Below are 72,089 nucleotides of genomic sequence, written 5' to 3'. Positions count from 1 at the left end.
TTGTCAAAATGTTGATGAAACTGTGGCACTATGTATGCGCGTGAAGCCATATCAAACTCATCGTGGAAGTTATCGGTTTTAAATTTGGCCATAATATTCATTTTGATGTGGTATGTGCATGCCGCGTGATGTGCTTTTGGAAAAACAGCGGACAAAGCATTGGCAATACTTGGGTGTCTATCAGATACGAAGACGAGATACGGGACTAATTCAATTGCCACTCTTAATTGTTGCATGAAATATGTCCAAGAGTTATTATTCTCCAAATCAACGACGCCAAAAGCAACGGGAAATAGTTGTTCATTCGCATCCAATGCAATCGCAACCAATACTTGACCTCCAATCTTGTGTTTAAGAAAACTAGCATCGACGCACAATACTGGACGACAATACCTGAAACCTCTGATTGAGCAGCCTAGGGACATGAACATATGTCTGAAATGGCCATGCTCATCCGTCTGAATGTCAGTTATGGTACCTAAGTTATTCTTCGCCAACATGAACAGGTATGATGACAATTTTCCATATGATTCCTCCATTGTTCCTCGCACCGCCATTAAGGTTTATTCCCTAGACCTCCAAGCCTTATTATATGTCAGCTTAAACCCATAATTTGTCTGCATGTCTTCCATTATTTTCTTAGGCATATGGTCATGGTGATGGTCCATGTACTTACGTTTGATGCACTCCGCAATTACCCATGATGGTGCTTGTCTCACATTCTCTTGCCTCGTCAAAATTGAGCATGTGTGTTCATTTACTAATTTTCAAATCTCAAACATCTCTTGAAATTTCCCTTTCACGGCACACAATCTCCACTTGCAATTCTCATTCACACATTTCACAAACCAAAGAACTTTTGTTGACTTTTCGATTTTGAATTCAAAATGATTAGCCATCGCATATCTATGCACCCTAAATTGAAGTTCTTTTTTGTTCTCATAAAACGTACCCACTTCCAATTCGTTTTCAAGGGTTAATTGAGCATTTGTTTCAACATGGATTGGTTCCTCAACATGGATGGATGTTTTCCTCATAGGGGAAGTGATGGATGGTCGGGGTTCAAAAGGGGGAGTACTAGCAACCAATTCACTCGGACGCAAACATGGGACTTGTTGTTCTTCATCTTCTGCATGGTGTATGTCATTTTGGGGGCATGGATCATCATGCTCAAATATAGGGAATTCAGGAACCTCCTCTCTTTGGATTTCATCCGTTGGGTGTGAAGGTAGTGACTTCTATACTAAAGATACACAAAGAGGAGTGCTTTGCTCTTGGGGTGAAATCGAAATATGTTGCACATAGAACATCACATCTTTATCACATCGGATAACAACAGGAGGAGCTCTTTTAAAAAGACAATTATACTTCACTTTCAACACTAAATCATATCTCACTTTGTCCACACGAATAGCATCATAGACAATTTCAGTTAATTCTTCATATGTAGTATTTTGGGATAGATGCACACATACTAAAGAACTTGACTCAAAAGAACTAACACTGTCATCATCTTTCAGTCACTCACCATCATATAGGACAAAACGGCTAACATATAAATTGGAATCTGCAATTGATAGAAATTTAAATGTTAGTGTAGTAAACAAAATCTATCATAAATGGATCGTGGGGCGTGGGGCGTGGGGTTTGGGCGTGAGGCGTGGGGCTTGGGCGTGGGGCGTGAGGCGTGGGGCTTGGGCGTGGGGCGTGGGGCTTGGGCGTGGGGCGTGGGCGTGAGGGTTGGGCGTGGAGAGTATAGTAATATACCCATTTTGACAGCATTTCAAACATAGCATTTCCCAGCATTTCAACCGTGTGACAGCATTTCAACGTGAATGAAATGAGAATGAAAGAAATGAACGTACCCATTTAGATGTTGGTCGGTTGGTCTCGTCGCGGAGTCTTAGTTGGGTCTCAGGTATCGGAGTTCGGTGGCTGGCAGTTGGGGGAAGGGAGGGTGGTGGGGTCGCGGTGGAAAGGAAAAGGGGAAGAAGAGAAAGGTGATTGAGTTTGGGAAATGGGGATACGTGGGGACTAACCAGTGAATGAGAGGGAAAGGAAGGAAAAGAAAAAAAAGAAAAGAAAAAAAAAGGAAAAAAAATGGGAAAAGGTTAGTAAGGTTAAACGGGAAATTTTTTATAAAAAAAATTAAAAATCAAAATAACTTCTTTGGAGGTTAAATATGGGAATGACCCTCTCATTTGATCAATTTCCCTTATATTTCTATCCAAACTCAAAAGAATTTTCAACCTGGTACGTCTCTATCCAACATCACTATAACTCTAGACTTGCAATGTAAGAGAAATATAAATTTAAGCTTTATATAATACACACTTTTCTGCTTTATTTATATAAATAGTTATTAAATTTGTGTCAAAACTAAGTATTTATAATAAAAAATCAATTATATAAATTAATTAATCTTATTGTGTCATCACTAAAAATACCTCACTAATGACGATTTTAGCTAAATAGACTTTTGCCACCAAAATGAGATTCTCAATTATTGTTAAATAATGTCTTAAAAGAGAAAATATTTTATTAATCGCAGAAATAAATTGAAATTACTTAGTAGAAAAGAAAATTATTGAAAATTAATGGAGTAGTGAAGTTATTGAGAAAATTCATTGTACAAATCTAGACAAGAAGGATGATGTTTGTTGATAAATTGATTTAACTAAGAACACAATAACATGTAGGTAGATAGATTTTTGTCATGAAAAATGATAATTTGAAATTTAATTGGTCCTCACATATATATATATATATATATATATATATATATATATATATATATATATATATATATATATATATATATATATATATATATATATATATTAAAAAAAACTGATATTAATTATTAAAATTAATATGCTCATATATGTACATAGTTTAAGGGTTTTCATGGAAGAAAACTTAATTTTGACAGTTAAAAATATATGTTTTGAATTTTAAAATACTTCAACAAAAGTTTATTATCCCGAATTGAGAACTGAGTTTGAATTTGAGAGAAAGGGAAACATTCAAATTCTTCTAAATTTTGAATGTTGTAAATGTTTAACATGTTTTATCTTTCTCAAATAATAAAAAGGAGCTTATATCACTTTTATAATTGTTAAGCATATAGTATTACAATTTTATATAAATTATAAATTGTTTGTAATTGATTAACATCATTTTTTTTAAATGCTTGCAAAATAAAAATTATAATAAATTATATTGTTTTATATATAAACTTGTAGAATGTTAATAAACTTATTTTATATTATAAAAAAAAGTAAATATCCAAATTAGCCAAACTTATATCTGAATCATTCAATCTGTTTGATTTTAAATTGAATCTATTTGGATGTATGCTCGATTATAAATTGAATTTAATATAACTAGATTATTTTTTAAAGATCGAACCAAGAATCCCATATGATTAAAAAAGATTTTGTTATATTTTTTAAGAGTTTTTATTTATTTATGAAAAATGCATAATCAAAATTTGAAGAAGGAGAAGGGCCTTGACTTGCAAAAATAGATGAAGATTTATTAAATTATATAGTTTGGGCTCTTAAAAAAGCCCTTGGAATTTTCTATGGATAGAAAGGAGGGAATACATTGAAAACTCAATTCAATTGACCTACAAACACCATAATGCAGTCAATTTAAAATGACTTGATAAGTTATTTAGGTAATATAATACATTCCAAATCTTCAAAAATTAGAAAATTTTGATTTAGTAATTGTCTTATTTTAATTTTTAATTTTATTTTTGTATGTAATGTTTTGCTCTTGTGTTTAATAACAGATTTAGAAATTCACATGGGATAGACTTAAATTTTGTTTAACAAATTATATATCAAAATAAGACGTTATATTATAATATTTTAAATAAGTTAAACTCTATCGAATTTTAAAACAAATTCATTTATAATAAAATATATATTTATACCCTGAGTTAAATATCGTTCAATATAGAATATCGAAAAGTCGGCAAAACATCAACTCTATCTTATTGCAAAGTTCCATCTTCACCTTTTAATTATTGAAAATGTTTGATCAGTAGTAAAAAATGTAAGATTAAAACTTGAACAATTAAAGTGAAATTATAAAAAAAAAATAAAAAAAAAAATTAGATGACGATAAATGATAAATTCTTAAGATTGTAATATTTAATCAGAGAATTAGAAAAAAAATAAAGAGAATGATTTTCTATGTCTTTAAGAATTAGAAAAATAAATATAAAAATTTTAAAATAAATTTAAGATATTAATATAAACAACTTTCATATATATAAAATGATTTACAAAAGATTGTGAAACTAATGTGGGATCTCAAAATGAATATATATAAAAATTAAATGGGGGCTTATGTAAGTTCTTGTGTACCTTGTGTACATAGTGTGTTGTATTCATTTTTAATGTATATTGACAATAAAATATATATTATTGTTAGTAATTGTCATTAATATAATTCGATTAATTAAATATAAAATAGAAACTAAATTTATCAGCAATGCCAATTCAAATGTGGTGCCTCATGTGACATCTTCCCTTAACAAAATGCAATATGCATGTCCATCTTGCTTCTTTTGCATGTCTCCCTTCTTTCTATTTGAAATTGCATTTGGTTAGGTTTCCTCAAGGTACATTTTTTATGGTTATTGTGAAATGAAACTATCGGTAGAGATACTAACCGGGACTATGTTCTATGTCCACGTAGGTGATAATGCGACAGTTGGGGATATGAAGAATGAGATTGCAATGCAAGAGAGCCTCCCTCGAGAAAGACTCATTTTGATCCTCGCTAGCAATACAAACCTTGTAATGAACGAAGACGATGTATCCCTTGCCCGTTATGGAGTTATTAAGGAGACTCATTTCTACCTCTTCTTTTATCCACTTAACGACAATCATTTATTTGAGGATGACACCTAAACAAGATCAATATTATATTGTCATTTTAGGTCTTTGTAGAGTTTGTACTGATGATTTAGTTTTTACTAGAATTTTGAGTTGAAGAATTGAATAAGACTGGAATACTGTTATGTTTCAATTAATTTGTTGTTTGAATTAGACATGATAATGATTAGTTTGTTGTGGATCATTAGACTCTATTTATTTACCGTCCAAATTAGCGTTGAGACGGTTTTAAAGTACTCTTTTTTCCAATCTATTTTGTATGTATCATAACAAATTAACAATTTACAATTATTACATTTTACTTCATTATGATAACTTCACTAAAATAAAATCTAAGACCTAATAAATTTATTTTGGATGAGAAACTTGTAGGTTCCTTTTTATGTAAGTTTTTTAAAAGATTTTATTCACTTTTATAGAATTTTTTTCTTTATTACATTCTTATAATTAAATTACTTATTTCAATAATTAAAATACTCAAATATTCATATTCTTTTTATTAAATTTCAAATAAATAAAATATTTTTAGTAATAAATAAATTAAAATCAACGACTTACATTTTTTTTTATCAAACATATTTTTGTTTGAACAAAACATAAATGAAAAACCTTAAATAACCAAAAGATCAAACAAGCTCTTCAATGTGAAATGAAATAAAAATTTGATTTTACAAATAAAATGTTGATTGAGTGAAAAAAAAAATTAATTGGATTTTTGTAAGATTACTAAATATTAATATTCGATTTTCACATTAAACGTCTTAAATAAGAGTCAATTTAATAAGTATCCTATTAACTTAAAAAAATAATCTAAATATTTAGCTATTTTATTATTATAATGACCCAATTGCTATTTGGACTCAAACTTGAGATGTTTTTATCAACTCAAATTTTGAATTGTATTATAAGGAATTTCAATAATTACAATTTTAGTCCTGTAAAGTTTTTTCACGAACGAATCAACATAGTATCACAAAATAATCCATCTTTTTTCGATTTGTTCTTACTTTAACATAATATTTTTTTTCTGAATTATTTTATCATATTTGTAAAATAAAATAACAATTTTCTTATTATTTTTTTTATTTTTCTAATTATTTTCATACATTACATAATTTTTTAAATAATTCAAACTCTATTAAGTAGTTTTGAATTCGTATATCTCAAAACAATACTCAATTTATAATATAAATACGTCCAAATTAGTAAGTCGCACACAAAATTATGTCGTTATGAAATTATTTGAAAAAAATTATCTTTATTTAAATTTTCTTATATTACATTTATTTTTAGTCACCCAAACTAACTTGGACAAATTATAATGCGTAAATTCTCTAAGGAATACTAAATTTAAAAAAAAATACATTTAAAATATTTCTATATATTTTTTAATTTAAAAAACGTGACAAATTAATTAAAAAATTAAAAATAATACATTAAAATTATATAAAAGGTTTTATACCTTTAAAGAAAACCCTAAACTTGCTAAATTTTGATAGTTCAAACCTTATGTATACAATTAAAAGTTAGAACCTCTTTTAGTGAAAACAACTAAAATTCGAGGCTATATCTTATTTTAATTGACCATATAGTAGCAAAGAAACAATTTAGGGTAATTGTGTCATTACAGGATGAAGTGGATAACGGTTGGACTTGGCCTATCTACCATAGCTTAAAGCAAGTAAGCTTCGCCTTTCTTTATCACTCCTGTTCGTTCTGGTCGACCCATCGCCGCATGCGGCTGAGCTCATTTCCATGGCTTCTACGGTCGCTTCATCCTTTCAATCTGCTTCGTAAGACTTAAAACCTATTACTCTTCATTCCTGCAACATTTCTTTACTTTTGCTAATTCGACATTGCATATCAATTGGGTATTTTCTTTTTTCAACAAAACCTGCTCTTTTCATGGCGGCGTGAGCCAAGAAACCAGAAGGAAACTGCTCAATTTTGGGTTTATTCTTTTGGATTGATTTGCTACTTTACTCAAGATTCAACTTTGAACAATAGAGCATTCTTGTACTTTCTTCCAATTTTCTTCATTGCTTCTAATCGCTTCCTTTCATATTTCATAAATGCAGGCTGCAAACATACATGTATTTAGTCTTGAAAAGAATTTTTTTCCCTTAGTTCACATAATCATCCATTACTTAATATTGATTCTTTAGGAGCATCATTAATCTCTCTACATTTATTCAGCTTGATTCAGATTTCAACAGTATAAGGGCATTTGAAAAGGAGGTGTTTGAGAGTTTTCCAAGGAATGTTATCTATAAGGAGGGAATTCGTTTTGACATGTTGATATATGTGAACACTTTATGAAACATAAAACTTCTAAACAGCGTTAATTTGTTTCCAATTTCTTGGTTCCTTTCTCTGCCAATTGCTTTCTGCTGAATGTGTGATACTAACAACTGCTTATTACCAGAAACTTGAGATCTACCTTTTGGAGTGAGAGGAGTAGAATCTGCATTACTCCACCTGCTGCAACTCGTGTTGGTTTTACAAAGAAGACTATTGAATGTAAGGAATCGAGAATTGGGAAGCAACCAATTGGTATCCCATCCAATGTGACAATTGCATTGGAAGGTCAGGATTTGAATGTAAAAGGGCCTCTTGGCCAGCTTTCTATCACTTATCCTCGAGAAGTTAAGGTTGAAAAAGAGGAATCAGGGGAGCTTAGAGTCAGAAAGGCATTGGATACCAGAAGGGCTAACCAAATGCATGGCCTGTTCAGGTAACTGATCACTTATACCTTATTTATAATTGATTTTTGTTATATTCATTGATATACACTTCATATCTTAGCAAGAAATATACAGTTTCCACACGTTTCCAAAAAAATGTGGATATTACAGATGCAGTGCAGACTGCAGTGTAGTGTACATATCTTACTATAAAAGGAAACACAGCTTGAATTGATTTGAGAAACAATTTTCCTTTTGATCAATGAGGTCAACCCATCACTAAACAACTAAATTTTAATTTTGATTAAAGAAATTATGCATGTCCTTTATTGCTCTATTGAAAACTTCAGGGATTATTTCATGAAGGGTTATTTGGATTTCATCCAAAATAACCCCTTATCCCATCATTGATTGCTTAACCATTCAAATCATCAAGTAAATACCTCTACTTTATTTAATATTTTTATAATATTTTAAAATAATAAATACAAATGATGTTTTAGCCATTTAACCTAAATAATCCACTTTTTCATTAGACAGGGTTTTCTTTTTCAAATACTCGAATTATTTCAAAAAAAAAAATCTTATATCTCTTTACTGAGATCTTTCTATTTGTCACAAAACAACTACTTGACTAAACCTTATACACATGCTTTTTAACATAAGAAAACTCATAACATAATCTGCATAAAGTAAAGTGTTATTTTCCAAAAGCTTAGATCCTAGAACAAACTTCTTTATGTATTGTAAATAATGGCGATGTGCTTTTAACTCAATCTCATGTTGCAGCTCTTGAGAATCTGAGAAAAGCTGAAAATAGCTAAATACATAATGTAGTTTTGTTCAATCAAACTAACGTTATCTCTCAGTTAAATTGGATGAAACATCTTCTCACTATCTAACCCCACTCCTTGCAAAGTAATCAAGTGGGAGACTTATCTTGATTCCTCCCTGTAAATGACAACAGTAAATGTCAACTTTCCAAACTTCATCGTCGTTTCATTTCATTCTACTTAAGGCATTGTTGATGTGGGTTGTTTAGCAGTAATTTTAAATAACCCACTATCCAATCAATAATATATACCCATCTTCAAATCATTAACCAACTTATTAAAATATTCTGTATTTTTTGTAAAACAAAATTATTCTCATTATCTATTTTTACTCCTAATGTCTGTTGAACCAAATAACTTAATTTTCAATAACCTACTTGAAACAAGTTTTTTTAAGATAATCACTTGTTTATTCAAATAATCCTAGATCAAACAAGGACAAGACTCTCTCGTTTCAGATTGCATCGATTGCAGTCTTCTAAACTTACCCCAGTTCTATGTTTTCTGTTTAGTTTATATACAAAGCAATTTCAGAAGGCCTACTTTTTGTTATTGTTGTTATTGACTTTTGATGTTAACTTTTGGAAATAAGTTCATTTTGCAAGAAATGGCTCAAATTACTTCCCGTTGTCATTGTTTTGTTCACACCATTATTGCATTGATATGGTTTTTGAAAGAAAATATTGAAGTAAAAATTTAGATGATTTAAAAACTTTAACAGAATTAACAAAAAAAAAAGTCTGTAATTTGAGCTGTTTTTAAAAGTTTAGGAAGCAAAATAAACTTCTATCCAATTATGGTTATAGTACAAACTTTATGATGCTGGGATCTTTTTGCTTGACCATTAGCATGATTAAAATGAAACATCATTGTTCTTGGACCATGATGATGGTACTGTTATTTTGTCAGAACGCTGACGGACAACATGATTGTGGGTGTGTCGAAAGGATTTGAGAAACGGCTCCAACTAATAGGTGTAGGGTACCGTGCATTTTTGGAAGGAAACGACTTGGTTTTGAATCTTGGGTTTTCTCATCCAGTGAGAATGACAATCCCAGAAGGTCTGCAGGTGAAGGTGGAGGAGAACACGAGAATAGCGGTGAGTGGATATGATAAGAGTCGAATTGGCGAATTCGCAGCTTCCATAAGGAAATGGAGGCCGCCGGAGCCCTACAAGGGTAAGGGAGTTAAGTATGCCGACGAAATCGTTAGGAGAAAGGAGGGTAAGGCTGGTAAAAAGAAGTGATGATCATCTTTCTTTTTGTTGTTTACATTTTGTGTTAACTATTATCCATTTTGTAAAATTGCTGACACTTTGCTATTTTTATTAATGTAATTTGCTTATCAATTTGCTTGTCCTTTCAGAGGTTAAATAATTTTCTTAAATATCTTTTGAACTTTCTTAAAATATCTTTTTGGAAAGAGTCTTTACAAAGAAGCTGATATTGAAAAAAAAAAGGGATTTTTCTTTCCGGATTCACTCGAAGTAGTTACAGGTTGATCGAGTGAAAAAACTCGTTACTAGAGGTTGATTGATGTTATTTCAATTTGAAAGATTATAGTTAATACTTTGTTGGTTGATGATCTTGTGTTAAAAGACATTTTAAATTGTCATTTCCTTCTCATCAGTTTAATTAATAATGCTTTGTTGATTGACTATTTTATGTTCAATATCTTTTAATTTGTCAATGATATAATCAACATATTTACAGGTAGAAAAGGTAAAGTTTAAATTCTTTGTAATGTTTGAATGTGTGAGAATAAATTTTGATATGTTTGGGTTGGATCTCTTGTTTTGATATCAAGAGTGAGATTGTATTAGACATTTAATAGGTTTTCCAATATGAATTTGTTGATTATAAGAATTTATTTTACGTGTTTATTTATATATATATATATATATATAGTTCAGTTTGGTTAGTTTATTAATCAACCGAAATATTAATGTCGGTTTATTAAATGAAATATTGATGTCGGTTTGATTGATTCAATAGGAAATGTTAGAAGATCTGTTTGGTCGGACAAATTTGTTAAAATATATTAAATATTATATATATATATATTATTTTTTTTAATTAAAGAGAACAAGAATGTGACATCACAATTATGCTTTAATAAAAAATGATTAAATATATCATGCTTTTTGTATATATACCATGCATATTTTCATGGATATGCATATTTTCATGGATATGAACTAATATAAATATTATGAATAAGATCCGATAATATAATTCAATAATCACCGGTATAATTTTCAAAACATAAATACATTATATTATAGTTTTTATTATTACACGTCACATTAAAAATAGTCACTAGTATTAAAATTAAATTTGTCTATCACTAATAATAGTTAATATTTTTGATAGTCTATTATAAATTTTTTAAGTTAATAATATTTTCTCACTATTATTAATTTAAATGTGTTTTATGATTTAATAGTTATAATACATTGTTTCATCATTGTCGGTTTAATGTTCGAATTTTGTTTCCGTCTTATTTAAATATTACATTTTAAATATATAGTCAGCTTAGCAGCTTTAGTGGCGCCGTTGAATCGACCATAATTCGGTTTGACTGATTTGATTTGATATTGGATTGGATTCAATTGAATCGTTTACTTGGACCTTAATATATATTTGTCAATATATATGTTTGATAATTCAGACAAATGATTGAAATGTTTATATTTTTTTCTTAAAAGATGGGCATATATTATTTATTTGTTTAACTTTTTGTTTTATTTCCTTATTATTTTTTTTTTATTGTTTTCTCAATGTCAAATATATAAAGTTATATATATATATATATATATATATATATATATATATATATATATATATATATATATATATATATATATATATATATATATATATATATATATATATATATATATATATATATATATTTTTCCTTCCCATTTAATAAAACACAACAACAAAATGGAGCAATAACATAAATAGGGTACACTAGAAACTCTAATTATTACAAAATAGGATAAATTAGAAACTCTAACCTTCCAACCAAGCTTTGCAGATGAATGAACGACCTAGTTATTAGAGTCGATACCGTGTCGTTCGTGCCGATTGTGTCGATCGTGCAGATTGTGCGCACGTAAGCACGTTCTTAATTTAACTAGTGGCTCTGACTCTCTGAGTGACTGATTTTGGCCCAAAGTTACCATGAAGCACATTGGAAAATTTGAACACTGTGTGGGTTGGCCTAGTGGGGGGTTGAACGTGAAATGGGTTAGAGGATGTTAGGTGATTAAATCCTGACCTCGACAATTTTAACTCACTTTTTTATGTCTTTTATTTTTTAAATTTTAGCGTGTCAATTTCATGAATATGTTGAATTGGTTTAACTGCATGCCACTTAAATTAAATGCGGCCAATGGAGTTTCTAGACTCCCATATAAGTGTATCTCTATCTAACTTGGAGCTCCATCTTCACCATGACTCCATGATCAATCTCACATCGTTTCCACGGACAAAGAACGGCCGTAGCTTCTGCCTGCCAGGAAGGAGCTCAAAACTCTAACAACGAATGAAAAGAATTTGGTTTGATCCAATTGTTAGCCTCTAATGTGAATTATTGACACTTATTTGTTTTAGATTAGGTCTTATATCAATTGGATAAGAATTTTCCTCATAAAGAACTTCAATATTAAAAAAAGATGGATTCAAATCAAAACTATTTTATGTCAGTAAGTTTCTTACAAAAAATATCTTACGTTTGCAATTTTCTAGATTCTATTTTAAACAATCTTTAGTCTATATCTTAATAATTGACAAAAGTGTCATTAAAGAAATTGCTCATTGAACAATTACTCTAGAGCAACGTTTATAAAATATTGTAATGATCCTAGCCCAAAATCGTTTCTTTATCGGTGAATCCTACCTAATTTTATGATCAGCTAATATTATACAAAACTCAAACAAGCAATTATGGACCACTACACAACAACTAAATGAAGTTATATAAATGTAACCGAAAAACTTATTCGAATTATAAATTGAAGTCAAGATGATACATAGACCTTACAAATCCCTTAGGATTATCTCAAAGGTGTAGTAGAATGATGTTAGAAATAACAAGAGAGGTTGAAGAAGTCTTGGTCGGTCGAAAGAACTCTGGTGAAGGTAGTTGTTGTGTTTGAAGGTGACAGTTATCTCCTGGAGTTTTCTCACTCTTCAAGTGCACTTATAAGTAGGTAGTTATTAGGGATCCACTAGATGGGTATTAGTAACTAGAGTTATGAGAAGGAAATGGTTTATAATAAGTTAAAAGGATGTACACACTTTTTATTATGGTCCCCGGGTTTTATTCTGTTTTTGAATCTTCCGTTTTTGGTGAGTCTTATTAGCTATTTTCCATTAGAATGCCCCGTTTTTTAGGGTGGTTTATACAATCCGAAAAATTGGTCGGTCTCATTCCTTACTTATACTTTTGTGTCCTTCACCCACGGAGGGAATGCAATAAAAAATTTCGATTTCGATGGTAGACACGGCCTCAGGTACGCATTTTAGAAAGAAAAAAAAATTCGCAAAAGTTTTGTTATAGAATTCATTGAATTACTTTCCTCTCGAATCTCATACAAAGTTGACAGGAAGACTATCCCTTTTGGAAGTTACCTTGGCTAAGAGATGAGGAACCAAAATAGAGTTCTAACATAGACCTTTCTCATTTGGCTTGTACATGGTTTAGATTAGTGTGTATTGAGACGTGATAAGCTAATTGACTTTGAGAGTCGACACGTTAATTTACTTAAAAAATAAATTAAAGAAAAGAAAATCAGAAATTTATTTTTAAGGGTTTTGTGTTTTGTTATGCATTAAGAAAGAGTCTACGACGTTGTGTTCTATGTGCATGTCTTGATGGACAATCTTTACTCGAACGTAGTTGGCCATTGTTTGTTTAGAGGATTATTACACATGTGTTCTAAGTTCACAACTCTTTTGCTATTGTGATTATCCTAACATGCATATAATACAAGGGTCTAACTCTATTTCTTGCTCAAAGATGACTTTATTGTCCATTAATTTAGACATGGTTGAGATAATAGAGCCACGAATGCTTCTTGGTCACAAGAAAATACAAATGTGAAGTGAAAAATTTACATGTTGCTTGCTTAGAATTCACATTGTGGATCCTTATATGAAAGGAGTCTGGAGTCCACAAGGACATGAAATTTTGCATTGAGAATTTTAAAGTGCTTGAGCCCCATTTATGACATTGTAAAAGTCAAACATTTTTCAAATATGTTTTGAAAAATTCTGAATATTTTTAAGCATGTCAAGAATAAAGAAAAGAACAACACTGCGAAAATTCGGAACACATTGTACTCGAGTTTAAAACTTTTAGGCCATATTTTGTATAAGGTATAAGACGGTTAGTATAGGATAATTGTATATACAATAAATTATTATGTTTGATTGTTTAGTTAATACTTATATGTACAATAAAATTTAGGTATAAATTATACCTTGAATGGGGTAAATATAATACATATTCTAACATAGAAGGATGTATAAACTTTTATAAAATTTAATATTCCTCATTTACTCTTTGATTTTATAAAATTATTAAAATTATAATTTCTTCATTATATTTTCAAATAAAATAATAATAATAATAAATTATAACTATTTTATATATATATATATATATATATATATATATATATATATTTAACTGGGTTTAATTTTATAATTTAAATAATAATAAATACTTAATTATTTATTTTTATTTGATTTTTAAATTTATATATATATTAATTTTATCTCTATAAACAAAAATTATATTATAAAAAATTTAAATGTGACAATTTTATATCTGATTAAATATAATAATTATTTAAAAAAACAAATAATGTTAATAAATAATAGTTATATATATATAATTAATTTATAAAATAAAATTTTGTTACATTATTAATAAATAATATTTATAATTAATTATATAAATTAGTGATATTATTATTATTAATTAATACAACTTATATACATAAATTATTTCTAAAATTAATTTATAATTATACCCTTTTAATTTAAAATATGATTTTATTAAAATTATTATTATTAATTAATATATAAGTAAGTTTTATTTATATAATTATATAAATTAAATTATGAGGAATTATACATAAAATAATATAATTATATAATATTATTATTTATTTTAAAAATACATTAATATGATAATTATATATTATTTTTTATTAATTTTAATATAATTAATAATACAAACTACATTTAAAATAAATATTAAGATAATAATTTATATAAATATAAGGACAAAATGATCTTTTATATTTTTTACTATTTTCTTATACCACCAACCAAACACAAAATAATAAAATATATATAATTTATAAATATTTTATATTCCTAACCAAACACTAATAACTTATATAATTTATATATCCTAATGTATCCTTACAATTTATACCCCATACAACTTATACTTATATAACTAGTAGTACCGCATACCAAACACTACCTTAGAGTTATAGAACTCTAGATATGACTTACACCTTTAAAAAAAAAGATAACAACACTACAAAAAAAAGAGTGTTTTTTTCAATCGGGCTTCACAAATTTTGAAAGTCTTTGTGGACGTCAAAAATATTTTTGTAGAACTATTGTAAAAGTTTCATATTTTTTGGACTTGTAGAATTTGAGATATTAATTTTTAAATATATGTCGTTTTCCAAACATGCCCTAAAAATTATGGAAAACTAATTTTATTGTAGAAAATAATATTTTGACCATTCTTTATTTTTTGTGATTTTTCTAAAATGATTTAGAGGCTCCAAACCATAAAAAGAGATTGTTTAGTATAAAAAGAAAATCAAACAAGTCTTAAGTAATTTTTACAATTTTTCAATTGAGACTTCAAGGCCAAAATTGGACATTTATAAAGCTTAGGGATTGATTTAAACGTGAATATATAGTCCAAGGGCTCAAGTAATTTCGAATTATTTAAAATAATCCAAAATTGGAAGTTTATGGTCAAAATTGGAGGTTAAAAGAGTTTATAGGCCAATTTGGACTTGAACTGAAAGACCGTGGACTAAATAATTCCAATTTATTTAAAATAATTCAAAATTATAAGTTTATGATGGATTTTAAAGAAATTTCAAGATGGAAGGCTGATTTGAACATGAAGGAGAAGTTGGGGGTTTGAGAAATGAGAAACATAAAAGGTTTCAATGTTCTTCGTCATCCTCCCATGAGTTCTCTTCCTTGATTCCCGAAGTTTTGGCTCGTGCAGAAGGATTCGCCTGAAAACTGTTTGTTTGAGGCGTCCTCGGGAGCTCCTCTTCTTCGTCACGACGTGGTCATCTATTAGTAGTTGGCATCCGAATCCAAAAACAGAGGTGTGCTCTGTTTTCTAATCGGAAATGCGTCTTTGAAGAAAACTTTGTTTATGCTACGTATTCGACTCGAGTTTGGACTAACCATCTTTGTGAACTTCCTTATTGTATGAGGCTTCATCTCACATTGCATATGATTGTCATAATCAATTGAGGTGTTGGATGTCATATTATGCAAATCTGCCATCTTAGAGGAGATTTTGTTCGGAAATCTCTTACGTCATTGTGTCGGTTAAAGAGGGCTTAACTTTGTCTTCCTCGCGATGATAGGTCCTTGTCTTCATCTTTGTCTATGTTTCTGAGCGCGGATGAAGCACAAATGGAGTTCACAAACTTGTTTGTTAGGATCGGTGTCGACTATAGAGATGGGGTCTGACTATAGTTGGCAACTTATGACTATCACTTTGAGGTTAATCCTGTAAGGGATTAAGATCTGATTCTATTCTTCACAAATCTTCACAAGCTCTCTTTGTTAGGATCGGGATCGACGATAGAGACGGGGTCGCATAAAGTTGAACATTTACACACACTTCATTTGATAATAACTCTGTTAGAAGTTAATATCAGTTTCTACTCCATGCAAGTCGTCACAAACTCTTGAACGAAGTTCAAGTATGGAAAAGTTTGTTTCGGCTTGAAGCAACACAACGAGATTAAAATGATGCGAAAGAGAAAAACACAGTACACGAGAAAGATGTTTATGGCTATTCGGAGTAAAAGCTCCTACGTCACCCCTTCTTCTCGACCTCGAGAAAGATATTCACTAGAAGATTTAGTTAGATACAACACTTGTACAAAAACCCAATCGAACAATCAAGACTTAGTTACTGCCTATTTTCAAACTCCTAGCACACACACTCTATTGAATAGAGACAAAATCTGTCAATTTACAATGTTAACCAACTCACACAGAAAAGGTAGGATTGTAATACAATTGTAACACACTAGTGAACGTGAAGGCTTTTAGAATTCGAGAGCTTGTATCTGTTGTAAAGCCGATTGTTCAAAGGTAAAATATTGTGAAAAGGTTATCAAGAAGGTTATGAAGCAGGTTGACCACTATCATCTTAGGTAGGCAGATGTCAACGGATATATTTGCTGCTCAACGGCTATATCGTCTTCATAAGATATTTGTCTTGATCTTGATTGGTTGAGTTCCAAAAAAATATACAGGGAGTATCCTCTTTGATCTTGTCTGTACTTGGATGATAATAAGCCAAGATTTTCAATAATGTGATTTCAATCTCCAAGGAATATGTATATCAAAAAATTTGACATGTATTTAGTTCTTTTTATCATAGCTCTGCTGCTCTCAGAAAGGTCTTCATCAATGTTTACACTTAAATGGAAACAATTTTCTGGGAATTATAAGGCTGACGTCTGTAATTATCGGAAGCGACCTTGTATAGTACCAAGGTTAATAGAATATATTGATCATAGAAAGCCTGAAGCGCTTCAATAAAATACCTATTTTAATAAACATTCGGACGCGCGTTTATATAAAGCTGATTATATAAATTGTCGGACGCGTGCTTTTGCAAAATGCCAATTTGCAAAAAGTCGGACGCGTGCTTTTGCAAAATGCTGATTTACAAAAAGTCGGACGTGTGCTTTTGCAAAATGCCGATTTACAAAAAGTCGGACACGTGCTTTTGCAAAATGTCGATTTTCAAAAAGCTGGACGCGTCCCTTACTATAAAGCTGAATACGCTTTAGTATAAAACCGACTTCATAAAATGTTGAACACGCGTCTTCACAAATTGCCGATCTGCAAAGTACCGAACGCGTGTTTTGCAAAATGCCGATATGTCCAAAATAGTACCTAAATGCCAAATAATCGAATACGTCTCTTAAAAAGCCGATCTTGTAAGAAGTTGATTTGTAGATAAAACCGAATAGTTCCTTTTTGCATAATGTCAGACTTTGATCAAAGACCATCTTTAATTAAATATCGAGTATCTTTTTCTTTCTGGTTTTCTTTAATTTGCACAGGATTAAATTAACACGATTAAGTTCTTATTTAATAATTAATTAATACTTATACTTAATTAACTATTTTTACTTAACACTCTTGAACAAGTTTAAGTGCGGAACAACTTGTTGGATTTTAAGCTTTAGATGAACAAATGCAAGCAATAGAAAGTAAAGAACACAGGGAGTTTTATGGATGTTCGGAGATAAAACTCATACGTCACCCCTTCTTCCTCAACAAGAAAGATATTCACTAGAAGACGTTGATTTAGTACAACAACTGCAAAAAACCCAGTCAGAAAAACATATGACTTAACAACTGTTTACTTCTGAACTTCTAACTAACTCTCTATTGAATAGAACAACCTCTGTTCAACTTATAACACTGAAATTACACACAGAAATGACAGTAGATGAATTAAAAATGTTCACAACGTAAGTACTTTTGCTCTTAGGCTTTAGAGTGAGAAAGGTTTAGATGATCAGATAGCAAGAGCGAGTGTAATTTTTGTTTTTCAGTAATCTGGTAATTCGCTTGTTGTCCTTGAGTATCTATTTATACTTGAAGTATGTCAACGGTCGAATATTCTACTTGGACACGTGTCCTCAAACTTTTGGAGGGCTGCCAATAGTACGATATCATACAACAGAGATATTATCGTTGGGATCGTGGCCGTACTGAACTTATAGTGCGCCCAATATTCTCTGAGATCGTGTTGTATTGGAAAGGTACAATGAGGGAAATTTGAATAATAAACGCGTATGTGGAAGTCTTTCATTTGTTGAGATTAGATGGCTTGTTAGACTACTGATAATGAACTTTGTTGATGAGTTGGATAGAAGCATTAGACGCTTCCTCAGACGTCTGATGAAGTCGGACGACGTCCGACTACACACTTCTTTAGACCGAGTCTAAGAAGGTTAGACGGTGTCTAACTACGCTTCTTTTTCAGACCACGTTTAAGAGGGTTAAACGACGTCTAACTACGCTTCTTCTTCAAACCGCGTCTAAGAAGGTTAGATGACTTCTAACTACGCTTCTTCTTCAGACCGCGTCTAAGAAGGTTAGACGACGTCTAACTACGCTTCTTCTTCAGACCACGTCTAAGAAGGTTAGACGATGTCTAACTACGCTTCTTCTTCAGACCGCGTCTAAGAAGGTTAGACGACGTCTACTCATGCATTACTTCAGACCACGTCTGATATAATTAGACGACGTCTACTCGCGCATTACTTCAGACCACGTCTGATTTAATTAGACGACGTCTACTCGCGCATTACTTCAGACCATGTCTTATGTAATTAAACGACGTCTACTCCCGCACTTCTTTAGACCACGTCTAATGAAGTTAGACGACAACCGAATAGACATGCTTCTTTAGATCTATATATGCACAAAGGCAAATTACCCAACCTAGTTTTATTCAAACCACATCATCAAAACTATGTTGTTCATATTCTATAAGTTAATTAATTCTTTATTTCTTAATTAATTTTCTCTTTTTTTTATTTAACTTTATCTAACAATTTTTTCCTTTTTTATGATGTTAAAATTTAGTTGAAATTAAGATATAAGAAAAAAATTAAGTTGAAATACGAACTTGGGAAAAACATTAACCATTGTATTAAAAAAATTAAACTGCAAGAATTAAAAAATTATTCAAGTGTTCCTCCCTAGTTTCTTCCCTGGTTGGTCGTCTTTGTCGTAGAAATATCTATTCCATCCTTGACACTTCCTCTACTTCGACCACCACCACCGTAGTCACTTCCTCGACCTCTTCCTCCACTTTGGGCAGATAGACTTTCTCGGGCAGACCTCCTTCTGGAACGAGTGCTACGAACAACACTTGTTCTCCCTTAATTTCTTTCTACTTGGCATCTATCTTCCCCCTTTTTAGCATCATCGACTACTTTAGCGGATTCAGCAGCCCTATCTTCCTCAGCTTGGAATCTCCGAGCAACCGCATCAGCATCTTCTAAGCACTCAGTTTCAGCAGTTTTAAGAGATTTGGCGACTTCTAGCATTTGATGAGTTAGAGCTTCAATCGAAGAACTCATCTCATTATGAATATCAAGACTGAAGGACTTGGTTTTATCATAAATATTAACATTTTTCTTGAGCAGATTTTCTTGCATCCTTCTATACTGAGTGTGAATGATCTTTACTTCAAGAGTAGTCTTCAAAAAGTTTTTATCGGTGCTCTTTTGGGCAACAGCAAAGTCGACATCAACTTTAGAGGACCCTGTAGATCCTCTTTCGAGATTCTGCAACCTTGAGGACATGGATTGGAGACTCTATTGCATCGGAGCCAATACATCTAGAATGAATTTTTGGAAGTCCATGCCTCTTGGAGATGCCTCCTTAGAAGAAGATTGCCCAAATGATACAATGTGTGAACCAACTGGAATATCACGTATAGGATTAGCACGAATGCTTACATGGATAGAGTGTTATGGTTCCCTATCTTGAGGTGCCTGAGACACATTGATCAATGCCCTGAATTCATCTCTAGTTCCTTGTATCTCGGGGCATAATTCCTTGACATATCCTGATATATCTTCATAGCAAAGAGTATGATCAAGAAGTGAGGAGGACTTGGATCGGGAGGGACGCTTAGATGTTGGAGGAGTTGGCAGCCTTTCTTCAGAGACCTTCTCTTCAAATGAAGAGGGAGACTTAGCAATTTCGGCTTTAGACCCCCCTTGGGAACGTACATGTTCCCCCTCAGCAGATTGAACCTGCTTCTGTTCGGATGACTTTGAAGGTTCTCCCTCAATAGACGGCGTCTGCCTCTGTTCGGATGAAGGGAGAAATTCGGACGCCCCCTTTTGAATAGACGGATGTGTCTGCACAAAAAAACACGCAACCTTCTCATTTCTCCTTTTGAATAGACGGATGTAAATAAAACACTTACATCCGAATATCCTAAAGTATGAAACTGTAGGAACTCTTCCCTAAAATATTTCGTAAGCATTTTTATTCAAATGTTTGTTAATCATTGACCTATTTTGAGTATAGCATGTTGTGTTTATGGCCTCTGCCCAAAGTCTTTAAGACGCACCAGAGTCTACTAGCATAAATCTCGCTGCTTCCTTTAGTGTTTTGACTATCCTCTCAGTAACACCATTTGCTGTGGAGTTCTAGCACTAGACAACTCGTGTCTAATACTAGACTCCTCGAGATAAGAAAACAGACGTCTGTTGGTGAACTCGGTTCCCTAGTCACTTCTAATTTTAATGATACTTAAAGATTTTTCGTTTTGAAGTCTTCTAAGAATCTTAATCAAATTCTCAACATTCTGATCCTTAGAAGGTAAAAATATAACTCAAGTACATCTTGAAAAATCACCAATCATGACAAGGGTGTATCTCTTTCCTCCCAAGCTTTTTACTGGAATTGGACCGAAGAGGTCCATGTGCAATAGTTTCAGGCATCAGTAGAATTAATAATTCCCTTTACTTTTAAAAGTTGATCTGGCCTGTTTGCTCAACTGGTAAGCAGGACAGACCTTGTCTTTTGAAAACTTTAATTTTGGCATGCCAGAAACTAAATCATTTGAGCAGATATTGTTAATGGTTTAATCTTTTATGCCATAGCCAATTTTGAACATTTTTGGCTACCATGCATAAAGGATCAGAAGTTATATTTGTTTCCAATTCATTTTGTAAAAGTTTCCTACTCTACTTCCGGTTAGTAAGGTGTTGCCCTGCTGATCCTTAACCAGGCATGTATGTTTTTGAAAATCAACAATATAGCCATTATCACACATTTAACTAATACTAATTAAGTTGTAGCACATGTTTTTAACAAGAAACATGTTGTTGATGATTAGGTTACCATGGATAATCTTACATTTACCCACGATCTTACCCTTATTGTTATCACCAAAGGTGATCTTAGGCCTAGTGCACTTCGTCACTTCGATCAACATACGTCTATCACTAGTCATGTGTCTGAAACAACCACTGTCCAGATACCAGACAGATTCCTCCAAATATTTGACCTATTGTACCTACAAATACACATATTTACAACTCAGATTCCTCCTTTGCCATGAAGCAAGTAACAACTTCATCATCATTGTCGTTGGATGATGATTCGTCTGAATCGCTTTCGGCCCACCATTCTTTTCTTGTAGCAGTCATCAAAGCCTTCTACTCCTTCTTCTTTTTATCATCTTCCTCTTGTCATCACGCTTCGGCTTCCAGCATTCAGCCTTGAAGTGTCATAGTTTATCATAGTTAAAACACTTCAAGCTAGCTTTGTAATTACTCTTAACATTATTATTATTTGAAGATCTTGAGTTATGATTGATCTTCTTCATTAATTTGCCGAATTTCTTCACGAAGAGAGCCATGGCGTCGCTGCTGATCTTCTCAGTAGACTTCACAACATTGGCGGCAAGTGACTCCTCAGTAGTCACCAGCACCTTGGTCAAGATGGATGATGTGGATGACTCCTCTTCATTTTAGAGTTTATCTCAAACTTGTAGGCCTTCAGATCGACGAACAAATCATGTAGTTCCATCTTGTTGAGGTCTTTGGACTCCCTCATGGCCATCGTCTTTATGTCCCATTCTTTAGGCAGAGCACGCATGACTTTGATTTCAACCTCACTGTTGCTATAAGTCTTGCCTAGTTTAGTGAGATCAACGACGATCTTGCTGAATCCTTCATCGAAATCAACCATTTTCTCCCCTAAACGCATTTTGATGTTGTCGAACTACTGCGTGGCAACCATGAATTTCTTTTCTTTTGTTTGTTCATTTCCCTCGCACAGTTGAGTCAACCTCTCCCAAATTTCTTTGGTAGAGGTGCAGGTGGTGATCTTACTAAACATGTTTTCGTCCAATGCCTTGTAGAGGATGTCTTTTTCTATGTTTTCTAAGTTGTTCTTCCTCTTATCTTCCATGGTCCACTCGGACCTTGGTTTCTCCTTCATCATAGGAGTACCGCCAAGGTTGTTAGTCGAGCTGACCTTCATTATCTTTATTGGGCCATCGGTGATAACATACCACATGTCATCATCTAAGACAGCCAAATGAGCATGCATTCTCAGCTTCCAATGATCATAGTTTTCCCTTGAGAAAATTAAGATTATGTTGATGATAGTAGACATGGTTCAAAAATATGATGATGCTTGAGAATAAAAAACTAGGCTCTAATACCACTTGTTAGGATTGGTATCGACTATAGAATCGGGGGTCTGATTATAGTTGACAACTTATGACTATCACTTCGAGGTTAATCTTATAAGGGATTAAGATCTGTTTCTATTCTTCACAAATCTTCACAAGATCTTGAACAAGTTCAAGTGTGGAACAACTTGTTGGATTTGAAGCTTTAGATGAACGAATGCAAGCAACAGAAAGTAAAAAATATAAGGAGTTTTATGGATGTTTGGAGATAAAACTCATACGCCATCCATTCTTCTTCAACGGGAAGGATATTCACTTGAATACTTTGATATAGTATAGCAACTGCACAAACCCAGTCAAAAAAACACAGGTCTTAACAACTGTCTGCTTCTGAAATATTGAACAGAACAACTTCAATTCAACTTACAACACTGAAATTTCACACAAAAATGGTAGTAGATGAATTACATAATGTTCACAACGTAAGTACTTTTGCTCTTAAGCTTTAGAGTGAGAGAGGTTTAGATGATCAAATAACAAAAGCGAGTGTAATTTCAGTTTTTTAGTAATCTAGTAATTTTCCCATTGTCCTTGAGTATCTATTTATATTTGAAGTACGCCAACAATCGAATCTTCTACTTGGACACGTGTCCTCAAACTGTTGGACGTATGCTAATAGTACGAGATGGTACAATAGAGATATTATCGTTGGGATCGTGGACATACCAGACTAATAGTGCACTGAATATTCTCTAAGATCGTGTTGTACTTGAAAGGTACAACAAGGGCAATTTGAATAATAAACGCGTACGTGGCAGTCTTTCATTTGTTGAGATCAGCTGGCTTGTCAGACTATTGATAACGAACTCTGTTGATGAGCTGGATAGAAGCATTAGACGCTTCCTCAGATGTCTGATGAAGTCGGACGACGATCGACTACGCACTTCATCAGACTATGTCTAAGAAGGTTAGACGACGTCTAACTACGCTTCTTTTTCAGACCACGTCTAAGAGGGTTAGACAAAATCTAACTACGCTTCTTCTTCAGACCACGTCTAAGAAGGTTAGACGGCGTTTAACTACGCTTCTTCTTCAGACCGCGTCTAAGAAGGTTATACGACATATAACTACGTTTCTTCTTCAGACCATCTAAGAAGGTTAGATGACGTCTAACTATGCTTCTTCTTCAGATCGTGTCTAAGAAGGTTAGACGACGTCTAACTATGCTTCTTCTTCAGACCGCGTCTAAGAAGGTTAGATGATGTATAATTACGCTTCTTCTTCAAACCGTGTCTAAGAAGGTTAGACGACGTCTACTCGCGCATTACTTTAGACCATGTCTAATGTAATTAGACGACGTTTACTCGCGCATTACTTCAGATCACATGTGATTTAATTAGACGATGTCTACTCGCGCACTTCTTTAAACCACATCTAATGAAGTTAGACGACGTCCAAATAAACATGCTTCTTTAGATTTGTACATGTACAAAGGAAAATTACCCAACTTAGTTTTATTCAAACCACATCATCAAACTATGTTGTACATACTCTTAAGTTAATTAGTTATTTCTTTCTTAATTAATTTTCTCTTTTCTTTATTTAACTTTATCTAACATTGTCCTTTGGTAGAAGAATAGGACGTTTGGCCGACGAACTTCAAATGGATTGGAAATAGCCTAAACTAACCTAGTTTTGTTCTCTAACTCTAGGTTAAGCACATAAGTCTAACATATGATTTATATCAGTTAAGGTTAATCAATCATTCATAAAATTCAAATAAACAATGAATACAAAAACTCAAAATAAATTCATGAATTGATTTACAAACTATATATTTCTTTGCTAAATTGAGATTACAAGATGAGTTTAGAATTCACCAACAGAAACCTTAGTTGACTACCGACTCTTTTCACCGGAGAAGAAGAGCTTCATCGGTGATGGTGATCGTCGTGCTCTCGGATTCTCTCATTCTCTCTCTAGAGTCGTTCTCAAGTATTCTTTCATTGAATTTTAAAAAACTAGTCAACCTCCTCTAAAATGAAATAGAATTAACATTTAAATATACTTAGGTATTTAGGTAATTTCACTCAAATTGGCTACCGGCTCAGCGAGTCGACTATGTAGTGACTCGGTTCCTATAATGAGTTTTGGTCGAGTGACTTATGTATGTAACAAGTCCATCTTTAATTTCCAACTTCAATCACTCAGTTTCATGCCTTGTTGCCTAAGTTGTATTTCTTTAAGTTTGCACTTTTTGGAGTTTCGTTTTCAACCACTTTTTGAAAAAAAACTTTGTAGAGCCACCCTAAACGACTCAGGCCATACCAAGAGCTGAGCTTGGGCTTAATGGAAAGGTGAGTCAGTTAGCTAAAACTCTCATATTTCTTACCAATGTAAAGACAAGTCATAGGTCCATGCATCTTCCAATGGAACATCATTGATCCTTAATTGAACATGTTGGCTTACATGCGACCTAATGTGGGTTGTAGGTTGAGCCATGGGCGTTACTTGGTTTCTTTAAAAAAAACTAACTCAAATAGTTTTCCAATGGTATCTCATTCACCCCCAAATGATTGGGTAAATCGTGAGCTATAAATTTTTAAAGTAACATTTAACTTCAGTTCGCTCAAACAACTAAGCTAGTGCACTTGCATCAACTTGTGAGATCATGGAAGGTCCCTTAGACATCGAATGCCAACATGATACCGGTGTCATTCGATTAGGCTATGTATAAGATTATGACACGTGGATAAAAATTCATTTTGGAGGTATTATGGCTCAAATTATGAGTTTTAAACGGAATGTGTGTTGGTTTTCGTCTGATTTTGGTCACCTTGTCTTGCTTCGAATCTATGTCGCGTTTGAGGGATTCAATCCAAAATTGGGTTGAGAGGTCTTGTAGAGTAGTACTCTTCTAGATTTCCAAAATATTGAATATCATCTAAATCCATTAATTTTTAAAAGTATGGTATTGTTGTTGATTTTCTTTTAGCAGAATATTACCAATTGAAGAACACACTTGGGTATTTTTCAAATATGGTTTCCGCTAATGCCACGATGATGTCATCTTCGCGTATTAACTAGTCTTGGTGTGGTTAACTTGCATTGACTGAGTCTTGAAATGCCTAGGTTAACTCGGTTTTCGTATTTTTGGATTTTTAAATACCTTCTATACAAAATTACCAACAATAATATTACACTCAAAATTCATAATTTTCCGAACCGATTAATCTAATTGTATCAGGTTTCTCGAATTCTAACTTTTTATGAAAAATGACATTTGAGCACAAAAATGAGCATTAATTTACATTTTAATAATAGTAATATTATACTCAAAATTCATAATTTTCTAAACCGGTTAATTTAAACGTATTGGTTCACCCGAATTTTGAGTAATTTCAAAGATTGGTGTTTGGAGAAGTTTAAAAGAGAAAAATGGGTCGATTTCAAAATGGTGCCTTTGTTTTTGGTCTTCCAGTCCAGCAATCAAGTATGAACATCATACTATACCGGTAGACTTTTTTATTTTAGGGGTGCAAAAATGAGGTGTCTACAAAGAGTAATTTGGATATTTCACTTTTAAATGGACTTTCTGCGTTTGCGAGTCGACTAGGCCGCATTTAATGGGAGGACTGAGTTTTGCCAGAGTTGGCTAGATGGCCCACACCTAGGCCCACATTTTTGCCTTTGGAATCACTTCAATCAATCAACTACATAATGAGTTATGAATTTTTGAAGTTTCTAACCCCTTTGTTTTCCCGATTACTCATCAAACTTCCTCAAACTCTCTCGGTCGATTGACAAATTGAGCTTGATATCGTTGGAAAGGTATTCTTGAGGGATACAATTTTGGTAGAAAAGGTTTTAAAAAGGTGATTTGTAGGTCCATTAATCATTGGATGAAGAATGTGACCATATTTTTCCTTGGTTTGACACATGTGTCTTACGGGCAACCTCCTAGCCAACACAGTTTGAATGACATGTTGTGATTTGTACCGAAAGAAATATAACTCAATAACTTTTCCATTGATATTTGGTAGATCTTGTGAGGTGGATTGTAGCTCGACTTCTCGTCTGAAGAAGATGGGCTATCTTTAGTTAGCCTCTACGGCTGGACAAAATAGTTGGTTCTTCTTCCCATGAACATTTCGATGGGATGAAGATTGAATTCTTACCTGAGGTCAGTGCTATTGGCAATGTGTGTCTAGGCTATAATTTTGGTAGTAAAAAGTTTTCCAGAGGTAAACTATAGCTCCACAAATCTCTGATAAAAGTAAGGTGGTCCAAAATTGACCAAGGAGCTTTACGTGCGACCTCATATGAATTGTATTTTGAAATGTGTGTCCTGAATGATGTCAAAAGAAAATTAAGACCAAGACATTTCCATTGGATAGGACATAGAATTGGTTTGGTTGATTCTAACCAAATTTATGGCCATGGGAAGTGGAGTGTACCATTAGTTAGCTTATAAAGTTGAAATGTGGGCATACCTTAGCTTGTGTAGCCACTCGCGATACTTTAAACTTTGAATGATACCATGAGACTGGTTCCTTCTCTTGGTATGTGTCTTACCTTTTCTTTTCTTTTCTTTTTTGGGAAAATAGTTTAACACCATTTCATTAAAAAGCCCAAAAGTGGGAGGGTCAATAATAAAAAATAGACAACCCTTGGTTTTGATTGTAAGATGACAAACAAAAGACCCAAGGGTGTGTTTGGTAACCCTGGAATTTACATTAGAATTGGAATTTGAGGGTCCAACTCCAATTCTGATGTTTGTTAGACACTTACTTTAATATTAAGAATTGAAATTGGAATTAGAATTCCAATGGAATTCAATATAGTGTAATTTGATAGTTCTCAATTCCAATCTTTTTATGTCGAAATTGTAATTCCAAATTAACACGTTTTTCACGTTTTTGACATTTTAAACACGTTTTTCACACATTAAACACGTTTAACATGTTTTTCACACGTTTAACATTTTTTCATGTTTTGGCACGTTTAACACGTTTTTGACATGTTTTTGACATATTTAACACGTTTTTGACACATCAAACACGTTTTCACGTCCTTAACACGTTTTTCACATTTAGGCACATTTTGACACGTTTAACAAGTTTTTGACATATTTGGCACATTTTCACGTTTTTGACATATTAAACACGTTTTAAACACAATAAACACGTTTTTCATGTTTTTGGCACGTTTAACACGTTTTTTACGTTTTTGACACGTTTAACACGTTTTTTTACGTTTTTGACACGTTTACCACATTTTTAACACGTTTTGGCACATTTTGCACGTTTTGGCACGTTTAACAAGTTTTTCACATATTTGGCACGTGTAACACGTTTTCACGTTTATGACAAATTTAACACGTTTTTAACACATTAAACAAGTTTATCATGTTTTTGGCATGTTTAACACATTTTTTTACGTTTTTGACACATTTACCACATTTTTGACACGTTTAACATGTTTTTCATGTTTTGGCACGTTTAACAAGTTTTTCACATATTTGGCATGTTTAACACGTTTTTGATACGTTTTCATGTTTTTAACCGATTTAAAACGTTTTTAACACATTAAACACGTTTAACATGTTATTGACATGTTTCACATATTTTTTACGTTTTTGACACGTTTAACAAATTTTTAACACATTTAACACATTTGGGCATGTGTTTCACGTTTTGGCACGTTTAACAAGTTTTTCACTTATTTGGCACGTTTAACACATTTTTGATACATTTAACATGTTTTTACTTTTTTAACACATTAAACAAGTTTATCATGTTTTTGGCACGTTAAACACGTTTTTGACACATTTAATACGTTTTTCACGTTTTAGCACATTTAACACGTTTTGGTATGTTTAACACATTTTTGTCACGTTTAACACGTTTTATAAATGATGGCACATTTACCACATTTTGACATGTTCAATACGTTTTGGTCCGTTTACACTACAACAAAATACACCTTCAACCACCCTTATATGCCAACGCTTATCAAGCGTGGGTAAAAGTTATAAAAAGAAAAACTTTTGCCAACCTTTGTATATATATACCACCACCTTTATTTTTTTATATACAAACTTTGTTAAAACCTTAAAATTTAATTATTCTAAATTTAATATTTTTTATATTTTATTTTTTAAACTTTATAAATATTTTATTTCACTTTTTTAATTTTTTTAATTAAATTTGAATTAAAATTTTTTTTACATTAAAATTGAATTCATAATTTTTAATTTTTTTATAACATTATTAATTATTTTATTAACATCTGTCTTTTATGTAATTAGTATTTAAATTTAATTCAATAAAAAATAATATAACCAAAAATAAATAAATTAAACATTATATTATATTTAATAATAAAAATTTAACTTTTATATATTTTGAAATTAGAAATCAGTTTTTAACGGAGTCCTTCTAGAAAGCCTTAACACATTTTCTTTCTTAACAGATCTTTTGCCAGATGGATATTAAATCAGCTAAAAAAACCTTTAATCACACCCTTATCCTTCAACTCTCCTCTCTCTGCCGCTTCACATATCTCTCCTATCTTTGCTGCTTACCCTGATCCTTCAACTCTCCTCTCTCTACCGCTTCACATATCTCTCCTCTCTCTACCGCTTACCCTGATCCTTCAACTCTCCTCTCTCTGCCGCTTCACATATCCTTTGCCTGATGGTTATCAAATCAGAAAAAAAAACATTAATCACACTCTGATCCTTCGACTTTCCTCTCTCTGCCGCTTCACAGATCCTTTGCCTGATTGTTATCAAATCAGCTAAAAAACCATTAATCACACTCTGATCCTTCGACTCTCCTCTCTCTACAGCCAGATTATCGCGCGCACAAGGAAAGTTACATTCTTCTCCAACCATTAGGGTTTGCCTTCATCTACACTATCATCCTTCGACTCTCCGCAACCAGATTGTCGCACACACGAGGTTAGTTACATTCTTCTCCGACCTAGTGTTTTGCCTAATAATAAACCGTGTGCGCGTATCCAATCGATTATATAAATGTGTAACTATCGTTAATGAATATTCATTTCTGAACCATCTTTCTCTCTACAGTCTGCACAACTTCGTATAGATGACGACTAGTCCGAACTCTGAACCAATGGCGGATTAACTCATTATTCAGATCGAGGAAGTTATCGATGATTCTAGGTAAGAATCAATGCCTGCATATGATTTGCGAATCTTTCGTTTATAAAAATGTTATTCCTTCTTGTTAGATCTTTTGGTTTTAGTATTGAGGAACGATTATATTAAGTGTTGCCTCTTTCTGTCCTTGGATTTGTTCCTTCTTTGATTTTTAGGTCGGGTTTACTTTGTAGCTGCTTCGGATTAGGTGATGACTACTGGTGTTTAATTAAATACGCGCTTTATAGGTCTAAAATCTAAGGTTTGATTTGATACATATTGCGCTTTGTAGCTGCTTCGGATTAGGCTTTGTTGGTTCGAGAGACTACGACTTCATTGCTACGAAAAAAAGAGAGGTGAGAGCATCTTCATCTTCTTAAGCTCCTTTATTTCCTACTTTATTGTGATGTACTTTGCATTTAATGTGAGAAGTAATGCTCTGTTAAAATTTATCCGAGCTAAAACATATTTCACAAAATTTATCATATATATATATATATATATATATAATATTTTGGGTCACCGGACTACCACCCAGATATTCCATAAGTAGATATACCATTGTTTAAGATGATCCATCATTATTTATATAAATACTTTTCTAGCGTTTCTTGTAGTAGCGTTTCTTGTAGCTTGTTATTTCTATTGTAATCCACATAGATTTGTGCAATGGATAATGTAGTATTGGTTACAGTATGTTCTTCATTTCTTTGAATAATTTGAGTATTGATAATCAATTTGTTATTTTTGATAAACTTATAGTAAGATTTTTTCATGGTCCAATTAGACGAGGGAATATACAATGTGAAGGCGAAGTTTTACACATGGCCAAAAAACTTGTTGTATGAGGAAATTATTTCATATTTTGTAGTAGTCTCGAGCTTGTTTCGAATCTAGAGTATTCCCAATGAGCCATTTGTCTACAGAATAGTTAAAAATTTAGGCATATCTTGTGGTATGAGGAAGATATTTTTTCACTTCAACGTGCTATAGATTTACACATGAATTCCATTGATCATTTGATCTATTATGTTGTAAATACTCGGTTGATCGATTACACAAAAACCCTATATAATTTACCACTTTTTGTTCTTGGTTTCTTCTATTCTTAGCTACTTAAACATGTACGACAAATGAAAATCGGTTTTATTTGATTTATAAAGTTTAATAAAATATATTTATTAGTTTTGAAGGTTTTCTTGTTCTTTAACTATATATGGAGTAAACACAGCATTGACATGGAATTTTTATAGGTTTTTGTTTATAGTTGGAATTCAATTATCAAGTATTAATGTTTCCTTTTAACAACAGTTGCAATGTATTTAATAAATCACAAATTCTTTGTAGCAAATTGTTCTAAAATGAACTCAGAAATGAGAATTAAGTTGTCTTGTTGATAATTGTAGATGTATCATGTATGTTACTTCCTAATTAATTTCTCGTTTAGTCTTATATTATTTATAACATTGCTCCTTTTTATTTATTATTATTATTTTAAAATAACTTAAAAACATACCATTATTTTTTAGAAGTGAAAATGAAACTTGACATTTAATCTCTTAGACTAACTTCATATTCTTCTTCAGTTGCGTACAACATCGACCTCCTTTCTCTAATACCAAAATATGTTATTATATAATAATATATTGTCGATTGTTTGGAGTGGCTCATTAATTTTTTTCTCACGTGAATCCCGCTATTGTTGATGATAATAGGAATCTCAGTTGACTCAAAGAGAAGAGACTAACTGGATTGCTTCCAGCTGACTCAAAGAGAAGAGACTAACTGGATTGCTTCCAAGAAGAGTTAAATGCTTCTCTAGGAATCTACATTATATTGCGCTCTTTTTGCTCTTGCTGTCCATGTTTTCTCACTTATATTTTCTTTCCATGGACATGTCTTTTTGTATGAATTTGTCAATCTACATAAATGCTATACTGATATTACGATTTCAGAACATTTATGTATCAATATGCATAAAAGGAATATCACATGGAATGATCCAATAGTTGTGTATGATCTGTCCAGATTTCTCTTTCGTTTTTGGTTCAGGTGGACCAAATAAGTTGTATAATATACCTTTAGATGCATCCTTCTTGTTAAACCACAAACTTCTCATCTATAACTTTAGATCATGTTTTTGTGCTAAGTAATCCATTAGTCTAACAAATCTAATATTTATTTACTAAATGAACAGAAACAACTTAAATATAGGAAATCATGACAATTATCATTAAGTAAAAATAAACTAATAACTATCTAAAGATAATTGATCATTATCTTTAACATTATAAATTATTCTCGTGGTCAACTTGTTTATTCCGTGAATTTCTTATTCGTTGCTAATATTTTCATTTTCAAGTACTTTGAATGATTGACCATTGATTTGAATATCACTTACTTCCTCAATCATTATTTTATGGATATTATGGTTCCTCACACTTTCTAATTAAAATCTTATCAATTTAGTGTGCTATGAATTAATTTCTAGGTAGCCTCATTAGATTGTTTATTTTTCTTTCACTCTACTATATTTGATCTAAATGAATACTCTTACAACATTTTTTACAAGTCCTATAGGTTATATTTTTATTCTCTAACAATATCATTCTATGTTTTCTATTACTTATTTTAATTTTGTCTTAACTTTTTAGGTTTATCTTAGTTGACAACTACATGGATAGTCGAGATTGTATTGATTTGTCAAATTATGATAGATTTAGTGTAGAGTACTTGAATGGGATAGAAAATTTTCTAGAATATGCATTTCGAGATGGTGGAGATGGTGGAAAAGTTCGTTGTCCTTGTAAGAAATGTGTGTTGAATAAGCTAAAAGTTCGTGGAGAAATATATGATGATTTAGTTGTCAATGGAATTATGAGTGAATATAGCACATGGTTTTCTCACAGTGAATTTTTATCGAATCAGTCAACTTCTCAACCTATCCCTAATGTGCAACATGATTCACCCAATAATGATATGACCCAGTTACTGATGAGGCATTAGGAATATTACAACAAACTACGAGAATAGATGTAGATGAAAATGATGAAGAAGACATAAACACGTTTGATGACTATGTTGAAGCAAATACTCAAGATTCTAATCCCAATGTTCAAAAGTTTGATCAATTGTTGAAAGATGCTAATGAAGAATTGTAGCATGGGTGTAAAACATTTAGCAAATTATCTTTCATTTTGAATGTTTATAATGTGAAATGTCAACATGGATGGTCCGATCAATCATTTGATACACTGATGAAAATTTTGAAGGATGCATTCCCAGATAGTAACACATTTCCAAGTTCATACAAAGAAACAAAGAAGATTGTGGATAACTTGGGTCTTAAGTATGAAAAAATCGATGCGTGTCCAAATAATTGTATGTTATTTTGGAAAGAACACAAAGACACCAAGGTGGAGAATTGCTTGAAATGTGGAACTTCTCGATGGAAAAATAATGAAGCAAGCAACCGAACAGAATCTTCGAAATCTAGTGGAGTGAAGAAGAAAAAAGTCGCTGCTAAAATATTGAGGCACTTTCCTTTGATACCCATATTACAACGTCTCTTTGTGTCATCAAAGACCTCAAACTTGATGGTGTGGCTTGATAAGGAACGCATTAAAGATGGAATAATGCGACACCCAACTGACTCAAAAGCATGGAAATCTTTTGATTCTCTTTATCCAGATTTTTCTAAAAATTCTCGTAATGTAAGGTTGAGACTCACAGCTGATGGGTTTAATCCATTTAGAACAATGAGGGTAAATCATAGTACATGGCCTATGATCTTGATGCCTTATAATTTGCCTCGTTGTTTGTGCATGAAGGAATCTTATATGATGTTGGCATTGCTTATTCCTGGTCCATCTGGACCGGGAAATGACATTGATGTTTATTTACAACCTCTCATTGAAGAGTTGAAACAACTTTGGGAGTTTGGTGTGGAGAGTTTTGATGTTTCAAAGAAAGAAATTTTTAAACTACATGCAACTTTAATGTGAACTATTAATGATTTTCCAGCCTATGGTAATCTGTCTGGATGGAGTACTTATAGATCTTTTGCATGTCCTTGTAGTAACAAAGATACTTGTTCGAAATATTTGTTAGATAGTAAAAAGTTTTGTTATATGGGTCATCGACGTTTTCTAGATCAAAGTCATAATTATCGATTTGACTTAAAATCTTTTGACGGTGAAGAAGAATTAAGGTCCTCTCCTTCTATGCTGTGTGGATCAATAGTCTTAGATCAATTGCAAAATATTAAGTTTGATTATGGAAAACTTAATAAGAAAGTTACAGGCGTTTTTGAAAAGACATGGAAAAAGAAGAGCATTTTCTTTGAACTTCCATATTGGAAGCACAATCTGTTACGTCATAATCTTGATGTTATGCATATTCAAAAGAATGTTTGTGACAACATTGTGAATACTTTATTAAAAGTTAACAAGAAGTCAAAAGATAATGCAAACGCTCGTCTTAATTTGCAAAAGATGAATATAAGAAAAGATTTATGGCTCAAACAACAAGATCAAGATAGATATTATGTCCCTCCAGCATGTTTTACTATATCTTCAGATGAGATGAACAAGTTTTTAGAAGTATTAGAGAATATCAAACTTCCAGATGGTTATATATCAAATATTTCACGTTGTATTCGTAGTCAACGCAAGCTTTATGGACTTAAAAGACATGATTGTCACGTTTTAATGCAAGAGCTTCTCCCTATTGCATTGCGAAATACTTTGCCATCGAAAGTGTCTTCAGTATTGATAGAGTTGTGCAACTACTTTAAAGCTATATGTGCAAAATCTCTATCAAATTCGAAGGTAAAATCACTTCAAGATAAGGCACCAATTATACTATGTCACTTAGAAAAAATATTTCTACCATCTTTCTTCACGTTTATGGTGCATTTGGTCGTCCATTTAGCAGATGAGGACGAACTTGCAGGTCCAGTATTTTTCAGATGGATGTATCCAATTGAGAGGTAATGAGTTTATATTTTTTTTATTAATAATCTGAAAATGATCTTATTATTAATTTTAACTTAAAGGTACTTGGGAAAATTGAAATCATATGTACGCAACCGAGCACGCCCTGAAGGCTCAATAGTTGAAGCATATATTGCGGACGAGTGTTTAACATTTTGTGCTCGATATCTCGATGATAATAAAATGATAGGAGAAAAATATGTGAGAAATCATGCACATCAACAATCAAATGAGCAAATATGTCTATTTTCTAATGTGGGACAACATTATGGAGCGATACACGTGATTACATTGGATGAAATGACGTATATACAAGCTCATTGATATGTTCTATTCAATTGTGGTATAATTGAAGAATTTCGAAGGTAAGTATATCTTTTTATAAAGATAACATATTTTATAACAACTAATATCATAAATAATAATTTACAGAGATCATCATACTACAATCAAAAGATTACACTGTCATCGTCGTTTATCACCACGTGAGATTGAAAAAAAACATTGTGAAAGTTTCCATGAGTGGCTCAAAGAAGAGGTCAACAACTCGTCATTATCATTTAATGGGCGAATAACTCCAGAAGTTAAAATTATTGCTCGAGGTCCACATCGAATCGTGAAAAGGTTTATAGCATATGATGTGAAAAATGGATATAGATTTCGTACTAAAGATTCTGAAGTGAATTTAAGCACTCAAAATTGTGGAGTGATGGTTATTTCAAAAACTAATAGTTATGCAAGTATGAGTGATCGAAGACCAATCATTGGTGATGTAGTCTACTATGGAATTTTGACTGATATCATTGAATTGAACTACTCTGATGAATTTAAGATTGTATTATTTAGATGTGATAGGGCTGATGTTGATCAAAAGACAAGAATAAAAAAAAGATCTTTTAGGATTTACAATGATCAACTTTTCTAGGTTGATACACACAGGAAAATATCTCACAGATGATCCATTTGTATTTCTTCGCAATGTCAGAAAGTTATATATGTTAAAGATGTTTCAAATCCTGGTTGGTTTCTCCCAAGGTAACTAAAAGTTAGAAATACTTATGACATGGGAGATCAAAGTATGGTTCACATTGAAATTGAGGAGTCTTCACTAATTATAGGAGATGATGATGTTGATTGGGTTAGAGATGATATTGAAGGAGAAACTATAAATCAACTAGCTTGATTTTATATCACCAAGTGAGATTTCCAATATTTATACATCTTATGTTTGACTCATAAGTGAGTTTGTATAGTGTTTTAATATATTTTGTAATGTATTTGCAGATAAATGGCTCGGAAAAAAAAGTTAAATACTATAGATTTTTCGGATAATGGATCAACGTCTTGTATACCATCATCATCAAATAATTCAATACATGATGCTTCTACTTTTGATGCCTTACATAGTGATACTCAAGGTAGTTATTATGTTTTTATTTTTTAATTAGTTTTAAATGTATCTATTAATTTTTAACGCATTTTTATATAGATTCTCAACCACTTAAAAGAATACGCAGACCCACTACTCTACCTGATGTATGGGCTTTACCAAGTGATAAAAGAATTACAGTATCATTCAATCATTTGAACCAACCTACTGGACAAGAAGGATGCACATTGGGTTTTTTATTAAGTACACTCGTGCGAAATGCATAAATAACTCCATTGTTATATAATGACTGGAGATGCTTTCCCAAAGAATTGAAATACCATCTAATAACATTGGTCAAGGTAAATTATTTATCATTCATAATATTTATTTATTTTTATTAATGTTAATACTAATTATTTTTACAGAATAGGTTTGATTTACCTCAAATGGCTGAAATTTGGGTACTAAAATCGTTGGGAAGGTCATTGAAAGGTTATCGATCTGATTTGAAAGCACGATATTTTGGAAAATATCCGTTGAAAGAAGATTTGTTAAAGAATAGGCCAATTGGGATTCCAAATGTACAATGGAATTTCCTTGTCAATTTTTGGTACTCAGATAAGAACATGGTATGACAATGTGATTCTATATTTATAATGATTGTTATATAAATAAAATTTATTATTTTTATTGTGTAGAGAAATAGTTCAATCAACAAAAGATGTCGAGAGAAACAAAAGATGCCGCATACATCTGGATCTAAAAGTTTTGCTCGTGTTGCTTCTGAAATGGTATAATGATATGAATTATGACATCAATAATTTATTCTATAAACATGTATTACTTGTATTGTTTTAGGCAAGTGCTGGACTGGAGCACTCAAGATCTCATGTATTTCTCGAAACACATAAAGCTTGTAAAGATGGAAGACCTTTAGATGACAATACATCTCGAGTCGCGGTAAAAATGTTATGCGTATACATTTTATATGTGTTTAAAAATGTATTAACATTAAATTTAATACATTTAGGAATCAATTAAAAACAAGTTAATCCAAACACCTTCTAAGGGACAAGACATAAGAGCTTTTCATAGCGATATATACTCACAAGTGATTGGTCCTGATACATATGGACGTGTGAGAGGATTGGGTCTTCAAGCGTATCCAAAATCTTTAAGGACTGTTGACTTTTTTGTGGATGGTAGAACAAAGGTTGATGAGATTAATGATATAAAACAAGAATTGAAGAGGATGGTTGCTAACCAAGAAAAGATGCAAGCACAAATAAATAAGTTAGAATCTTTGTTGGTTGACAAGGGAGCTGTCGAGACATCTTCCACTTTATGCGAAAATGAATCTACTTAAGGTATTTTTTTACCTTTTTATGTTTTTTGTTTAGATTATTACAATATTCATAATTGGCAGTGCAGTATTAGAACTTTAAGTATAATATTAGATGTGGGGATCTTGTGATTCTTCTATTATCTTCTTGTATTATATGTTTTTCTTATATGGTTGATCTGTTTATATGACAGTTTTATATATTTTTGTTTGAGTTATAGTACTATAAATATAAAATTAATGATTTGGTTTTGGTTCTTTCTTTTGATGGTATTGATAGCGGACTGAAGTACTCATCCTCGAGTTGTCATCTTCCAGGTTATGCAAAAATGAATCTACGTAAGGTTTTTTTTACCTTTTTATGTCTTTTTTGTTTTGATTATTGCAATATTCATAATTGGCAGTACACTGTTAGATCTCTAATTATAATATTAGATGTACGGATCTTGTGATTATTCTTTTTATATGGTTAATCTGCTTATATGAAAGTTTATACTTTTTGTTTGAATTATAATATTGTAGAAGGAAAATTAATCATTTGTATTAGGTTTTATCTTTTGATGTTATTGATTACTGACTGAAATATTCATCATTGAATTGTCAGGAAGAAGAAATGTGGACACAGCAAACAGGTTTTTTTTTCAAATTTTTTCTATATTTAATTCACATTAAAATACATTTTTTATTTCGTATCTTAAAAAAAATATTCGTTTACATAATTGCAGTGAGGCCCAAGAAGAAGATCAAGTAGATGAAAATCATCAATTTCTAGTTTTCTATTTCAACTTTGTTGTTCAAAACGGTTTTGTTTGTTTGAAATCTTTTGAATCTTTTGAGTATGGTATGATATTATGAGATAATTGTGATTTTATTAGATAATCGTGTTAAGAGAAATTATGTTAATTTTGTTATAATTAAAAATGTCAAGTATAAAATAATTTTTCTTGATGATTATTTAATTTAATAGAAAAATAAATAAATATTCAGATAAAATTGTAAAAAATAAATCAATATTATAATATTAAGAATTCCTAAAAATTAAATAGACCTTTAGCAACGCTTAAATTAATGTTACCGACGCTTAATTAAGCGTCGCTATAACTTGCGCCCACCCTACTTCTGGCGACGCAAGAATAAGTGTCGATAATATCTTTGGCGACGCTTTTAAGGGTTGGGAGAAGTCTTTTTAAGCGTCGCCGAAAGTCTTTTTTGTTGTATTGTTAATACACTTGTGACATGTTTAAAACGTGTTAAATATGCCAAAAATGTGTTAAACATTCCAAAAATGTGAAAAACGTGTTAAACATGACAAAAATGTGTTAAACTTGTCAAAATATGTTAAACGTACCAAAAACGTGTTGAACATGTTAAACATGTTAAAAACGTGTTAAACGTGCCAAAAATGTGTAAAACGTGCCAAAAACGTGTTAAATATGTCAAACAAGTGAAAAACATGTTAAACGCGTTAAACATGTCAAAAACGTGTTAAACGTGACAAAAACGTGAAAAACATGTTAAACTTATCAAGAAGTGTGAAAAACATGTTAAACGTATTAAAAATGTCAAAAATGTGTTAAATGTGCCAAAATATGAAAAACTGTTAACCGTGAAAAACGTGTTAAACGTGTCAAAACGTGTTAAACGTGTCAAAATGTGTAGATCGTGTGAAAAACATGTTTAACTTATCAAAACGTGCCAAAAACGTGAAAAATGTGTTATACTTATCAAAACGTATGAAAAACATGTTAAACGTATTAAAAATGTCAAAAATGTGTTAAATGTGCCAAAAACGTGAAAAATATGTGAAAAACGTGTTAAACGTGAAAAAACATGTTAAATGTGCCAAAATGTGTTAAACAAGTCAAAAATATGTAAAATGTGTTAAAAACGTGTTAAACATGCCAAAAATGTGTTTAATTTATCAAAATGTGTTAAACGTACTAAAAACGTGATAAACATGTTAAACTTATCAAAACGTGCGAAAAATATTTTAAACATATTAAAAATGTCAAAAACGTGTTAAATGTGCCAAAAACGTGAAAAACGTGTGAAAACGTGAAAAACGTGTTAAATGTGTAAAACGTGTGAAAAATATGTTAAACATGCCAAAAACGTGTTTAACGTGCCAAAAACGTGAAAACCGTGTGAAAACGTATTAAACGTGAAAAACGTGTGAAAACGTGTTAAACATGTCAAAATGTGTAAAACGTGTGAAAATGTGTTAAATATGCTAAAAACGTGTTTAACGTGCCAAAACATGAAAAACATGCTAAACGTGTGAAAAACGTGTTAAACATGTTAAAAATGTCAAAAACATGTTATACTTGTCAAAACGTGTGAAAAACATGTTAACCGTATTTAAAATGTCAAAAATGTGTTAAACATATCAAAAATGTGAGAAACATGTGAAAATGTGTTTTAAGTATGAAAACATGTTAAACATGTCAAAAATGTGTTTAAACGTGCCAAAATCGTGTTAAACATGTAAAAAACGTGTTAAACATGTCAAAACGTGTTAAACGTGTTAAACATGTCAAAAATGTGTTAAATGTGTTAAACATGTCAAAAACGTATTAAACGTGCCAAAAACGTGAAAATATATTTAAGAAGTTAACATTTTGAACCGATATTTTATTTTACAAACATAGAAATTAAAATTGTATTACAATTTTATCATCTTCCCAAACATAGGAATTGGAATTGAATTACAATTCTATAATTTTTCCAAACATAGGAATTGAATTGTAATCCAATGCCAATTGTCATGGAATTGGAATTTGAATTCCAATGCCAATTCCAATTTCAATTCTCCCCTCATAAAACACACCCCAAAAGTTTGTAAATGGTAGTAATCATCACATTACAAAACACATATTACAATGAACAAAGACTACAATCTAGCTATACCAACCTATATTGTCTCCATATCCGCCTTTTTTTACCATATTGCCTTCTTCTACGTCCCCCTTTTCTCTCGTTCTTCATAAAGAGAGATTGAATTGAAGCAGATGATGATGCTTTTCTGCTCTCATTGTTTAATCTTCCTCTATATGAATGCGTACTAACATAATAAAATATATTCTTCTTCAGGATTTCAGGGCTTTTGTCACTACTTTTCTCTATATCAGTTTTACGTATTTGAGGATCAATAAACTTAGTTTTCTCTTTGCTTTTCTCTTATTTTATATCTTTATTTTCATCTTCTGCTTTCTTGTCTAGGTTTATTTTCTTCAGCATCCCCTATTTCATCAATTTCTTCATTATCTAATTCTACCTTGCTTTCTTCCTCTACATCATTATTTTTTTCTTTCTCTAACTCTTCCTCGATTTCTTCCTTGTTGATTGTCTTTAACTTCCCCAATATGCTATTTGATACTTGATTCTTCCGTTTCATTTTTTTGCTTTACTTCTTCTTGAGATTTTATGATTTTATGATCTTCCTCAATTATTTTTGCACATTTAGTGCTAGCATGTTGAAAAGTATTGCAGAAAATACACATGTCTTGCCTCCATTCATATGAGATGTGTTGGTTCAAATTATTTTGACTAAGTGTCAAAGTAATTTGACTATTGGAATTTTGATGATGAATGTATAGTTAAAACTCAATCTATGCGTCTAATTGTTTTTGGTGCAGGTGTATCAAAAACAGGTTATATTAGACTTGGTCTTAATGAGATTCATTAGACCGATTTGGCTTTAGATGCACAGAGTTAGACGTGCAGTCTAACTAGCGGAGTTAGACGTGCAGTCTAACTAGTGAGAGTTAGACGTGCAGTCTAACTAGCGGAGTTAGACGTGCAATCTAACTAGCGAAGTTAGACGTGCAGTCTAACTAATGAGAGTTAGACATGCAGTCTAATTAGCGGAGTTAGACGTGCAGTCTAACTAGCGGAGTTAGACGTGCAGTCTAACTAGTGAGAGTTAGACGTGCAGTCTAACTAGCGGAGATAGACGTGCAGTCTAACTAGCGGAGTTAGACGTGCAGTCTAACTAGCGGAGTTAGACGTGCAGTCTAACTAGCGGAGTTAGACGTGCAGTCTAACTTGCGGAGTTAGACGTGCAGTCTAACTAGCGGAGTTAGACGTGCAATCTAACTAGCGGAGTTAGACGTGCAGTCTAACTAATGAGAGTTAGACATGTAGTCTAACTCCTTCAGATTAGTCTGAAGGGATATATGAGTTAGACGTGCAGTCTAACTAATGGAAGTTAGACGTGCAGTCTAACTAATGGAAGTTAGACGTGCAGTCTAACTCCTTCATATTAGATTGAAGTGAATTGGAATTAGACGTGAAGTCTAATCCCATTAGACCAGGTGGTCTAATGGATGATGCAATTAGACGTGGATGTCTAATTTCATTAGACGAGATCGTCTAAGTGAAATACGTTTAATGCTAGGCTTAAGTAGTTGCTTAAAGCTAGCACCCGTCTACCCACGATCAACTAGTTGTACGCTACTCCTGCTTCACTTTCCTGTGAAGATCAGTACGACAGTCAGTTGCAACCAATTGATTAATGTTACGTAAGCAAATATTCTTCTCACTACTCGTTTTTGTAGGAATATCCTTGAAGAATATTTGGCGCACTACAATATTGGTACGGCCATGATCCTAGTGCTCAGAGTCTGATGTGTACTATGGAGGCGTTCCAATGGAAGCTCGCCATGTGTCATTATGAAGATTCGACCGTTGGTACCTGCTCCTATTTAAAGATCCTCAAAGACAACAGAAGAATCATCGATCTATCGTTACTCAGATTATTCTATCTTAATTGTCAGCTTCTTTCTTGCTTTTACTGTGTGTTAATCAAGAGAGAGTTAGAATCAAAGCATTGTATTAGCTGAGTGATACTCTTCATATTGTAAGTTGAACAGAGCCTGTTATGTTCAACAGAGAGTTAGTCTTGCGATTGTATTTGATTCGTTGAAAGCTTAGTGAATCTTTCCGGTGGTTGGAAGAAGGGGTGACGTAGGAGAGTTAACTTTGAACATCCATAAACAAATTGTTGTGTTGTTTCTTTCTGCCATCTTTTCATTCTTGGTTCCTAGCTTCAAACTCAAGCAAACATTTCCGCAATTGAATCGTTCAAGAGTTTACAAGAGTTTGTGCATAATAGAAAGTGATCTAAATTCTTAACAAGATTTCTATCAAATCGTTTTTCTGAAGTCGTCATCAATAACCAGACCCCCGTCTCTATCGATTACGCTGATCCTATCAATTGGTATCAGAGCCCTGTTTCTATTCTCAAGCTTTTCCAAGAATATCGACCATAACCAAAGATGCCAGTGCTACCGCTATTCCCACTTTCTCTAGGGAAAACTATATCATGTGGAAGAAGAGAGTCTGTGCTCATCTTTCTTCTCTCCATGACGACATGTGGAGTGTCCTCATAGATGGTCCTATCAAGATCGATAAGGAGAAATCTGAATGGACCAGTAAAGAAAAGAGGAAGAACAACTTCAATAACATGGCTCTTGATGTTTTGTACAGATCTCTCGATGACAGCATGTTCAACTACATTATTGAGTGTGATACTGTTAAAGAGGTCTGGGACAGACTCACCCAACTGTGTGAGGGCAATGAGAAAATCAATGAAAACAAAATCATGGTTGCCACTCAATAGTTTGATAGTTTCAATATGTTTCCTGGTGAAACAATGAACGAGTTCGACACTAGATTCATCCAAATTGTCTCCTCCTTATCTATCCTTGGCAAGACCTATAGCAACAAGGAGTTTGCTATTAAGGTCATGCGTTCTCTTCCGAGGGAATGAGACATAAAGACGATGGCTATGAGAGAATCCAAAGATCTCAACAAGATCTCTCTTCGACCTGTTTGCTGATCTCAAGGCCTATGAGTTCGAGCTGAACTGTAGGATTGAAGAAGATCAATCCACATCCATTATCATTGCCAAAGCATTGGTGACTGCTAAAGAGCCACCAATAGCTTCCGATGTGAAGATAGCAGCGCAATAACTGAGCAGCGATGCCATGTCTCTCTTCGTGAAGAAGTTTGGCGACTTCATGAAGAAGAGCAACTCTAACTCAAGCTCTTCAAATTCCAATGATAATAAGAAATCTAAGGCTAATGTTAAATGCTATAACTGTGGCATTGCAGGTCATTATCAATCAAAATGTCGGAAGCCTAAGCGTGAAGATAAGAAGGATGATGAAAAGGAGTTGAAGGCTCTTATGGCAAGAGATGGAAAGAACAAACGAAGCATTCGTGACTCTTACTTCTCATCTAGTGATAGTGATGACGAAGAAGTGGCTTGCTTCATGGCAAGAGAAGACGAAGAATATACTCAGAAACTGAGGTATTTGACTTCTCTTCTGAAAAATTTTCAAGGGAACAACTGGTAGTTGCACTAGATGACATGGTCATAGAGTATAGAAAGCTAGAAGAATCCCTAAATAAAACAAAATCATCATCTGAAGTGTCTCAACCAGTTTCACCTCAAAGTTTTGAATCAAATGTTTTTGAAAAGAAATTTGTAGAGATCTCATCTGAGAATGAGATGCTCAAAGAACAGATTCAAACTAATTCCGCTGAAAACAAGAGATTAAACTAAGTTGTCAGTGTATGGACAAGGTCTGGAGAAGCTGTCAAATATCAGATCAGCATGTTAAAACCTGCTGGATCTAGATCCGGTTTAGGATTTGATGGAAATGACTCAAACCTGTCGTGCAAAAATTCAAACTCATTGAATAACAAGCTCAAGCCAATAAGCTTTGTTAAAGGAAGTCTGACTGATATTGAATCTGATCGCATTCATGAAGTAGTAGCCTTCAAGAATGAAATAATTTATGTTCTGTCGACCGTTAGCTGGCTAAAAAATAAGTTAGACGTAGTTAACAGGTCTGCCAACCTAAAACCTGACTCAAAGTCAAGGAGTTTTAAAAGAAAGTCTTCTTCAAAAACTAAGGGATCAATGGCTAGCAGGAAGTCGTCTGCCAAGTCAAAATCATACGCATTAATCACAATACAAAATGAGAAATCCATTAGAATATCTCAGATATGAATTCCTAGGGGACTAATTGATCGAGGACCCAATTAAATATGGGTACCAAAGTTTGTAAATAGTTTCTTATGTAGGTGATGCAAGAGGGCTGCATGAAGGAAGCAAGGAGAATACTCTTTTGAGTATACATCTCAGAAGATCAACAATGGCACCTGCTATTTCAGATGACTAATTGTTTTCTTTTGTTTTGTTTTAAAATTAAAAATACTTTTGGTCCTAAGGACCTCAAAACATTTGTTTATTCATTTTATATATGCACAAAATGAGAGGGAGAAATTATTTTGAAAATAAAGATACTCTCAGACGAAAGGCCTTAATCGGTCTATTAGACGAGGTCGTCTAAAAGAAGAAGGCATGTACTTAGACGTATTTTTGCTCACAATCTATGCATTTAAGTCTATATGTTTTGGTTTAAAACCTGCGCGGTTAGACGTACACGTCTAATAGACGTTAGACGTTTTTACGTCAAGAGCAAGTGGATGCTCACGTTTAACCAAACACACGTCTAATACGTGTTGTTCATGCGTAATTAGACGTACACGTCTAATAAACATTAGACGTACATGTCTAATAAACATTAGACGTGTATGTATGACACATAAATAGACACTTGCGTCTAACAGACCCATGCATCTAATAGACGTTTAGTTGTCATAAATGGGTGAAGTAAGAAAAATGTCTAACTACATGTGTATTAGACCGATCAAGGACAGTTGTCCCACATGAAGAAGTTATCTAATTTTTCCGCTCAAACATAAAAACAGTCATCTCCAAATAACATGAAGACACGTGTCTTTCAATGTTAAGAGAGTGACTAATATACCCTCATTATAATAATAACTTTTTGGAAAGGACGTCTAAAAATTAATTGATGGGCCATACCCCTAGGAAAAACGACGGTTATCCTATATGACTCTTGGTAGTCTATAAGGACAGTTTTGCATGAGATTGAAAACTTTTCCTCTCTCAAGATTTCTAAGAACCCTAGATTTCTCTAATTTTTCTCTCTAAAAAACCCTCGTTCTTTGTGTGTCCGTTCATATTCTTCTGAAAAATGGGAAACAAGAGAATCACGCTCGGTCACTGTACTTTGCAGGTGGACTTTCCTTCCGTTTACACGTTCGATCAGCATGAGGTGGTCGAAATGTTCAGATCCCTTGAGTATTCACGTCTGGGAAAGTATCTAGGAGGACCGTTCATCTTCCATGAGAAGGAAGTGAGGGAGTTCTTCAAGTCTGCAACAATGGTGGGTGATTCTATTGTAGCAATTATAAATGGAACATAAATCTCCTTCAACGAGGCGGTATATGGGGAGTTCTTTGAACTTCCATCAGAAGGGCATACGTTCAACCGACATCTGTCAGCGACGGTGATGGAGGAAATGAAGACGGTCCTCTCTGCCGATGGCTCGGCGATTTGACTTAATGGGAGTAAGAAGGCTCTCAAACCATAGTTCATTTTGCTGAATGATGTGGTGGCAAAAGCGCTTCAGGGGAAGGCATGGTCATTCAATCTCAACAGTCAAGATCGGTTTGACTATATGTCTGCCATCTCAAAGGGGATTCAGGTCAACTGGGCCTCAACGCTGTTCCAGAACCTTTGCTTTTCAATCAACCAAGAGAACAAGGAGAGCATAAACTTTGCTGCTCAAATAAGTCGTTTATTGGAGCATTTGGGGGTCCCGATGGAAGATTTTGAACCTATCAACTTGACCAGGGTGTACACTGTCTTCACAGTTGCTAACACCCTAGTCAGAATGAAGAACAACAAAGAGTCTCTTTCCGGAGCCTCAAGTCAACAGACATCAGGAAGGTCTGTTACCCGATTAAAGCATCCAGCAGCGTCTGTCCTATCTATAGCAGCCAAACAAACCAAGACGGTGAACGAGTCTGAGCCTAGATCTACCCGCCTTAAGAACTCATCGAAGAAGGATTCTGGAATTGTTGATTCCAGAGAAAGGCAAGGTTTAGTCGAACTTGCCACCATTCCCATGTCTCCCCTGTCTCTGGCTGCCAGTCAGTTGCGGAGATCATCAAGGTCATTTATTTTTAAAGGTGAAAATTCAAAGGCGCCCCGTGCGTTTAAATTGATGAAAGCGTCATCGAAGGTAACCTCTTCCCAATCCCTGGCCGATGTGCCCAAATTTAATGTTCCTGAGATGGAACAAGAAAAGCCCGATTTCATTCTGGTTAAGGAATCTGCTATCGGGCCAACTATTGAGCTAGTTGGTCCATCTACTGAAATTCCTGACAAGATTGCGTCTCCTGTTAAACAACCCGATATTGTAGCCGCGGGTGCTAAACATGCTGAACCAGAGCAGGGTGATGCTCCACTTTAGTTGCTGATGGCGAACCTGAGAAGGCAAAGTCTATGTTATTAGAAATGACTCACGTTCTAAACATTGTCCCAACAGAGTCTTTGGTGAGTGGAACGTTTGTTCCAGCCGAACCCGCACTAGGACTTTTTGTAAAACCGTTGACTGCTCATGAAATCATGCGTTTTGTAAGACAATCCGCTGGAATTGTCTTTGGAAAACCACGACCATTTCCAATGCCCATCGAAGTGATTGGAAAAGGGAAAGATTTTGTTTCAAATTTTGATGAAGAAGTTTCGGAGGCAACGTGTATTGTTGACCTCATGATGGATCAGGCCAAAGTTGTTGCTGCTGAGAAGATGGAGATCTTTGATACCTAGGTACTGAACAGAATGTCTATCAAGTACACCGGAGTTATCAAAGGTAAATGGATAAACAGTCAATGGATGCAGCTAGTCAAAAATGAGATAATGGTCTTAAAGTGGGCTAAGACTTCAGAAGTGTATGAAGCCCTTAAGAGAAAAGATCTGGTAGAAGCGAACCTGAGAGGAAGAGCTCTCTTTCCTATTCTCGAGGCCAGAAAGGCCAACTTCAATCCCATTGAAAGAGGTGCTAAAGCAGAAGCAAAAGCTTTGAAGAGATTGGATGAGATCATGGAGGATTATGTTTCAGTGATTACTCGATACGTTGATGGAGCAAGTTGCTCAGGAGCTAGCCCATTCGGTAGTTCCTCAAACGAAGATGAACAAATGTACTTATCTGATGATGTTGCTGCAGATAAATATGAGAAAGTTGTTGCTCATCTAATTGAACTTGGAAGTTTTTCTGCAGAAGAAAATCGTTTGAAAGCTCAACCCTCTATTGAGAAAGCCAGAGAACCTATTCAGTCCAACCCATCTAGAGAAGAAGAAGAAGTTATTCAAGAGCCTCCTCAAGCTCTTGAAAATGATACTGATCAAGAGCTTGTTCAAGCTCGTATATCGAAAGATAGAGAAGTTGTTGAAGAGCCTGTTCAAACTCTTGTAACTCAAGAAGAAGAAATGGTAAAATCCCCTGCTGTCAGAACAGAGGGATCTCAAGAAAAAGAGGCTGAAGTCAGTCAGCCTGAGGTTGTCAGATCAGAGGGGGAACCCTCAAAAGATAAAGAAGCTGAGAGTAGTTCCTCATCTGAGGGGGAACAAGATCAAAACGCTCAAAAATTCAAGCTTCTACCATTTCCCAATATCAATGTTGCTAATGTTTATGAGAATATTCTTAATCCTTATCACAGTTCAGGGAACTTGCTCGAAAGGATTAACAGGGCAGAGAAGGAGCTGGAAGAAGAAGAACAAGATAAATCTGATAGTGAATCAGAGAAGGATGAACCTGAGCAGTCCATGCAAGTTCATACCAACTTCAGCCCAATTCAGATCGTTGCAGCAGATTCGCAAAAGAATTCATCGAATGAAGGATCTTCGGTTAATGGTACAAAGCTCATTAAGTCGATGTCAACATTGTTATCAATGCTCCAGAAGAATGTGGCAGCTATGCAATCCAACATGACGAAAATTATGAAGGCCCACACGAAAGACAAGAAGAGTCTTGCTGATCTTGTTAAAACTCATAATGAGTTGGAGCTAACATTGAAGAAAAACATGTACGAGGAAGTCTCCAATACAAATTTTGGAAGGTTTGAAAAGAAACTCTTCAGTCGACAATCTGAAATGATGAGCCTTGAAAGACAGATCAATCTTGATAATCAAAGAGAGGTTATGGAGGCAATGGGATTGATTCAAAATCATCTGGTTGAAATTCAAGGCAGTATGAGAAGAACAGATGCTGAAAGACTAGAGTATGTTGACTCCATCGCAAGGAAATTTCAAGTTGAAGAGAATGTTAAAGCTGCTGAGAAAGAGCAAAATATCATCACTCAGGGAGAAGCTGTTAGAGATAGAAGAGGTGACGGTACTGCAACCAGCACCGGATCTAAACGAATGCCAACCAATGACGAAAACCCAAGGCCAACTAAAAGAGGCGGAGGCAGAAGCGGCGGTGATCGTGGAGGCCGAAGTACTAGTGATCGCGGAGGTCGTAGTGCTGGCAGCAATCGTGGTGGGCGAACTGGTGGAAGTGGTCATTGTGGACGCGGTCTTCCTCCATTCCAAAACCTGCTAACTGGTGAAGGGATGAGTGGTGAAGGATTCACCTATCCAATTGATTCTTGAGTGAAAAGGGAAGGTCAATAATCTCTCCTCCTTAAACTATTCTTATGTTAGTTTATGATTTTGGATTCCTAAAACATGATTTCTGAATATTGGTGGTTTTGAAAAGTTTCTATGTAAGATGGATAAACAAGTTTTACTTCTTTGTTATATGATGAATGTTTAATTTGTTATCTATGCAAAGGTTTTAACATCATCATCAAAAAGGGGGAAATTATTGGGTCAAATTATTTTGACTAAGTGTCAAAGTAGTTTGACTATTGGAATTTTGATGATGAATGTATAGTTAAAACCCAATCTATGCGTCTAATTGTTTTTGGTGCAGGTGTATCAAAAACAGGTTATATTAGACTTGGTCTTAATGAGATTCATTAGACCGATTTGGCTTTAGATGCACAGAGTTAGACGTGTAGTCTAACTAGCGGAGTTAGACGTACAGTCTAACTAGTGAGAGTTAGACGTGCAGTCTAACTAGCGGAGTTAGACGTGCAGTCTAACTAGCGGAGTTAGACGTGCAATCTCACTAGCGGAGTTAGACGTGCAGTCTAACAAGCGGAGTTAGACGTGTAGTCTAACTAGTAGAGTTAGACGTGCAGTCTAACTAGTGAGATTTAGACGTGCAGTCTAACTAGCGGAGTTAGACGTGTAGTCTAACTAGAGAAGTTAGACATGTAGTTTAACTAGCGGAGTTAGACGTGCAGTCTAACTAGCGGAGTTAGACGTGCAGTCTAACTAATGAGAGTTAGACGTGTAGTCTAACTCCTTCAGATTAGTCTAAAGGGATATATGAGTTAGACGTGCCGTCTAACTAATGGAAGTTAGACGTGCAATCTAACTAATGGAAGTAAGACATGTAGTCTAACTCCTTCAGATTAGTCTGAAGTGAATTGTAATTAGACGTGAAGTCTAATCCCATTAGACCAGGTGGTCTAATGGATGATGTCATTAGACGGGGACGTCTAATTTCATTAGACGAGGTCGTCTAAGTGAAATATGTTTAATGCTAGACTTAAGCAGTTACTTGAAGTTAGCACCCGTCTACCCACAATCAACTAGCTGTACGCTACTCCTACTCCACTTTCTTGTGAAGATCAGTACGACAACCAATTGCAACCAATTGATTAATGTCACATAAGTAAATATTCTTCCCACTACTTGTTTTTGCAGGAATATCCTTGAAGAATATTTGGCGCACTACCAGATTGGTACGGCCACGATCCTAGTGCTCAGAGTCTGTTGTGTACTATGGAGGTATTCCAATGGAAGCTCGCCACGTGTTATTATGAAGATTCGACCGTTGGTACCTGCTCCTATTTAAAGATCCTCAAGGACAATGGAAGAATCATCGATCTATCGATACTCAAATTATTCTATCTTAATTGTTAGCTGCTTTCTTGCTTTTACTATGTGTTAATCAAGAGAGAGTTAGAATCAAAGCATTGTATTAGATGAGTGATACTCTTCATATTATAAGTTGAACAGGGCCTATTCTGTTCAACAGAGAGTTATTCTTGCGATTGTATTTAATTCGTTGAAAGCTTAGTGAATTCTTCCGGTGGTTGGAAGAAGGGGTGACGTAGGAGAGTTAACTCCGAACATCTATAAACAAATTGTTGTGTTGTTTCTTTCTGTCATCTTTTCATTCTTGGTTCCTAGCTTCAAACTCAAAAAAACATTTCCGCACTTGAATCGTTCAAGAGTTTGCAAGAGTTTGTGAAGAATAGAAAGTGATCTAAATCCTTAACAAGATTTCTATCAAATTGTTTTTCCGAAGTCTTCATCAATAGCCAGACCCCCGTCTCTATCGATTACAACGATCCTATCAAGATGTTCATTAATATATACTTTCATTTCCTTTCAACATACATGTTCAATTCTTTAGACCAACTCTCTAACTTCATATAGTTGGATCCAATATAAGTATGCCCGTGTTTTAGAATATCATTCAAGTTTGATCACTTCTTGAACTACAGAAAATAGAGATTATGTATATTTTCATAAACCTTCTCTAGTCCATTATGCTACTATTGTTTCATTAAGGTTTCCTTGATGACTTAGAATGATACTCTATTCTTACTTATGTAGTTTCCAACTACTACATTTTCACATTCTTTAACACATTTTCCTCCACTTCAGTTGACAGTTTAAATTCAAAAGAAGAATTGAGTACCTCCACTTTTATTTTAAGATCGTCCAAGTAGATTTTTCCTTTATAAGCATGATCATCGGCTTTCTTTCCTGCATTATTTTTCTAAACTTCGTTTACACTCCATCTAGAATAGCTCCTGATAGTATATGTCTTAGATTTAAGGAACTTCATCAGCTCCCTCATTATTTCAACTGACCAGTTTACTATCTTTTCATACTCTTCCTTCCTTAGTAAATTACAGTCCTTAAGATAGTGTACATTCAGTTGGACGGTTGTTTGCTACATTTTTTCTTTGTTCAGCACAATCTCTCATTTTTTTTGCGTGCATCATGAGATTTGTGATTTGATTTTTCAGTCCAAAGAGATTTGCTCTTTCCTTGTAACCTACCTTCCAAATTCATTCTTTCTTCCCCTATTTTCCTGCTACATTTTCTTTAGAATTTTTATCATCAATTGGTTCTTTATCTTTGTTGCATTCCTATTTTTCCTTAATAATTTTCTTCAGTAATCTTATCAATTTCTTTTTCAGCTACCTCTCTTAAATCTTCCATCATAAATTATTTGACATCCTTATCCTTATTTCTTTTTTTCTTCCCATTTTAATGAAGAACAAAAAACAACAACAAAATAGAGCAGTTAGCTATTACAGAATAGGGTAAACTAAAAACTTTAATATTTCAACCAAGTTTTACAGATGAATGAATGACTTAGCTATTGGAGTTACCATGTCGTTCGTGCCGATTGTGCCGATCGTGTCAAAAACGACCATAAGCGACTAGCAATCGCGATCACAACAAGAGAACTGCGACCTTAATATCTTGCTGATCGTGTCGATCGTTCCGTCCGTGCTAATTGTATCGTTCGTGTCGATCGTGCCGGTCGTGTTTTCGTGATGAGAGAATTTGCTGCCGGAATTTTTGCCGTAAAATTGCCTAAAATCTCTAGAGCTTTTCTTTCTCTTCCTTTGGATTTATTTTTTTGTGTGTCTTACCTTTCTTTTGATACCTGATGAGTTTAAATTGGTGGACTATAACTCTTTAAATCATTTTTAAGTGAAAGGTGGTTAGTTTCAAGTTTGAAGTTCTTACTCTTTCCTTCTTTCAATTCTTATGGAAAATCTAAGTATTTATATGGAATTTGGTTTGAATGGGATTGTATATCATCATGTTACATTTTCAATGCAACTCGAATCATCAAATTTGGTTAAAAATTCAGCCTAATGTGAATTTTTGAATAAAATGTGTCATTCAGTTTTTTTGCCAAAATTTTGCCAAAATCCTAAGTACCAAATGAAGAATATGTTCTTCATCTTTCCCATAATCTGGTGATCCAGCGATAACTCTAGCGATAGGCAACCCGGAAAAGATGATGATGTGGCCATGTGAAAATTTGAATTTTTCCGCCTATAAAATATTGTACTAAAAAATAAAATGATCATCCTTAATGTGTTAGATTTTGCAAATTTTTAGTTTTACAAAAAAAAACTATGTTTTAACTAACCCGAAATAGGCTAAAGAGGGTATTTTGTAGATTAATTATTTATTTTTGATCTTCTAGTCTAATAATCAAGTATGATCATAATGCTAACCATGTATATTTATTTTAATTGTGTAGATGTAAAAATAGGGTGTCTAAAGGACTAAAAGTGTCCTCAAAATAATGGCATTCTGAAATCTCTATAGAATTCAAATATTGATTTTTTGCAATCTCAAAATGATTAGTGTTAAGAGGATAGAAGATCAAATTACTTGTCTATTTTGTACTACTTTATGTTAATGATATTCAGTTGGTTAGTAATTCATTATAGTATATTGAAGACTTTAAAGCCAAAATTGATTCTAAATACTCTATTAAGTATTTTGTTAATGCTAAAATTTTCTTAGGATTAGAACTTATTCACAAAGAAGAAGGCATATATGTGAATAAAAAGATATGTCCTTGATCTTGTGTCTGATTTAGAATTAATGGTTTCAAAGTCATCTATAATTCCTATAAAAAAATATAGTGAAGTTGATAAATGATACTATAAATGATGATTTATGTGATGTAACTAATATAAAAGGTTGGTTGGCATACTACTTTATTCCAACTTCACAAGACCTGACATAGCATATTGTGTTCAACAATTAAGTCAATTCATATATAAATCTTTTAAATCTCATTTTATTGTTGTTATACATGTGGTTACTATATGAAAGAAACTCTTTCTTTGGGAATATTTTATTCTTTAAAGAGTAATCTTAATTTCTATGTGTTTTTTTAGAACGCTGGATTCCGCTACTCTTTCGGAGTGCGACTAATCCCCGTGGGTTAAGCACATAGCCCACAAATGTACTTAACCAAAAAATAAAAATTCTCTTCAACCCCTATCCTAAACCCTTTTATAAAAACATTATTTGATTGTAATGAAATTATGAGAACTAGTTTCGATAGAGCTAGAAGCAACGCTTTTCGGCTCATGAGAGCGACGCTCTAACCAACCGAGCTACTCAACTACTATAATTTGTATGTTTTATGTGATTATGATTGTGATTGTGATTGTGATTGGGGATCTTGTTTGGATTCAAGGAAATCATTAACATAATATTGTGTATATCTCAGGAATTCGCTTATTACTTGGAAAACGAAAAAACAACAAATTGTTTCTCGTTCTTTTGCTGAAGCTGGATAAATATCGTAGCATGGCTTCAACAATATGTGAATTGGAGTGGATAAAAAATTTGTTGTCAGATTTTATAATCTGATTGCATTGCTAATTACACTTCATTATTATGATAATAAAACAGCAATTCACAATACGAAAAACCCGTTTTTAAACAGACAAATCACATTGATATTGATTTTCACACGGTAAGAAATAAATACAAGTTTGATTTTATTTCACTAACACATGTATCATATAATATACAGATCGTAAATATCTTTTCTAAATATTTTGAAACGAATTAATTTTTAGATCTTCGACACAAGCTACAATTACAAATATAAAATTTTCATCTTGTGGAGGGAGTGGAGAATAAATGTCAATCTCATTCAATGGGAAAATTTGACAAAATGACCCTAAAAATTGCCTTAAATACGTTGGTGACCAGCACATAATAAATATTGTGCAAATGATCACTTCATAATTTTCTGACGAAATTACTCCACCGCGTAACGCGATGCAGCGTCGTGTTGCGAAACAGAACCCTAATTCTTTATATAAATTCTCAATTTTTTTCATTCTTTATTTTTCGTTCTCTTTATTCTATGTGTTGTCTCCAAACCCTAACAATGAACGAACGAAGAATGACAACGACAATCGGCGACCGACGAACACAACAACAATCGGCGACCGATGAACACAACGACAATCGGCGATCGACTAACATAATGACAGACAAAATCCGATGCTCTCTTCTATTATGTGATTTATATTTTTATTTCCATTATAGCTGTATTGAATGTTTTGTGTTTAATTTTTAACAGATTCAAGATTCGAGACTTGATTCATGTGGATTCGAGATGTTGTTGGTTGTTGTTGTACTTTATAAGTAGTTAGTTGATGCATATGATAATATTATTGGACATTTTAAGTTCTTGGTTGTTCATCTTAAATGCAGATGAGGTTGGATGCGGTTCTCATGTTTATTCGGTCCCGTTTCATGATTTAACGTGATTCGGTCCCTTCTTGCGACGGCACGATTGTCTCGTAACGGGCTGTCCCTTCTTGCAACGGGTGGTCCCTTCTCGTGATGGGCCTTCTTGCGATGGGCAATCCCTTCTCGCAATGGGCCTTCTTTCAATGGGTGGTCGCTTCTCGCGATGGGCGGTCGCTTCTCGCGATGGGCGGTCGCGTCTCGCGATAGAAGTTAAAGAGGTGCGTGTTTCTGCACGCGCCATACTCTATTTATAATTGTGTCACGATAAATATTTCATATTTCTTCACTCCATCGTGACAACTTGTCTCTCTCTAGCCTCTACTTAACTTCATTATTGTCTGCCTCGACGACTCTTCCGGCTCGTCTTCTCGTTCCTTCATCGTCTTCATTAGTGTTTCGCGATGGTCGGTTGCGTCTCGCGATGGCGTATTTGTTATTTGTTCTTACTGTTGTATTTGTTGTTAAAGGTTTTCACCTACATTGTTGTTGGTTTTCACATACATTGTTGTTGTTGTTCCTTTTATAGATGGAAGAAACCACCATTCGTGACTTTCTTGGTAGGATTTCTTGGAAATGCACCCACAACCTCAAGTAGGAATGGCAACGGGTACCCTACCCATCAGGTAGTGAAGTATCCATCCCCAAAACCGATTTTCAATTTACTACCCAACCTCGAACCCGATGGGTATGTCTATTTATATCTCAATCCCCGATTCGTCAGGTACCCGATCCTCGACGGGTACCCCCATTACCCGATACTATATATTAAAAAATTATTATATTTTAATTAACCCATTTAAACTAAAATTATATAAAATTATATAAATTTAATATATTATTTTAACTAATATGTTACTACAAAATATAATTAACCTAAAACTATTAATAAATATTTTGTCCTTAAACATTTAAACAATAGACCATTAATCATCCACACTATATAATATAAATTTATCCATACTACAAAAATACAAATAAATTTAAAACGGATTGTACAAAATTCTTAAATTAACATAAACTTAAAAAATTATTAAATCAGTTTTCTCACAATAAAAAAATATCCTTTTTGAATACACTTCTTCAACACATATAAATTACGAGCTACAAAATTTATAAATTTATCTTTCACATCATGCAATCTCCACTTGAATTTCTCATCCACACATTTCACATAACAAAGATGTTTTCTTGACTTCTCCACTTTGAATTCAAAATGATTAGTCATTGAATATTTATAAAACCTCAGTTGAAGTTCTTTTTTATTATCAAACAACGCATAGACTTCCAATATAGTTTAACTACTGAATTCCATCCTAGATGATGGGTCTGTCATAGGTATTGATCAATCTGTCGATGGAAATGATGCTCTTATAATAGATGGTGTAGGTATTGATGATCGGTCTGTCGATGGAAATGAAGCTCTTGGAGTAAATGGTGTAGTTATTGATGATCGTTGAGGCGTTGGTGCAATTGCTCGTGCAAAACTAGTAGTAGTAAGCAAGTACTCATAATGATGTAAATAGTTTTCTTCTCATGCTTCATCTTGACTTTCAAAGACATCCTGTTGAAATATATTAGGAACAACTTCTGGTATACTTTTTTAGGAAACGGTAGTATATTTTCTTGAGTTGGGTATGTAAGTAGTGGTATCTTTTCTTGAGTAAGTGTTAATTTCTCTATTATAGAGACACACAGTGGTGACATAGTGCGACCCGAAATCAACCGTGATAAATATGTGCCCACATCCTTATCTTGATCAATAAGAAGAGAGGGAGGATTTGGCATACCGGAACATTATACTTGACTTGAAGCACTAAATCATATGTAGATTTTTGCAAGTTAAGTGTATCATAGATGATATCAACTAATTCAACAAATGTAGTATTTTGGGGTAAATTCAAAGTTTTGATTTAAGTTGCATGAAAACACATTGTACTATCAGCAAATTTCTACTTTCCATTATACAAAACGAATACTTCAGTTGCAATTGAAAACATGAATGTATGTATAAATAATACTATTAGAATGAGGAGTCGTCGCGAGACGATCCCATACAATTGAAGTCATACAACAATTATTCATTATTAATGGTATGGTCACGAGACGATCGTGCCCATCGCGAGATGCGGCCATACCATTTTTAATGAACTAAACAAATAACAAACAATGATCGAGGAAGAAGAGTACCAGTTGTCACCATCGTGCTCGTGCTCATGGTTGTGTCATCGCCGTTTGCTGTGGTTATCCGTCAAAGATCGTCATTTAGGTTTTCGTTTAAAGAGAACGAGGAGAAGAGAGAAATGAGAAAAATGACAAAGTTATATTAAATAGTAAGAGTATTCTAGAATTTTCATAGGTTGTTACCTCACGTAACACGACGGGAATAATTTCGTCAAAAAATTATGAACTTGTCGTATTTATTGACCTGCGCATTTAAGGCCATTTTTAGGGTCATTGCGTCAAATTTTGTCATTCAATGACTTAGTTATGATCTAGTTTGATAATTAAACTAAGTTATTAATTTGTTATAACGATTAGTTATTACTTAGTAACTGTAGTAATTGTACTGTTGTGTTAATTAATATTAATTATACTTATTTAGAACATGTTTGATTTTTTTTTATTTGTAATAAAATTTATGATACTATTAATAGGGCTGTGAAAAAAATCGAACAAATTGATAACCAGAACCGATAGTTTACCGGTTTTATTTTACCGGTTTATTGGTTAATCGGTTTTAATAATATTATTATTTTTAATTATATATTAATTATTTTATAAATATTAAATGTATTATAAATAATATTTAATCATCTATATATATTAGTTATTTTTAAATTGTAAATTATAATTAGTATAAAATTATTTTAAAAATAAAAAATTAATTTATATAGCTAATAGTTAAAAATAATTTTTTTTAAAATATATTATATTATGACAATAATATAATAGATTATTATATCATATTTTTAAATAAATCTATAAAATATGATTATAATATATTATATCATATTTTTAAATAAATCTATAAAATATTATTATAATATATTATATTCTAACAATAATATAATATATTAGCAATAGGATTATGCAAATAAAGATTTTTAATATATATATCATTTAATAAATTTAATATTTAATCAAACATTCACAATTAAACAAGGTTACTCGATCGAAACTAATACAAATTAAAATCGATAAAATTAATACTAATATTAATCGGTTAAATGATTTATAAAAGAAGAGATAAACCGGCCTTAACCCTAATTATTAATATTCAATAAAATATCACAAATTTCATTTTGTATCTCTATCTCAAATGGACCGGGTTTTTGGAAGTTCATTCTAATATAAATAAACCGAGGTTGAGGAGGGAGAAAATGGCGGCTGAAAGTAAAAAATATAATTTTGAAAGAACAATATATTTTTTCTCTATAACCTATTCCCTCCATTCTCTTCCCGCCCAGCGCCTCCTTCTTCCTTAAAACCTATCCATACGTTTTTACTTTACCACCAATCCATCCATCCATCTACTATTCTACCCTCCAATCCAAATCTTCCTCTTCCAACCATGAATCGAAAGGATCGCACCAGATCATCTTCCAAGAGAACGGACGAATCTTTTCTCAGATATCTAAAACCAGGAGCTCTCGCACAGCTTCGTGATTCACGAATCAACGCTAGATCCAACCGTCTTGACTTGAAGTTCCAGATCTCTTCGATTCGTATTCAATCGCCACTTCTGTCGCCGATCCGTAGCCCTAATCGTTTGGCGGAGATCAACGATGGTTTCCTTCACTTCTCAGGCAAGATCTATGGTCCTAGATGTCAGCAGAGGAAGAGACTTTTGGCGTCTAGATCTGTCTTCTTCATCAACTCAAGTCCGGCAAGTCCAGTTGCTGATTCACCTGATTCTGTTATCGATGCTTTTAGTAATGATATTCTTGTTTCGCATTGAATGAACTATCTTATTTCTTGATTTAGATCGAGATTTCTTCTGTTATCTGGCAGTTCTTTGTCTGCCTTCTTTCTTTACTATTGTGACATACATATTAATTAGGCAAAACATGAAAGTATTCAATAAAACAACTATATTTCCTGTCATAGCTGCTCAATCTAGTTTTGATTTCTTGACAAGTTACAATTAGTTAATTTTCAGTTTATTCAATGGTAATCTATTAAATTAATCTTCTTGTTATTAAAGTATATACATTAGATGATGTCAAATCAGTGTTCTTTCTTATGATGATACCCAATTGGAAGATTGTGATGTTTTTATGCCACTTTCTATATTCATCTTTAGGTTTTCCTTGTTCAGCGTGTTTCAATTGTTCAAGACCCATGATTTCTTTTTAATAACAGGGTTTATAGAGGCTTTTTTAAGCCTTCAATGGGTCTAGATTTTCTTGACTAGTTTGGAAGTAACTACTGATGTTTGAGCCTTTGAAGAATGTGTTTTTCTGACTTCTGTTAACTTTAGTTCCTTGGCTAGTACTGAGTTAAGCTCAGAAGTTTCAATTCTCAAAGATGTTCTTGAAGGAGATGCTAGCTTATGATCTTGGTATAGTGCAGGTTTATATGTGTTTCTCTTTAGATTCAGGTTTCTCACCCATCATATTTTGCAGTAGGATCCAGATTCCAGCCATCAGAATTCTTCTGAAACATTGATAAAAAATGGTACATTGTTCTTGAGCTTTTGTACCATTGATTTTTCTGATGTGAAAGTAAAATCAGAAATAGAAGCATCATCATTATCTTGCTTTCAAAGATGCTAATTTAATCATTATGTGCACCTAATTAAGATCTTGTTTGATCTGGGTGGCTATGAAAAAATTGAAGTTATTTAATTAAGCATATATTAGGGTGTAAATATGTAATGAATAGATAGTCCTCTATTTTAAAATAGAGGGTATTAAATAGGTTGATGAGTTCTGATCTCCTATATCTTCCGTTTAATATTTTTATTTGAATTTTTCATGTTTCTAGGGGGTTTTATCTTCCTGTTTTTGTACCTTAGTTTTGGTATTGACTTGGTTTTGTTGGTGGTTTATGACTACACATGTCATAACTCATTTATACTGGTTTGATTTTTCTATTAGACATGAGTCCATTGCAGTTTTTTGAATTTATGAAAAATAGTCACTTTTAAAACAAAAATGTTAGTTGGTGATTTGAATAATGTGATTAATAATTATATTATTGACTCAATTTTCAAATAAGGCATAGAAGGGTTTTTGTTAGGAACAAGACTTGTAAGGGAAACTTGAGAAAAGATAAACAGAAAAAAGTGCTCCTAACAATTTCTTTCTGATTATATTATTATTTGAACTTAGAAGAATACTACATCTCCTTATTAATTTGGCTTAAGAAAATATAATGGTGTTAATTTTTGCTAGAATGCTATTTAATTAATATTTTTAAATCATTTTAATCATAGACAAGGGACTAAATGTTTTTTTAATATAATTCAACATGAAAATCAGGGAACTACACTTTTATTACTATAAAATTTTGTTTTTAATTTAATTATTATAAAAATATTGTAACATTATTTATATAAATTTAATTACGTAAATTTATATAAATTAAAATTATTAATTTTATTTAAAAAATTAAAATCAAATCATTATTTAAAATTATTTAATTTAAAATTATACTTAATTTTAATAATTATAAATAAAATTGTATATATAAATTAAAATTAATAATCTTTTAATAATTTCAAATTGTTTTATAATAAAATAATTAAGTTGAAATATTAAATATATATATATATATATATATATATATATATATATATTTATATTAAGGACAAGGCTTTATAATAAAAAAAAAGGAAAAAAGCTCACTTAGACGTATGTACTTGTACAACTAGCTCACTTAAACGTATGTATTAATAAAATATCATTTAAACGTATGTACTATCAAAAATTGGCTCATTTAGCCTCTTTTAGTAACTATGGTTAACTTTTATTTTTAAATTTATATATTTATTAATTAAATATTAATATATTTTCTCTCTCTTTCCTTTTCATTTATTATTTCATTTATTACTAATAAATGAACTCTCTATTTTTATCTTTTATAATTTTTTATTATTTTTATATGAGTATTTATGATTGATTATTTTAATTTTAATATATATATTTCTTCTTTTTTATATATTTTTTTTATATTCACATTAATTATTAATTATTTTAAAATTGTTTGATCCCAATAATTGAATATAATAATGAAAATTCTTTCAACAATAAAATTCTTTCAACACAAAAATAAATTAATTAAGAATTGAATAATAATAAAAACTCATTCATCAAACACTAAAAGAGTAATAATCAAATATTAGACAAAACAATTCTTTTACTACTAATATAAGTCGTGAATAAAATTAAATAAAAAATTATTAATTTCATTTTTATTTATATTAAACTAAATAAGAAAAAAATCCTTTTTCATTTTTATTATATTAAATTAAATAAGAAAAAACCTTAAAAAAAATATTACAGTAAAATATAAAATTCATAAATAAGTTGTTAAATTTTTTTAAAAAAATGACAATTTAAGAAATATGAGAAATAAAAACTAATAAAAAAAAGAAGATAAAATATAAAAGAGAAATTAATATTAAAATAATAAAAAGTTTAAGAATAAAATAAATTATCTAATTTAATTAATGAAAAAGAAGGAGAGAAAAAATATATTAATATTTAATTAATAAATATATAAATTTAAAAATAAAAGTTAACCATGATTATTAAAAGAGGCTAAATGAGCCAATTTTTGATAGTACATAGGTTTAAATGATCTTTTATTAGTATATACGTCTAAGTGAGCTAGTTGTACAAGTACATACGTCTAAGTGAGTTTTTTTCCAAAAAAAAATATACATAGTTGTGGTTTTGTTTAACTCTTCCAGTCATACCTTGTGCCCTATTGGGTTAGGTAAATCATGAGAAGATTTTGGGGTTGAATTCGGGTAATTGACTAATTGGTGTATTTTTAATAGAGTAAAAAACAATTTTTTTTTTAATAAATAGTTTTATTTTAAAAAACAAATTCCTTTAAAAAAATTTACATTATTGTTAAAATATAAACTTGGTAATCACGAATTCATGTCACATCAATGAGATTCTACTCGAACAAAAGTCTCATGGGTGGAATCACTAAAAGCTATCTCCTTCTTTCCTTACAATGGACAATATTATTGACACTCGTATAAATTTATATCTAACTCCTTTTGATACATTTCCAATTTGGTGGACTTTTGTAGAACAATTTTAAGCACATGAAGTTTACTTTTTTTCGGCACCTCTCTCAGTGAGAAGGATGGTAGACTTGCTAGTCTTGTGGAGATTCTTGATCAAATCTTGATTCATTCTAATACAATGAATTTTCAATTTTGTTGGTCGGCTGATTTCATGACTAACATCATTTACCACTCACATTTTTCAAAGGGTGACAATGACTAAAAGCTATCTCCTTATTTCCTTACAATGGACAATATTATTAACACTCATATGAGTTTATATCTAACTTCTTTTGATACATTTTTTACATCTCCAATTTGGTGGACTTTTGTAGAACAATTTTAAGCAGAGGAAGTTTACTTTCTTTCGACACCTCTCTCCGTGAGAAAGGATGGTAGACTTGCTAGTCTTGGGGAGATTCTTGATCAAATCTTGATTCATTCTAATACAATGAATTTTCAATTTTGTTGGTCGGCTGATTTCATGACTAACATCATTTACCACTCACATTTTTCAAAGGGTGATAATGACTAAAAGCTATCTCCTTATTTCCTTACAATGGACAATATTATTAACACTCATATGAGTTTATATCTAACTTCTTTTGATACATTTTTTACATCTCCAATTTGGTGGACTTTTGTAGAACAATTTTAAGCAGATGAAGTTTACTTTCTTTCGACACCTCTCTCCGTGAGAAAGGATGGTAGACTTGCTAGTCTTGGGGAGATTCTTGATCAAATCTTGATTCATTCTAATACAATGAATTTTCAATTTTGTTGGTCGGCTGATTTCATGACTAACATCATTTACCACTCCCTTAAAAAAATAATAATTCAAGACTATGTTTACCCTAAAGCTTAAAAGAAAATAACTTCACTTAACTAATAGGTGTTGTCTTAGTACGAAGAATAGAGAAATCGTTTATCATATCTTTTTCATTACAACCTGCCTAAGAACATGTAAGCTCTTTTACATTATATTCTTAATTTATATTAATGGGCCTAGTACAAAAAATTTCGGATTTTGAGATCAATATATTGCATGTTACTGGAATCAACATTATTACCTAGTGTTGAAAATCAATTTTTTCCGAGTTTTGTAGCAGAGGATTTGAATGGAAAGGAAGAACCTTCGAAATGAAAAACTAAGGTTATGGTTATGAAAGAATAAAAAGATTCATGTTATATATTTAACATCACTAAAACTCATTAACCTATCTCAAGTAGTAAAAGTAGTTTTTAAAACCAAATATAATAAATTAATTATTTTTTTAAACCCTTTTAGAAATAAAAAAAATGCGACTTTTACTCTTTTTTTTTTTTTTTTTTATCCACCAACTCATTTCCAATCATATTCTAAGAATAAATTAAAATATAAAACTTATTACTAAGTTTTATTGTAAAAATAATCAAATTTATAACAAGAAAATAAAATTATTTGAAAGGGGAATCTACATATTTTTAGATATAGGCTATACTGGACTCTCATCATAAACAAACAGTGCTCCCCCGTTGTATATGTGACCCTTTCGCTCTGCGTAGCTAGTAAGCGAGCACCTTTTTCAGCACACAACAATGGCGGAACCTAAAACCAAGTATGACCGTCAGCTAAGGTACTTACTTTCTTCTTTATGCTTCCTTTTCCCTGCTTTCTCATACTCTAATCTCTACCTTCCATTGTCTTCCAACTATCGCGCATGAATCCCCTAAATTCTCTTTTCTTTTCTAATGTCAAGGAAACCCGATTTAGGCTGACTGCATTTTCCGATTTAGGCTAGCTCAGTTTACCTGTTTGATAATCCTAGCTCAGTGGACCAAGTCTTAGGTTTTTATTTTCCCTCTTGCTCGCTTCCTGTGTGGTTATTTGCCTATAATTTTCTTTTTGGATCATAAAACTCACTTATGGTACTGAAATAAATACATGTCTTTTACACGATTTAAGTTTACAAATGAGATTTCATTGCAGGATATGGGGTGATCTTGGGCAGGCTGCTCTTGAGAAAGCAAATGTTTGCCTGCTCAATTGTGGTCCAACTGGATCTGAGACATTGAAAAATCTTGTTCTTGGTGGAATTGGAAGTATCACTGTAATTGATGGATCCAAAGTTGAAGTGGGTGACCTTGGAAATAACTTCATGAGTATGTCTTTAATCGTTACTTTGTACTGAATTTTTTTATCGTGCTGATTGCTTATTCTGATACTTGGCGTTGGTAGTCGAAGAAGCTAGTGTTGGGCAATCGAAGGCAAAGTCTGTATGTGCATTTCTTCAAGAGTTAAATGATGCTGTTAAAGCCAAGTTTATAGAAGAGTATCCTGATAGATTAATCGAGACAACCCCATCTTTCTTCTCTCAGTTTACCTTAGTGATAGCCACCCAGGTATATTATTTTTTGCTTTACCTCATGATTTGGAATAAATATAGCAATAGTGTGATTGCTACCATGAATAGCTTTAAATGGAACTGTTGTAATCGCGATGTGAGCATTTTCACTTGTACGGGATTCTCATTGAAGTGACTGATCATGAAAAACTGGCTTGGAGCTTGTTTGATGTAGGTTTATTGAGAAAAAGAACCTTGTTTGATGAAAAAGTGGATTATTTCATAGTATCCTTGGTATTTAATATTTAAAAATGTTATAAGAATATAATGTAAGTGTAATTTGGTATTTTAGTTTATGATTAATATGATGACGAAGTGATTGGCGATGGGCCCTTCATCAAACAAGCCCTTGATATTTAGTTCCAGGGATACAACTTATTTAAATATCTGACTTGTCTTTCTCTGGGAACTGACACAATAGTGTTCTTTTTTTAAGGAATAGTATTCCTTGTATATTGAACTCGTGTTTCCTCTTTTCTTTTTGTAATAAAAATTGTAACCTTCAAAAACGGTTTTTTTTTCCCTTCTGAAGAAGATATGTTTTGTTCCTTGCTCATATGGTCTTTTAGATCATAGTATGACATTGCCAACAGGTCTTTTATTTTTGCAACTCATCATGGTATCACAAATTATTTATGTTTGAAATTGGGACAGCATGGAAGATGGTCTGTTCAATATTTTTCTTATAGATAAGTGTTTGTTTCTTTATGTTTAAGACACAAATGTAATGTATGCTGCCCTGACTATGAAAGAGAGTAACTCTGTGAACTTGAATTTGTAATCAGTCACTTGTTTTTGCTTAATGTCTAGAACTAAGGTTTCTCGTAGAAATTGACCTTTTCCTTTCCCCGGGCTTGGAGTCCCGTTAAGCAGCAAGAATTTCTCTGTCATACTATGGATGATCAAGTAACTTAAGAGAAAATGTTCATCTGGCTTATATGTTTGCAATCTTGATTGGAATTGCACTCTTCAATATAGCAGCCATGGGATGGCTTCTTACAAACATGAATAAAAATGGTAAAATTGTGGTTAGGCTAGTTTCAATAATATGTTATGTTGATTTAGGTAGATAGATAGAGAGCTTCAATTTGCTAAGCAAGAAAATCTATCTTGTAAGAACAAATTGATAGCAATTGGAACTTCAACTTTTGTTTTCACCTTTGGACCATACAAATGTGCTTATTAAGTTGTCTTTGTGCTATCTAGCAGCCTAATTATGTGATTATGCCCATTATCATGCTATTATTATCCAGCTAGGTCTTTTCATGAATGATTTGTGGTTCAAAAAGCTGTAATCAGATTCTTGTTTATAAATCGTCAATGATCATGCTCTCGTTCTTCTTGTAGCTGGTGGAAGACTCGATGGTGAAGCTGGATAGAATATGTCGTGAGGCTAATGTTATGTTGATATTTGCACGTTCCTATGGTCTCACTGGGCTGGTCCGGATCAGTGTGAAGGTTAGACTCGTGACTTTTTGTTTCTCATTATATTTAGGAAATCAAGTATACAAATAATGTGCTACAACTTTTTTTTGTGGAAAAACATGGTTTTGAGTTGATTGTTGTAAGTGAAGGTTTTGGTTTTTCTTTGTTTCAGGAGCATACAGTGATTGAATCAAAACCTGATCATTTTCTTGACGATCTCAGACTAAATAATCCATGGCCTGAGCTGAGGGAGTAAGAATATAGATTGGTTTTACTGCATTATCTTTACTCATATCATGTGATTCATCAGTTTCCATTTTGAAACTAGTAGCATTTTGTCATTCCCCTCAGATTCGATGTGCTTAATCTTGCTGCATTTGTTTATATCATTGGAAGGTTTGCAGAATCTATTGATTTAGACAATTCAGATCCTGTTGTCCATAAACACACACCATATGTAGCGATTCTTGTCAACATGGCGGATAAGTGGACCTCAACTCATAGTGGAAAGCTTCCATCGACTAGAGAAGAAAAGAAAGAATTCAAGGTGAGTAACTGTTAGTTTCTCACTAATGCTCAGTCATCTTGTTGGACTTTCTATACTGAAACAGGTTTGTGCCTGTGACATCCTAGGAGCTTATTAGATCGAAGATGATTGAAATGGATGAGGATAATTATAAAGAAGCAATTGAAGCCTCTTTTAAAGTTTTTGCTGTGCGGGGAATAAGTAAGTCATGAATTTGGTGAAGCATTTTCTCTAATTGTCTAATCTACTTGTTATCTTGGCTGCATACAAATTCTAAAATGAGTTATTTGGATTCTAGATGAACATGAACCATACAAATGTGAGTTTCTATTTTGAGAATATTTGATGAGAAAATTAATAAAGTGTAGGACTTAATAATGAGAATTTGATTTGATGGTGCTTTACTTGTAGTTTACTTTTGTGTTTCTATGTAGTGGCGCTATTTGTATGTTGAGGCTAGAAGTAACTAGTCACAAAATCAGTTTTTAAAAGACAAAGGAAATATACTCAAACTACTATACCAACTATGAAAATTTCTTTAGAATAAGAAGTTATACAAAATGCCTAATAACATCATTATCAGAACTCTAGTTATTTTTAGGTGATGGAAATTCATAATAAAGTGACTGATAATATCCTTATAATTTTCTCTTGACGGTTGATCTCATCCTCCTCAGTGATTCCACAATGAGTCTTTCTTTTGTCTTTGTAACATGGATTTGAGGGTGTTAGTTAGTATATGAGATGGATTATTATTTTTGAAAGGGTATGAGATGGATTAATTTTTTTGAAAAATGTCAACTTTTATTAAAAAGAGCGCAAAATGCGTTCAAACATTACAAAAGGGAAGGAAACAAAACAAAACAATAAATAAGAAACAACGAAAAAAATTTAAATGCCAATAAGATCGAGATGGACTATTATTTTTGAAAGGGTATGAGATGGATTATAACTACCAAATTATGTGATTTTATTAGATAGTGAGTATTTCAATTGATTTGTGCAAGGATTCCAATGTGTATGATGGTCTTTGTCTTGTGGTTGTTGTCTCATTGTGCTCTGTACTATTGACAAAGAACTTTCATTTACTCTGTTATGTCTCAGGCTCCAACATCACACGAATAATCAATGATAATTGTGCTGAAGTTGATTCTAGTTCATCAGATTTTTGGGTGATGGTTGCTGCTTTGAAGGTAATGTCTGGAATTTTTTTTTTGTTGCATATGCTTGTTGATATCAGCCGTTGATATGCATACTTGCCTTTTTTGTGTTTATATTCGTATTACATCTATTTCAAAATTTTATATAAGTTTGTCTACTTTTCCTTTTAAGTCTATAACTCGCTCGAAAAAATTGTAACAACTGTCGCAAACAAAAGATTGTGCAGTTAAGGGTTTCATTGATCTTTGCATCTGTTGCAGGAGTTCATTGCTAATGAAGGTGATGGAGAGCCACCTCTTGAGGGATCAATACCTGATATGACTTCTTCTACCGAGTTAGTAGCCTTCTGAGAATGTATTTGTTTATTGTTCTTTGATTGGTGGAAGTTAGAGGTTTGCCAACTCCGTTGTAGGACATATGTAAACTTACAGAAGATATACCAGGCTAAGGCTGAGGCTGATTTTCTAGTTGTTGAGAAGCGAGTAAGAAATATTTTGGAAAAAATTGACAGAGATCCAGGTAGCATATCAAAGTCAACTATAAGAAGCTTCTGCAAAAATGCCAGAAAACTCACTGTAAGTGTTTGTATAACAATATTTTCATTTCATACTCCAAATGATTTTTTTTCAGTTTATTCAGTGAATCATCTATTTCATGAGATGGTAAACATGTTTTTTACTCACAAGGGCTTGAACACGTGCCTAACATTTTTGTGACATACAAAATGAAGAACATTGTAATATTAACTAATAATTTTTAGGTAAAACATATATTCCTCTTGGCTAACGGTCTAAAATAACATATTCATAAAAGAATAAATACTTTACTTTAAAATAGACCATTTGTAAAGGATAAATCATATATATTACTATAAGAACATGAATTAAGCTGGTCTTTTTTTGTGTAGCATTTTGATAGCAATGGTAGCAGGTTTTTACATGAATCTTATATTATTTTAATGTTGTCTAGTGGATGTGTTGAAATTTGATGTATGATTCTGTTGCATAGTGATATTGTTATAGAGAGAAACAAACTCAAATACATGAATTTGGGAGTTATGTGAGAATATAAAATCCATCTAAACTGAGATGAGAGGATTAAGAATCCATAGAAAGAAGCAGACTATCAATTAACTTCTTTATGTCTATTCCCATCAATGGTCGTCTTATTTATTGGGTTGGACTGTCAACTGCCTCAATCTGAGTTGCCGTAACTATTTATTTAACTAGTTATGCCATGTCCTCACGTAGTAGCCCTAACCCTACCTCTTGTCATAATTATCTAATACTATTCATTTGTCGGCCACTTGTTCCGTAACAGATTGATGCCAAAATTTTTTTTTTTAGCGAATCCTGTGAAACATAGGACACAATGGCAGAGTTCTGCTGCAAATCTGGTTCACTACTTACCTAACATTTCAATATATAATAATGCTGCAAAAGAAATTTCAAGTCTTGTACAAGTCCTTTTGAAATACCATCATAAAATGAGAAAACACATAAATGTACCCTTGATCTTTTTGACAATTTTGTTATGTTTCATAAATTTGACCAATTTTATATGTACAACATCAAAACCAAACAATCGTCCTTGAGTGAACTGAGAACTGTTGAAAAGGAAATTGCTGTCAAGTTTGCACAATTATGCTTTCCTTATTAGCCACTTCTTTTGTTGATCTATCATGGAGATAGATTAGCTAGATTAACAAAATATTACTTTGATAGTGATGAGCAAAAATGGCCAACTAGCAGTCGTCTATAATGGTTTGACATTATTTTTTTCCATATATATTTCAGGGTGATTTGCTTAATTTTTACAAATTAAGAGGTATAAAGCCTTTTTGGTATCATGATTTTTATACCAAATGAAACAAAAATTACACTGTCATTGGGATCATGATGTAAAATCAATCTTACACCGAATTATTCAAGTTCATTCAATAACAACTCAACAGATTTATTACATGGTAATTGCTAATATTTATTTTCATTTGGAGTATGATCTTGATAAATCTTCATTTGTCATGTTTGGCAAATATCACAATTATCTAGAAAATAATTTGGATCGTGATTTGGAAAAAATATTTATACCACACCAAAACCAAATGAACTATAATCTGAATCATGATTAAAATATTGCAGTTTTCAAATAGGCTCAATATTCAATTTTCTATAGAATCTTGATTGTGACGAAATATTAGTTTCCATTTAGGCTCAGTATTTGAATTTTCTCACAGGTATGCAGATACCGTCCCATTGAGGAAGAGTTTAACTCTCCATCTCAATCAGAGTTGCAAAAATATCTTACAGATGAAGAGTACAGGTATCGGGATAACTCTGCTGAGTGCTACCAAAAGTAAACTCCACCAACTGATAACTATTTTTATGAGATTCAATTGATTTTCTGTTTACTAGTTTAGATTCATAGATTCATTCTTAGACATGATAGATACATGCATATATCATTCAAGACGGTTTAAGTTTCATTCTGCAAAAATATTGTTAGAGATTTTACTAATAGCTTTTTAATTTAATTATTTTTTTTAGTTTCTGAAGATTCTCAATCTGCATACAGTTGGCAACTCTTTTTAATAGGCCATAATAGAGTCCATTTATTTTCTATGGATTTTACAGTTTTGCTGTGGGATTCTATATACTGCTTAGAGCTGTAGACCGTTTTGCTGCTAACTATAATACTTTCCCGGGACAACTTGAAGGGTAACAACTAAATCCCCTGAGTGAAATATATCATTATCTTTTTACTTTTATTCCTTTCAACCGAGAGCTGATAATTGTGAAGGGAGTTGGATGATGACATATCAAGATTGAAAACTATAGCGGTTGGCCTACTTGGCGATTTAGGCTGTAACGGATCAACTTTGTCCGAAGACCTTATAAATGAAATGTGTCGATATGGTGCCGCTGAACTCCACACAGTCGCCGCATTTATTGGTGGAATTGCTTCACAGGAAGTTATCAAGGTTTATTCTTTATTTTTCAATTTTCCTTGAGATCCTCACCTTACTCATGTAAAGTCCTCTTAATAACAGCTAATCACGAGGCAATTCATTCCAATGCTGGGTACTTTCGTCTTCAATGGCATTGACCACAAGTCCCAGTTGTTATCTTTGTGATAGTTACAAAAGTGCAACCTTGAAGAAGAGGGCACGCACCTTGCTCCGATTTGGCTGGTAGGCATTTTTTAATTGTTTTTGTTGCGATTGTTGAGTTTGAGGCCTTGTTTGATCTGGGATTAACCTTGTTTAGTGCAAGTTGATTATATGGTATTTTGGTTGATGATTTGAACAATGTTATGGAGAATAGTTAATAGGTTATTTTCCCAAATCAACCAAGGCCTTGATATTGTTATATATAGTTGTGAGCCTTTTAGAGTAACTGATAATTCTTTTTGGGGGGTTAATAATGCAGGCAGGGAGGGAGAATTGGTGTCAATTACTTTAAACTTGTTGAGGGTAGAAAGTACAATATGTACAATGATGATGGAGATAGCTAAAGAGAGATCATCCAAGGAATATTCCTCAAAAGGATTTTGTATAGACTGATGATGATTGAACTATATTTCCATAAAACTTTAGCTAATGTTGCTTTTACTTGCTTGTATTGTCAGGAAGCTGAATGAATTGAAGACTTGTTAAGATTGATTGTTAAGAAAATGGATTTAAATGGATCTCAATGCTCTTTTTAAGTTTCCAATTGTTAAGGATGATGCCAAATGACCAAATTTCTTAGAAAAGACAACAGAAGTAAATTGAACCATCTATAGGATCATAGCAAATTCAATTTTTTGATCAGTTCCTATAAACATTCAATGCTCAAATTTTTAAGGAAATGATTTGAATGGGGAGCAACTCAAAACCATCTTACCAAAATATGTTTTGCGGAATAGTTACTCTATGCACATTATATAATGTTTGAAATATTTTTTTTTATACACTAACTTGTTTGATGAAGTTTTATTGTATATTTATTTGATTTGATTTAATTTTTTTTTTCTGATACTGAAACTTTTTTATGCTTATCATTGCAACTATCTTTTTCTAATTACAAACAGAATAATTTTACATTTTTCTTTTTTTCTTTTTAATTTTAAACATAAATACTTCCTCTTTCTTAACATAGCTTCCAACAAGACTTCTATGCCCTATCTCTACTTTATTCTTTAAAATTAAAACTCTTGTCATTCTTCTTCTCCATCCAAATAAGACAAA

General features: G+C 32.6%; 5 protein-coding genes across 6 annotated transcripts in view; 4 read left to right on the top strand and 1 right to left on the bottom strand.

The window, feature by feature from the left end:
- Positions 1-557, bottom strand: part of LOC124909578 — a 1,062-nt gene extending 505 nt beyond the window's left edge. The window contains exon 1 of the mRNA XM_047450244.1: positions 1-557. This exon is cut by the window's left edge and continues 104 nt beyond it. Coding sequence (XP_047306200.1) covers positions 1-557 — 557 coding nt within the window.
- Positions 558-6,544: 5,987 nt separating this feature from the next.
- On the top strand, positions 6,545-9,788 carry LOC124946015 (50S ribosomal protein L6, chloroplastic-like). The gene is made up of 3 exons (XM_047486563.1): positions 6,545-6,706; positions 7,339-7,647; positions 9,340-9,788. Exons 1-3 carry the CDS (start codon positions 6,669-6,671, stop codon positions 9,674-9,676), a joined length of 684 nt encoding a protein of 227 aa, XP_047342519.1. The 5' UTR covers positions 6,545-6,668; the 3' UTR covers positions 9,677-9,788.
- A 37,732-nt stretch (positions 9,789-47,520) lies between these two features.
- Positions 47,521-49,332, top strand: LOC124909577 (nucleolin 1-like). Its single transcript, XM_047450243.1, has one exon. The coding sequence runs from the start codon at positions 47,521-47,523 to the stop codon at positions 49,330-49,332; it is 1,812 nt and encodes a 603-aa protein (XP_047306199.1).
- A 9,236-nt stretch (positions 49,333-58,568) lies between these two features.
- LOC124910264 lies at positions 58,569-59,225 on the top strand. Its single transcript, XM_047450891.1, has one exon. The coding sequence runs from the start codon at positions 58,691-58,693 to the stop codon at positions 59,075-59,077; it is 387 nt and encodes a 128-aa protein (XP_047306847.1). The 5' UTR covers positions 58,569-58,690; the 3' UTR covers positions 59,078-59,225.
- Positions 59,226-63,838: 4,613 nt separating this feature from the next.
- On the top strand, positions 63,839-71,021 carry LOC124945624 (NEDD8-activating enzyme E1 regulatory subunit AXR1-like). Of its 2 annotated transcripts, none has more exons than XM_047486088.1 (14): positions 63,839-63,981; positions 64,335-64,507; positions 64,584-64,747; positions 66,097-66,207; positions 66,347-66,426; positions 66,571-66,721; positions 66,808-66,901; positions 67,805-67,893; positions 68,122-68,195; positions 68,274-68,436; positions 70,098-70,183; positions 70,495-70,578; positions 70,661-70,841; positions 70,911-71,021. In XM_047486088.1, exons 1-14 carry the CDS (start codon positions 63,944-63,946, stop codon positions 70,992-70,994), a joined length of 1,572 nt encoding a protein of 523 aa, XP_047342044.1. In that variant the 5' UTR covers positions 63,839-63,943; the 3' UTR covers positions 70,995-71,021. The 2 variants fall into 2 exon arrangements, with proteins under 2 accessions (XP_047342044.1, XP_047342043.1); XM_047486087.1 differs by having other exon boundaries at positions 70,098-70,216.
- Positions 71,022-72,089: the final 1,068 nt, after the last annotated feature.

Source organism: Impatiens glandulifera, chromosome 7 (assembly GCF_907164915.1).
Source record: "Impatiens glandulifera chromosome 7, dImpGla2.1, whole genome shotgun sequence".
NCBI classification, from domain to species: domain Eukaryota; kingdom Viridiplantae; phylum Streptophyta; class Magnoliopsida; order Ericales; family Balsaminaceae; genus Impatiens; species Impatiens glandulifera.
Note: the sequence above shows the minus strand (reverse complement) of the source record. Positions and strands in the feature narration are given on the sequence as shown.

What these genes read in the sequence shown, in the direction of transcription:
- LOC124946015 (XM_047486563.1), top strand. Translation starts at nt 6,669, where the DNA reads ATGGCTTCTACGGTCGCTTCATCCTTTCAATCTGCTTC. An exon ending in TCATCCTTTCAATCTGCTTC is followed by an intron (nt 6,707 to 7,338) that starts GTAAGACTTAAA and finishes GCTTATTACCAG; the next exon opens with AAACTTGAGATCTACCTTTT. An exon ending in CAAATGCATGGCCTGTTCAG is followed by an intron (nt 7,648 to 9,339) that starts GTAACTGATCAC and finishes TTATTTTGTCAG; the next exon opens with AACGCTGACGGACAACATGA.
- LOC124909577 (XM_047450243.1), top strand. Translation starts at nt 47,521, where the DNA reads ATGTCTATCAAGTACACCGGAGTTATCAAAGGTAAATGGATAAACAGT.
- LOC124910264 (XM_047450891.1), top strand. Translation starts at nt 58,691, where the DNA reads ATGAATCGAAAGGATCGCACCAGATCATCTTCCAAGAGAACGGACGAA.
- LOC124945624 (XM_047486087.1), top strand. Translation starts at nt 63,944, where the DNA reads ATGGCGGAACCTAAAACCAAGTATGACCGTCAGCTAAG. An exon ending in CCTTGGAAATAACTTCATGA is followed by an intron (nt 64,508 to 64,583) that starts GTATGTCTTTAA and finishes TGGCGTTGGTAG; the next exon opens with TCGAAGAAGCTAGTGTTGGG. An exon ending in TTCCCGGGACAACTTGAAGG is followed by an intron (nt 70,579 to 70,660) that starts GTAACAACTAAA and finishes ATAATTGTGAAG; the next exon opens with GGAGTTGGATGATGACATAT.